The following is a 63,460-nucleotide window of genomic DNA, read 5'->3' on the forward strand; positions in this document are numbered from 1 at the left end:
TACTATCGTTCTATCGTTCCATCAATATTAATTTTAAGAGACATATCGAGATAATATTCTGCATGTTTATTGAAATTGATTAATACTAATTTCGTTATAACAGTGCGTCCGTCCTAAAAAAAGTCACTTATTAAATCTATTTTGATTGCCTACATACGAGTTAACATTTTATCGAGCAAATAAAACGATTTACAAACCACATCGTGAAGTCTTTAGATTAGACGATAACTATATATAATAACAAGAATTTTTACTTATAAAATTTAAAGCTTATTTATTTACAACATAATAACGTGTAAAACATATATTTATACGTTTAATATGTATTAATACGTTGCGTTCACACACAGAATGTAACATTTATATATTACTTTTATTTATAAAAAAATTCAATCAAAAGTTACAACTTTTTACAATTGTTTTAATTTTCTGTATTAGATACTTTGTAATAGTACTTTGTAATAACGTAAATAAAATATTAAAAATACACTTTCTTCTTAAAATTAAATAAAAAATGAAATGTTATTACCCATTATAATTATCAAAATTAATTTTTAATTATCAAAATGATTTTTAATCGCTTATGGAAAATTGCTGATTACCGTTACTGTTCTTATTGTTAGATTGTCCTGCAGTGTTTATGGTTGGCGACAACTTCGAATTATTCAGTATTGATTCACATAATCCCAGCAACTATTCGCACACGCATATAATTGTATATAATTATATATTATTTTATACACATGTCATAATTAAATAATATAATAATAAATTGACATTGTGTGTGTGCGTGTGTCTGTAAACCGTCTCATACAGTCGGCAAAATGCAACTTGAGTTACACCATGTGTTGATTTTGCGCTGATTGAAACCGCGAAGCATTCCTGATCTATGAATAGTTTCTCAAGACATCACTTTCTATCTCATATACTAAATGTGGTAATCTCAATCGCTGATGCACGTATTTTAAACAAATAGATAAAATATAACAGAATAATAATTTACTGCAAACATCGACAGCAACGTCTTGTTAACCAATAAAAAAAAATATAGATATAATGCTTTTGTAAAGAAATTGCCACAATAAAATGACGCTAATTTCTCTTGTCCTCCACAAATCACATCACCTGTTAATTAAATCAAATACTTGAAATAGTAATGTTAAATAAATCACACAATCATAAAGAAAACTTTCATTGTATTATATTTTTTACTTTTGTCTTTCTATAGAATAAAAATATTAAATTTAACTTAAAATTACCATTGTACTTAAAAGCGCCTATATTTTTAATTAAAACATTTCAATATGTACATATATATATTTATTTTATTGAACAGAATATTCTGTTATTTTTTTATATTATATCTACATATTTTTTATATAGATTTGCAGAGGACTATCAAACGTAAGCATTACTGTAATACGACTTTTATGGTTACCACACCGAGCATATAACTCGATTCTGCGCAAAAATCGATTTCGATGCCAAGATGATCGCAAATGTATTCATGCGATCTATCAAAGCGACCCATCTGCGAACAATCAGTTAAAATATGTAATAACAGCGCGCTCGTGGTGAGGTACGTTACAAAACTAGTACAAAAAACTAGCAGCTAGGTACAAAAATGTAATTAATCATTAATAATGGAGGCCGCCCGGGAAACTGCCAGGGACCAATTCTGTTCGCTCATTATTTTCTTTCGCATTTCTCTCATGTCTTTCTCATAACTTATTCATTTTTCTATTTGTCACTGACAAATTTATTTCTATCGGTCGTAACAATCAAATCCATTTAGACGACCGATTCTTGTTTTCTTTTAATTCTACAATCTTACTTTCTCACGCGCAACCATTCTTCACTTTTCTTTTGAGCGACTTTCACATGTTTAGAATGTCGTAATTGCTGAGAAATTTAATACTGCTCGATTTTGGCGAATCCGCGCGTGCATAGTGGTGCGAGATGTATTACACAATTTAATTGTATGGTATAATTTGATAGAATTACGAAACAGTTAAGCATGAAGAAAAAGAAGCTGTAATGAATTTTATTTAACCATTGATTTAATTAAATATTTAACTCTAAGATTATAATATGGAATTATATTAATTGACTTTATTTTAAATAAAAATTGTTACTTAAAAATCACTTTTTATATTATTAATAAATACAATCTACGAATTACTAACTTGAAATAATTATCTTACTTATTAAATTATTTACAAAAAAATCTTATGTGGATTTGTCGAGTTAAAAATTTGATGTCAATGTCTTCTAAAATGAATCATTGATTGCAAACAGTATCTTAATGACATTTTTACACATAACATTGAACAAAAATTTAATAAATATTTAATTAATATTAAAAGAGCTATATTTTGAAGTTTAAAAAAATGTTTTAAATGGTTGTGAGAGAATATTTTGGAATCTAAATGGTAAAAGTGTTCACTACGATATCAGAGTTAAATAGTTAACCATAGGTATTAGAATAAGAGTAAAGAGAGAGTGAAATATATACTTTATCCGTCAAGAGAAAAAGATCTTTTAAGGCTACGTTAGTATCTCGAACCACTGCGCAGCGGCGATGTTAAAGTACAGGAGTAAAGCTTAGATATTCGGGTCTGGACGAAAGAACCGAACGAGCAATTCTATACAAAGAGATATGCGCAATAAAATCTGTTAGCGCATCATAGCCGAGTCCGGCCAAAAATTGTCGCAGTTCGAAAACATGGAATCTTTCTGGGGAAATAATTTTGGGACCGGAAACGTATGCGTTAATAACACAAATTATATTTGCTTTTATCATTTTTATTTGTATTATTAGCAGCGCAATAAGTAACACGATTGTGTAATATTAAGTCTTCATGGGATTGAGCTGAAGAAGAAATTCCATTATGTGATTATTACATCGCTATTACTCATTGTACTGGCAATAACTCATATAACAATTTTCAGTAATATACGAAAACATACGACATCTTGACATATCTTATATTCTTTTTTACATATTGAAATTTTTAAACATTCCCCGAAATTTTCCTTAAATTATTCGAACTTGCGTTACTTTTTAGCCAGTTTTTAGCCGATTTACATTGCTAACATTTGAACTAGAAAATAGTTAATAGTTTTGTTTGATTCCGTTGTATAATTAAGACATCATATAATACCATAAAACATCCTTTATATCTTCTCGTTATGTTAAATAAATTAGTAATTAATTATTTTTCATTTTGGTAAAATTAGCCAGAAGATTAAAAACATCTACATCAATTATTAAATATATTCTATTATATTTAAAAAGAACTGTATATGAAGATTAAATAAAAAATTTAAGGAAAATATTAAAATAAATAATCTGTTAATATATTTTTATTAAAATAAAATTTGAATATTTTTATCTACATTTGTTTGAGGATTAAATTGTCTTTATTTTTTATTTAAAACTGTGTGTGTATATATATATATATATGTATATAAACGCGAATTACATATAAGTATAGGAAGAAATCATTTTATACGTAACAAAAATAATTGGTTCATATTTAAATTGTTTTCAACTTGAATAGTTTTAGTCCTTATTTAAAATAACGAGCAGATATTTCGGACTATTTTTCATCATTCATAGAAAAACACTTTTGTGCTCTTTCAACGTTTTAAATTCAACGTTTCACGAATTAAACAGCAATTAAACACTTCTATTGGATTAATTTCTTAGAGAAAAGTTATACTTGAATGAAATGTATTAGAGTCTACAATAAAAAATAGAAGCTGAGACTTTCCTAGACACTGATTTGCATATAGATTCTCATTTACAGAATTAATATTTGTCGAAAACATTAGGGCGCGCCCATACATCCACGCGAATACATTCTATTCAGGAGCACAGCGAAGAAACTTTGGCAAATTTCATTGTTCGCTTTTCATTTTAGCGACGTTACGTGGCAGTTCAGCTACGCCTAATTCTAGCGTACTGTGCTATTCGTAGTAGACGCCAAATCTGTTCACGTTCGCTAATTCTTCTTGTGTTGAAACCCATAATTTCTTGCAAAACACAGACAAGTTTTTTACTTAATATCAGAAAAGTTTCTGATGTTTTTATTTTCTAATTATTATGTCTAATTTTAAATCGTTTAGTTAATGAGTAATATATAAAGTAATAAATAATAAAATAATAAAATAATTAATTTTTCAAATAAACATTTAATAATCTTTTTCTGATTTTGTCAGTATTACATTTACATTCTTTATTCTAAGAATGATTGAATACTGCGTTTCTTTTTTATTATTTTTTGTCAGAGACGTACATGTATAAACAGAATCAATAATTTTAAATAAATATTTGCATATATTTTTATACGTCTTAATTTAACAAATTACAATTTTTTGTTTATAAACTAGTGGTAAGCAAAACCAATAATCTGTATCTTGCATTTGCACTCGCTGATTACGCTATATTTAAATTTAAGCAATCGAAAGTTTTCCTTTTTCCATAAAATTTTGTGAAACCACGTTTTTCTATACCATCAACGTATCTATATTTTTTCTTATCTGCCTTTCTCAATATCGATCCCATTTTCAACTTTGGTTTGGATTGTATATAAGCTGTCGAAAACACATTTGAAATTGCGCCTCGAGTTGTCATGGTTCACGTAGACGTGCGAAAATTGGACGCAATAGTTTACGTTCTCATGCAAAAAAGTTGCTATTAGCTGATTTCGTATATACCGTTTAGTACAAGATTAATAATAAAGCTTACAGCGGGCGCCGAGTTAGAATGCCCGTAAAACTAGCGCGTGATCTAAATTAAGAATTAGATTAAACGACGATATTTTGATTTTCATGGGGAGGGTATTTTGTTAATGCAATTCGTCAAGAAAGCCAACGAGAGCCTAGCTAGATTTTGAAGAGAAGCATCCTTTCTTTCTTGTCGAAAAGCCCGTCGTTCGAATAATTAAGCAATCGAGTTTCGCTAACACATTACGAAAGCGAATCTCGATAAGTATAAAAAAAATTATTTATAAGATTCATGTTCGTCATAGAAGTTATTGAGCTATACTAGAATCTTGCATGCAATTCGTCAACTCTTTGTTCGTATAAGTTGACAAACTTCCTATTGCCGACTTATCCCTTTTATTACGAATGTGCTGTTTAATATTTTTAAATATTTATAAGTCAAGTAGTCACATATAAATTTTAATAGTTTTACTATAATTTATGATTATATTTTGTTAATATTAAAATATACTAATAATACAAAAAGGATAAGCGAATTAATCGGCATTGAAGATTCACGTAGAATCGGCACGCTCAGATTTCTTGATTTCATTATTTATTTTGGAGCTTTTCGAGAAAGAGAAAGAGCGTAGAAAGCCGGCGGCTAGGAAGCGCATTAAAAAAGCGTAACGTTTGCACGCTCGGCACTCGATTATCTTTTATCGAGGGCGTTCTCTACGGGCACGACGACACTTCGACGACGCAAAACTCGTCGCCGACGACGCGTCACATTCATAGAGGCATCTCCGTTAATTGACTAAATTTCTCTCCCCGTATATGATCCGGCGTCATTTAGTTCAATAGATCAATTTATGATTGGATCTGTAACCTGCTTGCGCGACAGTCATTAGTAACTCACGATTTTCGCATAATTTACTACGACATTTATTGAGCGTGATCTTACGACGTAAACTAGGCGACGATTAGTTTCAAATACCGTAGAACGATTCTCCGTTTCATCTTCGTATACGGCACAGAAAGACATCCCCATTAACAGGACTCTAATTAACGGACTTTAGCGTGTTTGAGCGAAGCGAGATTATTTTAGAGAAATGGACGCGCGTCGGCGGAGTCGCCGAATTCCGCCGGCAAAATATTTCGCATAACTCGTTGCACCACTCGCATATTTTCACTAATTTGCGTTATTTTTTCTCATATAAATGAATCATTGTAATATTAACTTTTATTTCCAAAATTGGGCAAGCTAATTATTGATTGTAATTTTGATTATTTATAAAGTTTAATCTAAATAATATTTAAGCTACCTATGTTATCTGAGATACGAGACTTAATTTAATGTAATAGTTTTAGTAGAGAACGTTTAACTATTTTTATGATACTGTTTTCATTTATATTGCAATGAGCAAAATAGTGCAGAACTTTTCAATTTTCTTTCTATTTTTCTTCAAAATTTGGGAAACTTGTTTTTTGTACCATAAACCTTTCTTAGCGTTTTGTAAATTTTTCATAAGCAGATAAAATTTTACGTTCTTTTATACAAAGGTCATTCTCTTTTGAGAAAATATATATAATATATTACATAAATTCATACTACAATACTATACAATTATGTGAATATAATCAAAATGCAGATAATATTATAATACAGAGATTTGTTTCTTTGAAAAAATATTAAAATCTTTATGTAATTAAATAAAAATTTAAAACTTCGTTTTGTTTTTCACTTGAAAGTTCAAAAAATTTAATATTCTTGCTTATAAACTTGCTTTCTTATTCCAAAGTCTCTCTCAATATCTCGCATAATTGTTAATTTTGTTAATTTATCACTAAATATACTCTTTATTTTTATTTAAATCTTTTATTTTATGTAAATTAAGAATCAATACCAATATATTTATGAACTTCATCTTTATTTATTCTTGTGTCAGAGCGTGAAATTTTAAGGATCTGTCTTACGAGTGGTGCCAATATGCGAGGACGATCCTTGAATAAATGTGAAAGCGACTTCTTAAGAACGCGTCGCGGATAGAATAGAACGCAAAATAAGCGTTCCTGCTTGCAGACGTAGTCGATGTGACGTTAGTCATCGTCGTCGAGGCCGAGAAGTTCCGGCGGAAGTCGCCTGTGTCGACAGCATATGGTGAGACAGAGCACTCGCACAGCCAATCGGAACTGGGGGCTTAGTGTGCTCAGCACAACCGCTTTCCAAAAGCTGTTTGTGACTCCCAGCCACACCACGGCAAAGTGTAAAAACGGCACCTACAGTTGAATAAGATCAAAGAGATTAGAGATACTATACATATAAACAAATATTTTTTTAATGAATCTCCTCTCGTAATTTATGCTCAGGAGTCACCCTTTATTCGTTTTTCTTGTTACTTTTTCTTGCGATTTGAAGGTGAAATCCTGATTGTTATTTTTTTAAGTTTTGTTAAGTGTTCTTTTCAGACTAAATAATAAATAATTCCAATTTGTAATAATTATATGCTTATGAGCAAAAAACCACAAGTAGAAATTTTTTTTAATTCAAATAACTAATTTCAGTTAATAAAAACTTAAACAAAAAAGAAATAAAATTTATTTTAAATATATTATAAAAAATGTCGTGTATAGATGAATAAGAGAGAAGTATTTCAATTCTATATCTTCTCTCTTCTATAGAAGTGTCACACGAAGTATGCCCTTACATGCGAACTTCTTACGCTTACTAGCAAGCATTCTCTATTAACCTACTTTGCTTTACAACGTACCGACCTACATTTTTAATCGTCTCATTTTCAATGCCTCTTTTCACAAAGTTCAAAGTTATTTTTAAATCATATCAATGTCAAGCGAGTGTCATTACAGTCGTCCTAATACCGAAGTTTTCAGAAAAGTAATTTTAACAATCACAGAAGTGTACTACCTCATCAGCAAAATAAAAGCATTTAAAAATTGTATTATTTTTTACACTAAAATTGAAAGTAACTATTATATTAATCAGTTAATTTTGTAACTATTTAATTTTCAGAAGAAATCAATCAAACATATAGGTCTAGATATTATTTTCTATTTAAATTATGCTTAATACTATACATTATAGATTACTTTGGTTTTCTAATTGATTCTAAATTTATTATTTTTTGCAACACATATTAATTATAAATAATACATGTATGATTTTAAGACACATTAAGTAAATTTATTTATAATATTAGTATATTGTAAATTCATATTTATAAGATTAAATTATTTTTCCAAATATTAATTCAGTAGATTGTGAGAAATATTACCTGAGGAGGTCCGTTAACGACTGCGTATATCCTTAATCCGGCATATGGAGCCCATGATATCCAGAAAGCCATCACTAGGACGAAAGACATGATGTGACTCGGATTGCTCAGATTTTCCGATAACGCAGTAGCATACTCCTTGTCGTGGATTAGAACGCCGGACTTCAATCGCCTCATCATGGAGAATATATAGAAGTATGTATAGACGATGGTGATAACTGACGGCCCCAACACGAGAATAGACAACGTGATGGTATATGCGGCCATGTTGCCCCAATCGAGCATACAGATGAAGGCCTCGCGGTCGAAAATCGGTTTGTTGAAACCGAGTAAGGGCGGGCAGCACATCATCGCCACGCTGATCCATGTGAAGACCATCCAGCATTGACATCGGGTTTTTGTCTGTACTGTCTCGTATCTGAGTGGTTTTCTGTAAAAGCCACAAATTAGAAACCCATATTATTATAAAGTCGCCTATAGAAAGAGCTTGCAAAAGCCAAATCTCAGCTATGATATTTTACCAGATAATAGGACTGTTACAATTAAAAGTAATAATGTACGATTAGAAATATCTAATATAATATTAAACGCATATATGTAGCAAAAAAAGAAAATAAATAATATAATAAGATCTGTATAAACATATTATGTTAATATGACATCTATGTATTGCTATTGTCAAGATATGTGGTATAATTATAATACATTTGTCATATATAATTAATAATATATCTCGGTATAATATACGTAAATGAAATATACCTGATGGCCAGATAACGATCCACAGAGATCCACATGAAGGTATATACTGATACCGCCCAAAGCGTGACTTCCAAGTAACCGACAAGTCGGCACACGATATCTCCGTAGACCCATCTTCGCACCAATGCTGGATACACCGAGAGCGGTACCACTAACACACCACACAGAAGATCTGCCGAGGCGAGTGATAGCAAATAGTAATTTATCACCTCGGAGGGACCTATAAAAACAAAATATTCTTAATATAATATAAGTGATTATTATCATCTATTCATTTATTGTTCCTCTTTTTTTTTATTGGTATAAATTATATTAGAGATTAGCAACTAATTAATTCTAAGATTTTTAGAATTTTCAAAGATTGAAACATTAAATTCCATATAATTCTGAAAGTCTAAAATATTTGGTTCAAATATTTTTTTTTAATTTAAATATTGATTCAAACATTTAAAGTATAGTAATATATATCATTTTAAATTAAATCTGTAATTTATGTAAATCCTTATATTAAATACAAAATAATATATATATTTTTAAATTAAAAGAATTTATACATTAAAAATAAGTATATTTTAAGAATTTGATATTTTTAAGGATTTATCGTTAACAAAATGTTGAAATTCACATTGTATATAAACCAAAATTGTATAAGATAAGAATGTATAGAGGAAACATAAGAATGGGGAAATAGCAAAATTGTTAAATTTACGAATATGTACACTATTAATTATTGATGTACTAAGTCAATAGTTCAGTCTATTAATAATGAAGTTATACTGCTTACGACTTTCAAAGAAAAGTATATATGCAGACAAAAAAGGAAGTATATGCTGGAATGTTGAATGCGTGCTCATTTAATTAAATATGACAACTAAAATCGACATAAATATAATTTTAAAATGTGCAATATTTGCGAAGGCAAAGAATTTTGACTTACCGCGGAAGTTGAGGTAAGTGACGATAATAAGAAGATTCGAAATGATGATGGCGACGGCGACCACGAAAATAAGGCCCGCCTGCATGAGAGCCTCCAACGAGTGCTCCTCCATACCGCCACTTTTTCGAGCTGCATCCCCCCCACCCACCCTTAAATGCTTGTACCCTTCACCCTTTTCGCGATCTTTCCGCTGCCAGGTACTGGACCTTCCTAGGTAGCTTGCACTTTCAGCTACTGCACGCTTGTTTTCTTCGTTACGTTCCTAAGGCTACTCGGCACTCTTAGAAAGGAATGTTTAAAGTCCTTAGGCAAATGAGTCCTCGATACTGAAGTTAGGTCTTCGAGGATCTTGATATATAATCGACGTAACTGTATCACTGTAAAATCGAAAGAATTTTAATTTGCATGCGCAATTTGTTGCGATTATCTTGTGCATATTTTTTATTTATTTTATATAAGTGATTAAAATGCATTTTTGCAGAAATAGTTTTTTAAATAAAACAACTAATTTATTATACGTAATATATTGTAATCTAGTAATATATTGTTGCGTTACACAAGTAAAAAAATTGGCATTTTGGAAATAATGAAAAGAAATTGATCTCTCTCTGTCTCTTTCTCCTAAAGACTAATACATTTTTGTGGAAAAACAATACGCTTATAGTTTATTTACTTATATGCAATAATGTTATAATTCTATGATAACGGATAAAATTTACACTATATAGAGTTATAGAGTAATTTCGGTATTTACACTGCGCGGAAAATTAAGCCTATTCTAAGTGCAACAGAACGCGATAGTTTTGCAACCGTTTTATGGTTGTCTGCTAAACGGTTCTAAACGTACTCAACGTCTCAATGTTTACTTAGCGGTGGTTATGATTTCCAACAAACTATATAAAAGTATACTGAGTCTCAAGCAAAACGTGTTGACCCAAATGGCTGCTTTCAATGTATCGTTCTTTGAAACATAAATGTATAAGGTGTACGAAAAATTCCGAACCCTTAAATATCTTGATAAATAAACACACACACACACATTTCTAAAAAAAAATGTTTTTTCAAAAATTATAGGATTTAAAAATGCATTAGATGATAATATTTATTTGAAATTTGAATGACTTTAAAAAACCCGGTCTATGTTAATGTATCTTAATTGGAATCTTTTAATTGGAAATGTCTATTTTTTTATATATTTTTGTAGATGAAATCGAGACGTTTTCAAAACTATAATAAAATATGTTTCTTACTAGTATTTTTCGAGTTATGAGGCTTGAAAGTTACTGCTGGCATTAGCATTACTTAAGGAGTATCGAACTTTTCTTTACATCCTGTACATATGACGATGTAAGGGGCTGTATATAATCAAGGAATAAGAACAGAGAATAAGAACAGGACAGAGAATAAAAATTTCAATCTATCAGAAACTGTGTATTCCATATAGTGCATGGTTTCTGATTGGTTGAAATTCTTATTCTTTGTGTTCCCTGTTCTTTCACTATTCCTTTGATTATGCGTAAGTCCCTAATTTACAATGTAGTATGCACTTTTGATACACACAAAGTTGTTGCTGTCGGTTCAATCACTGTCAATGGAAGATTAAAAACATTTTTTATATATCGTAAAGATTAGATTTTTCTATACTCGCATGCAATAGTTAATACTATAAGAACGTTCAGCAAAATACACTCAACATGTTAATTGCAATTCATCAGTAAATTGTTACGCAACAATTGCGTTTTGCTGAACGTATCCAATGTATTTTTTGCATCTTGTTTCATGTCTTCTGCCTTTTGTGTTATTGCTTCTTGTATTTTTGTCACATGGTGTTGAGCAACATCAATTTGTCTCTCTCTTTTCTGAATTAAGAAAAAAAAACATTATTTTTCACATAGATCGCAATTACAGGTCGCCAGTCAAAGTCTATTCTTATACTAATACATTCTTGTTATTGTTATTATTGTAAAGATTATGTTATTAGTGTTTCTGCACCAAATTTACTGCTAAATAGAATGAACTAATCTCTTCAATCTAATTTAATCTAAATTGCCACGTCGTATTTAGCGATGTTTTCTGTCGCCCAAGATGAAAGTTGAAATTCTGAAGAGACAAGAAACACATGATAAGAAATATAAACGTCGATAAAACAGTGCGCAAAGAAACAAAAAGGCAAGAGACAAAAAGCAAGAAACAGGAAATCAAGAGTACATTGTAAAATAGAATTTACTGCAAAAATCAGAAAAACAGGAGTGAGGATAATTTGCATGCAATTACTCTGTTATATGCCTTTATGTTACTATTGTGTTATAATTTCAGTTTTTTACTGTTAATATTAATAAAACCACTGTCAGTTGAATTGATTTGTCAATGTAGTAAATATTGCAATCATATATTATAATCTACATACATTGATTACTGTAGGGAATGCAAAGGCTTAATGGTTATTTGGTGATAACATGAGGGATAGTGAAGAATGAAGTATAGCAAAATACAAGTGTTGTTCTTTATTCAACTTGATATTTTGTATATCTGATCTGTTTGGTTTGATACGGCATTTTTAGTAAACGAGATTTATGCTCACAAATTGCTGCAAATTCTGTGCTGTGCAATCATGACATAGTTTGAAAGAATACAATATATAATTAAGACATTATAGTTTTAATTATATAATATATTCTTTCTAATAATATGGAAAGAAAATAAATTATTCTAACATATTCACTAACTTAATTAAAACGTCATTCCAAATAAAAATTTAAAAAATGCTCTATTAAAAAATTATTAATTTTGAGATGTCATTTTTTCATCAACGCTTCGATATATTAATTAATTGTAAGAAATCAATAAACGAAGTAAACCTTTAAAAACGTAGAAATAATAAAAATTATATTATAAATTTATAAAAATGTACTTGAGTGAATAGTTTATTTTAAAAAAAGTGTCTAGAATATAAAATTACTGGATATTATTTATTATTCTCTATAATATATTAATTATCAAATATAACCATTAAGATCTTTTTGACAGTTTTTTAGATTAACATAATCCAATTTCAAATATAAAAAAATGTTACGTAATATTATTAATGGATCTTGAGTTTTGTTATACTTGAATAAAAGTTATTAATAAATATTTAATTATCTTGTCATTTAAAAAAAATTTGAGGAAAGAAATAATTTATTAATTATGCAAAAAAGAAATTAACTTATACTTAGGCAAGCGCTGTTTGTATAAAGAATAATGAAAAGTTCTAAATTAAGACTGTCACGCGTGCCGTGCATTTTCAAGTTTGAGGTCAGTGTGTCAGTCTAGTTTGGTTTTAGAGGTGAAGAACGGGCGTAGAGGAGGGAAGTTACATAGGAAAATTGCATTCCGAAGGATAGATCAGTTGGATAACGTACAGAACGAGCGTATTGGACAAGTTTCTGGATCGTTCGTGTCGATAATACACGCCGCCGTTGAAGACTTTTCTTCCTTTTTATTTTCCCGCGAAAGCCACGTAATTCTTCTCTTGTGGAAACACCCGCACGATAGTTTCCTTCCCTTAGTATCGACCGCCATTCATAATTTAGCTGAGTCGATCTTGAATGGAGGGGTGTATTATGTAGCATCGTACTGTCTGTTATGTTTCCTAAATTAAAGTGGAACTTTGACATTGTATGACAGAATGACACATTGTCACGTGACACCATTGACGACATAAAGCAGAAACAATATGTAATTGCATGTATATAATAAAATATAGACAATTGAGACAATTGATACTGCACTTTCCTCTGAAAGAACATCGCGCTTTATGCAATTATTTTATAAATAAAGGTATTTTTTCATATGCGTTAAATATATATATGTAATAATTAATTTTATAACTTTGTTTATAGGATTTTAATATTTATAATGTAATTTGGAAAATAAACTTTTTAGCTTATATAAAGTTAAAGATTAAATATAATTTTTTTAAATAAAATATAAGATATTTTTTCTTTTGTTTTATATAAAAATGTTTTAAACTATAACAATAATATTCAATATTTCAATAATGTTTACATATAATTTATTCGTAACATTTATTTATGTATCTCGCACATAAATATTTAAAAATTGTATAATTATTTGAATTATCTGTCAAACAGATCAAGAATTTGTTTAAATAAGAATTTCTTTGGCAAAATTAAATTGCAAAAGTTTTTTCCTTAATTTTTTTAAATATTTATGATGTTTTTTTTCTTTACAAATGTATAAAATTATATCGTTAATAAGAAAATATTTCACAATATAAGAATTCAATCAATTATTTTTTAATTAATCAATTGTTTCTATAAAGTGAAGAGAGAGAGTATCGAAAATATGATTCATTAATCTCAGAGATAAACTTAACATCGAATTCGAATCTTCGACTGAACGTTTCTCTGGCATTACATCGTGCTTTCCATTGGATTAGCCTTTCAACAAACTCGCAGTCAGCAACAATTTGAAACCAGCTGCAACCAGCTGCATTTCTAACCGAGGCGTGGGCGTTTGTCCACGTGAAAGCGACGTAATCAACTCGAAGATCAATATATGTTGCAATTATCGTTTATAATGGTTGCTTAATTATAAGCAAAACGTCATAAATGTCGACACGCAACGATCGAGATCTTTGTTACGTAAAAAGCAGCTTAATGAAGCCTCAAATATGTTACGATTTGAGTAAATCAAGACGCTCGCTAGCTGTCTCTTTTGTCTCTTGTCGCTACTAATGTCGATATTTTCGATAGTGACAGCATGATTCCGCTACTGATTTTTACCATTTTATTTCCTTTTTATCAAATATAAAAAAAGTGCGATACAAATATTGACCTACGAGATTGTCAGAACGCGAAATAGTCATCAGCAGTTTTCATTCACTGGCGGTTGATATTGATCGCACACGTCGGAGAAAGCAATTTTATTTGTTGCACAGTTCAGGTAACAGTTTAAAATAATACAATATGCTAAGAATATGGTTGATATCTATTCAATAAAATAAGCAATAAATTTGGATATCTTTTTCATTTTATACAAATTATTATATAAAATAAAATGCTTTCAGAATTTTGGAATCTTTTGCAAAATCTTTTTAAGTTTTTGTCGAAGCATCTTACTATAATTATAATTTATGCAAGCTTGTAGATATAGATATAGATGTGAGATCATATATATATTATATATAAGCAATAATGTAAAATATTCTGCAAAGGAGCAATAGTTTTATGATACGTTTGTGAAAATGATACGCTTGTTAACTTGATATAGAGAAATTATAAAAAGAGTAATAATCTAGAATCTTTTTTCTTATAAAATTACAATTTTGGTTACATTTAAAAAAAAGGATAGCTTATGCTTTTTGAATTGTTACATCCTCTTTCTATTTTTGACGATATAAAATTCAAGTTTTATTGATTTCTTTTTATTTTAAATATTAATTATCATTTGTGTTAGTAACTGTGAATACTAAGAATAATTTTTAATAGTACTAAAAATAATTATTGTAAATACTAAAAATAATAACAAATTCAATATTTATAACACAAATATAGTTTTTATTATATTTTTATCTTTATATTTTACAGATTTAATGGACAAATTTCCATTAATAAATAGAAATCACTTTAATCATGTTCGAGTCTTTTTTGATCCGAGCGTTTTAAAAAAATTTTTATGGTATTACAGCATTGTCAACAAAAAGATCAAGTTTTGAACATGGTCAATGATATATGATATGAACACGGGTAAAGGATTAATGCTGAAAAGTAAAACTTAACAAGTTGTAAAATCAACCAATTTATTAGTAGCTTCTGAGTATTATATGTAATAAATTAATAAATTAATAAAATAGTAAAGAATACAAAGTGTGAGAGAGAATGCATACGCTGCACTCTCAATCACCCGTTGTATTCTCTACTTCTTGTTTGAATTTGAAGAGTCCGTAAGAAGATTACTTTTTGATATATTTTAATAAAATCGTAATTTTATTTTTGATCTATTACTACAAAATTTTTTATTTAATAGCACAGAATAACGGAAGCTGGAATATCGTCGACCAAAACACATTAATTAATACATCAATCAACACGTTACGGACTTATATTAGATTTTAAATTATTTTATAATATCGCTAATAATTTCGTGAATTTTAATATACAAAATTACTCATTTCATAGTTAATATGTATTTTCTTAACAACGATATCTTAACGACAATGAAAAAAACCAATATTGTTAAATTTAGTTATAATTAAAAGTAAAAGTATTTATACTAAAAAAAAATTTAGGAAAAAATAAAAAGAAGTTACAAAACAATTTATCAGTTAATTTTAGATAAAATTTGTTTAAACATAATTTTGATCTTAAATTTATTTACCAAGAGCTTCTAAATATAATAATAAAAATAAAAAATTTGTAATAAAACGATGGCCTTTCTTAACCTTTTTTCTAGGGAAAAATCGACTTCAGATTGATTAAACGATCAAAGCAGTTAAAAGGGCACTCGGTCATTTCAGGACACAGAATCTATGGCAAAACTGTTATACACATATCTACCTACATTATTTCTTGCGTGGTATAATTGAAGACAAACTCACATATATAATATTTGCTGTTTAAGATAGAAAATTGTAAGAAAAATATCAATCGTTATTTTTTTTCATAAAACAATATTAATATTATCTTTATAAGATGACAAAAAGAACCTTCTTGTTCAACCTGTAGTGCAACTAAACGTGTAATATATATATAAAAAATGAAACTATGTTAAACTGTTAGTAATTATACCTGTATGGTAATTTTTTTGTTGGTAACTTAATTTTTATGTTATATATAAATTAATATTTATTACACTGTTATTAATGTTATTTAAATATAACTATGTTATATTCTGTCTAAAAATTAAATATCTATTTTAACTGCAAAACTTTAAGAAAATTACAGTTACTATGTTGACCATAATAATAGAACATTGTAAAGATTGAAGATATTATTTAATTTATTAATTTTAAAACTGCAAATTATTTCGATTTTTGTTATCACAATTACTTAAATTCTATTCTGTTAATAATCGTACCTCATCTTTGTATCTACACATTATTATTCGATATAATCCACAATATTTTATCATAGACACTAATCGTTGTATATAATTTTATATCCATTAATTTTTTATCGAACATCATAACATCAAATATTTAAATTAGAAAAGATTTTAACAGTTTCACTTTCTTTCAAGATTTAAACTTTATATATAAAATGATGCAATATAATGTAAGATCCAATAAACAGTAAAGGAACATCATTATTTTTTATCATTTTGCTCGCGATCAAAATCCTAGTCTTACAGTTAGAACCAGTCAATTTAAAAATTTTGAAAAATATTCTACAAATTGTCCAGCTATAACTAAAAGTTTAGAGCTATTTCTTGATAAACAAAGATTGGAATATCTGCTACAGTTAACTTAATTCAATCAAACCTTTAACTTAATTTTTAGTTCAATTCTCTAATTTAATTAAATTTCCAATATGTAGCCGAGAGATTACGAAGGATGGAAGGTTTGAGTCAAACACGGCCTCGCGGGTTCGAACCGCCGCTATTTTTATCTATTCTCATATCCGACGGCAATCAACGGCATGGTCTCATTGCGGCTGACAAAAAAGAAAACATGGAGCAACGCTTTTCCCAGCGGGGCTCTTCAATTATCATCGGAGCGAGAGAACGCTCTCATATCAGAATGCACGGTGACGAACAACCGAAGCCATGTCCGAGTAGCTACTCCCTTTTGTTTAGTTAACCGAATATTTGTTCAACCATGCGCATGTGTGGTGATAAGAGGTGATCCACGAGTAGCAGCACGCGCGAGTCAATGCACATCGTAGATTTTTAGAGCAATCAGCCGCGTGCCTGGTTTGCGATATAAAATTTTAATGGTCTTCTGTTTGTATATTTATTAGTAGCTTTTTGTAGCAATTTGCAACAAAGGAAGATAAAAATTTTTGCATAATATTTTAGTTTTTTTGATTTTACAATAGTTAACTCAAAGTGTCATAAATTTGTTTTATTTAATTAGTCTGTTCTAATTAAGAAATATTATTACATTTGGATTAACACAAAATACCACTTTATAATAAATTATTATGATAAATAAAAATAAAATAAGGATTAATGAAGTAACTTCCAATATCTTCTATTTTACTTTTTTTGCACGATTTTTGAATACTAAAAATCCTTAATTGATTTTTTAATACTAAGAATCCTTAATTGATATGAAATTACTATATTCAGTTCCGTAACATTATTGTATTATTATATCAAATTTAATACTAGCTAATATTGATAAATCAGAATTATTAGTGAAAACAGAAATATGATACTTATACGGCAAGAGTTAGGAATCATGGAACGATAGAGAAAAATATATGAGAGTTAGCACAAATGAAAAGTTCAACTAAAAAATATCAAAACTTTAAAAGTTTTATACGTTCTACACATCCCAAGATAATTATCTTCATGAAACATTAACAGAACAAGTAATTTCAATCGACTGCGTATATCATTGCGCAAGGTTTCTCTTGACTGGAAGCACGAAGGATTCGATTGCTGGAAGGTATTAGACATGGAGACTAACTTTAAATTCCCCATTTCCCTGCTTTTCCGATTTGCAGTTTCCAAGTCATTGGAAGCTATCGTATGGCGATTAGATTTATATAAAAAATAATAGACTAAAGCAACACAATACCCACAAATCATAGTATCTCGAAATCCTAATATAATTGAGCAAAACGACATCATGGTTCGGAGCAGTATCCCGGATGTCGGGCATTCTGTATACTGCATCTATGCTACTCATTGCTACCATTGATCACATTCGACCGACGCCACACGTACCTTCTCAGTCGCATCCTGATTGTGTGCACCAGTAGCTCTTGCCGGTGCCTCTCTCACAATTTCCTACACTCCCGTCCACCCTCTCGCCACTTTTCTCTGCAAACCCGGTCAAACCGGAGAGCGACAATCAAGACGCTGATAATGCGTCTCTACCTGTCGTCGTCTTTGTTGTTGTTATTTTTCTATGTGATGGCGTCTTAACGTCTTATATATTTTTTTCGTTCTGAGAGATGCACTCGAGATGCATTCGCGAAAGCACACTGCTATGAACACGCGCTTATATTCGCACTCTCGCTCAACCCCGACCGGGACTTCTACCACTACTGACAGAGAAATCCGTTTCTCTCCCTCGGCCCGGGCGTCGAAGCGTCGATACGACGACAACGACGCTTGCGCGCCGCCCCCAATCCACCCTTTCCCACCCGGGCATTTTCGTGGCGCATTCGAGGCTGCGACCCTGCCGTCGCAATGCCCCGCGCCAACACCGTCGTCACAGGCCACAGCGAATCTGCTCGCACTCTCGCTGCTGTAAGAATGCGACGATTTCAGGGTTGTCAAACGCGCTGAACGGAAAAAGTTGGTGATCATTGGATAGATATTCTCTGTTCTCGACCAAATGTCTCATAATGCTTTTTTTTTTATCGATTCTCGGTTCCGTGACTCGGTTCGCCACCTTGACGTTTTGCTTTATTGTATTTAAAAAATTTATGAAACTTATCAAATTTATAAAAAATTAAATTATAATACAAAATGTCTCAGACTTATATTAGTATATTTTTCTATGTATTGCTTTAAGAATCTTAATTACTATTATTAGAATTGTAATTAAAAGCTTGAACATAAAAATTATCCAAATTGCGCAATATATATATATATGTCATTATCAAATGATTTGTTTTATGATACCAACTGATCAAAGTAGTGTAATATCAATAAAAACTATCAAAGTAATTTCCATGTCTTTTCAAGTAGAATGATATAGAAATGGATAGGAAATCGATAAGTGTGTGTTACAATTGGTTAACTTAGACGATCGGTGAAACTCACTATAACTATAGTTAACTAAATCCTCTATTCGTACTTGTAGTTTAAATAATATTTGTTGGAATTAGTACTTAGAACACTAAAATAATTGAATTTTACTTTATTTTATTCCATGGCAAAAAATATATAATTAACTTTTTTATTAATTTCGGATATTATATTGAATTGTAAGTTTTATATAAGTATTTAATAATAGAAATGTAAAATGCGGTAACTATATCCATCCGCAAAATATATAGGCCACTGTCTCGACACAGTGACCTATATTTTTTGTTAGTACACATATATTATAACTATTACTATATAGTTATAATTAAAAAATTAAATTGAATTGATCAGTCTAAGCAAAGAAAAATGTATTTCTAAATCTATATTAATTTGCAAAATTACTACAATAATAAATAACAAAATATTTTAAATAATTTCTACGATTATTTAATAAGAGATTTAGCTGGCGGCATACGATGCTTGTTTTCTTGTTGGATTGCTAACTAGAATAAATTTTTGCCACACACAGTATTGGCTATGATGCTAACACTGTCAGTACCGCAGCCAATACAATGACAAGAATCTAATCCAGCTAGGAATCCAGCAAGAAAACAAGATCGTGTGTCACAGGCTTTGATGAAATCTTTAAAATTTATTATAATTGAAATTACAATTTTATTTGCAAATAAACAAAATGCTGATAATCTTATTTGAATACTTATTTATTCAGACAAGTTAGTCCCCTCTATCGGCTATCATTAAACATGTTGATGAAGTCTCCTCGTAATTTATTCGTACTCTTTTGATTAAAGTCTGAAAATCGCTGGCCATTCTCATGGGATGACTACGTACACTGTTAATTACATCAAATAGAAATTTAAATTAGGTTTTCGGATATTTCATTAGAATTTTATTTGATGTTATAATAGTTTTTTTAAAAATAAGAAAGCTGGAATTAACTCCATATGTTAATGTCGTCATTTTCGCGGAATTTTAATTAATTTGTTTCTTTTTGGTACGCAATTTAAATTGATAATTTGTTCGAATATAAATTACTTTTGATGAAATAAAAATAGTCTGCTATTCATACGTATTTCTGTTATTGATTAAATCGTTACTGATAATAACAAGATTCTCGAATAACATAACATTCTTTTTTATGTGTATTATCGAGATATTAATAAAGGAATCGTCGGAGCTATCCCTCACCGTTTTTAATTAAATACGCATGAAATATATTTTTCGTGTAATATTAAAGTTAAGATTTTGCAAAATAATCATTCTGCAGAAAAACATTTTGCGCAATACGACGGAATGATTATATTTTTCAAGACGACAAAAAATCTATTCGTAAGCGTGCACTTCAATTGTTGAGATATTATGTTTAACATTGAATGATATATAATATCTTTTCCTTATGTATTTTGATTTACTTGCGTAAGATCCGTCATAAGTCGATAAGGAAATGATATTCTACGCAAGAAAATGATATCAAATACTATCAGAAGTGTTATGCGCACATTAAAAGTAAAATGAATCAGTATTAAATAGTATGTTGAAATGTGTTGATAATCAAAGTTTATCTTACGATAATATTTTTTTATTAATTAAGAACAAAAATATAATCATATTCCATCATGTTGCGCAAAATATGCTGTCAGTAGGGGAAGGTCGAGTGATATCGGCCACCTCAATCATTTTTTTTTGACATTTCATTTTCTTGGATGAGAGAGAGGAAGGGGAATCATTGTTATACATATTTCTGCAGGCGTGTGTAAATACAGTATTATAGTTTAAAAAACGTAATAAGATATAAATTTTGTTATCATTATCTAAAGAATCACAGTATAAAATAATAATGAAATAATATGCAATATAGAATACACTATTATATGTATAGAACATAAAATGTCATAAATCGTTTGTGTAAAACATTTTTTCATATCACATAGTTTCGAAGATATTTCCTGAAAACAATAAAATCCATTTTCATGGGGGTGTTTCAATCCCTAAACCTTAAGATACACTGATAAAAAAATATTGGTCTAATAATTTTTTATGTTCTACAATCTACAATATACTCAAAGCCTCAAAATCGATGAGGAACGGCTTCGATGGTTTCCTTGTAAGATATAATCATTGCAATCACATTTTAATACTGTAATACGGTAATACCACAGTTTAATTCCATAAAACGTAGAGAAAATGATACAATATATTTTTAAGGACAGATAAAAGAAAGAAAAAACAGTGTATCTGAAGAAATTTAAAACAATTGATTTGTGTTACAAATATCCTGTTGAAAGTCTTGAACAACAACATGCAATGAGTACAGCCCCGATGTCAGTAGCCTAGCTACTGAATGATTAAATTTGGCATAGTTACGTACCATTCTGCTCGACGATGCACACGTTCCATACGTTTGCTCATTCTGAAACCGCGGGCATTGTGCCGCTTAAATTGGCACATCTCTGATACGAAAGTTCTGCAGCATTTCATTGTTACTTAGGCTGTGCCAACGAGTGCTTTTCCGCGATACACCGCTCGCGCGACAGCTTAAGGAAAGACGTTTCTAGACGCCCATCATTCCAATTAGACGAAAGCCTTTTTCTTCATAAAAATATTTAGATTTTTAAGTTAAGTGATAGTGTAAACAAAGAGAAGTGTTTTTAAGTGAATGTTAAATTTCGTTTATATCTTTTTGTTAATATCTAAATTATATTATGCTAATAGACACGCAATATTTCTTTTTCTAAACATAAAGATAAAATGAGTAAACAGTGCATGAATATTAGTTCGTTTAAAATTTATAAAATTTTAATTAAAGCTAGAAATTTCAAATTTTTGCTTTTTTGAAATGTTAAAAAGAAATGTTCCTAAGCTGATTAAAATATCTATGAAGAAAGCATCTGGAAAGTTAGGGCACTCTGTATAAACGCACTAGGCGTCCTAAACGCAGCCAGCTTTTATTGATTTGTGCTTGGTCGATAAAGAGATAAACGCAGCTAGAAATCCAAAACGCTAAGTGGCATGATGACCTCTTTTCAAGGTCTTGGACTTTGTTTCTAAATTATGTCAAGGACACAAAAACAGATAAAATAAACTTTTTATGGAGATTTCTTCAAACCAAAAAGATACATCATGCATATTGATTGGAATAAAATTGCAGTTATTTGATTTCGTGCAAAACACACATTTACGCCATATAATTTCTGCGTTACATTATGCAATAACAAAAACAGCAAATAGTCAAATTAAAGGTATTTTGGTATTGTTTGCAAATCCTATGGAATACATGTAAAACGATTCTGCCAAAATTATTCAATTATAAAAAGCACGAAAAATTGTCTTAAATGCCATATAATGTATAATTATAGACTCTCTAGTATTAAACAATATTAAAAAAGAGAACATTTTTTAAAAGGAATTTGTGTCAAGAAAAAGAATAAGTATATACCGTATATATTTGAAAAATTGTTTCTTTCTCAAAGTGAAATTATGTTGACGATACAATGACAATTACAAGATTTATACAGAGACAAAACAGTAACTGAGTGTTTGATAATTTTAGCGCGATATCAATGGCTTTCTTGAATGCTGCCATTTGGGATAGCGGTCTTGTTCGGATATTTTCCGTAGATTCTACCACTCCTGGTGACTCTGTAGTGAATCTGTGGTATCATGGATATATTGCCGGACACATGCGGACCATCGCCGGTGCACAGTCGCTTCGCTCGCCGTATGCCGACAGTTTTATGCTTGTGTAGCTGGGCAAGGCTGTGTCTCTTTTGTTGCTTCAAAATCATCTTCTGATTGATAGCTAGACCGATAGCACGTCTCTTTAACAATCTCAGGGGTGAAATAGCCAAAATCGCTTTGGTAATGCGACGCCGACAACGCCACAATAGAACAGCCGTCGCGAACCAGGCAAACCATGGACCGGCTCTTGGATCCGGGATTGGTTCCCTCGACCAGAGAAATAACATCTAGGGATAAGTAAACGAATGCTTTTATGTTTTTAACACCAGAAAATACGCACACACAAACACACACAATATACTAACAAAATAAATTATTGTAAAATGATATTGTGCCATTAATAACATTCTCATTGCTTTATTCAAGTAATCAGAAACATTATATGATATTCAGAAAATTAATTAAAGGAAGGTCTCAAAGGCATTGAAATTGCATCTGACTAATTAATTTTTTCTTAGGATAAATCTACAAGGTTTGATTATAAAATTACAATATATACATAAATAATAGAACATAATATCTATATTTTAATCATAAAATTAAAAATAGTTTTTAATGAATCTATAATAACTATTTACTTTTATTATTTAAAAAAATGTTATATAAAATAAAATTATTGAACGAATATACAATTAACTCGTTCAATAAAATATTTTGCGCTATGTTTGTTACTTGTGATATTTTGTTTAATTATATAATATAATAACCATGTTAAATAAGAATATTAATTCTGTAAAAACAGTGTATATTCTGTAAAAGCTTTTCTGTAGATATTATAGAAAAATAATAAATAAATCTATTAAATAGTAGCAATTATGAGGTCCGTTCACGTTGCTTAAAACCTCTAAAAATTTTTATACTTAAATTGTGATAAATAATATATATTTAGACGTTGAAGAGAGAGGAAGTGAAGATGCTGAGTGCAAATAGTGCAACGCAAACAGATCTATATTGTAATTAAAATTAGAGCGAAAGTGACAACATGCAATGTCATAGCATTAACTTAAAATGAAAAGTTACTTTTAATAACAAAAAAATTCACGAATGATTGAGTATATTGTTAATTTCTATGATATGGCATAACATATATACTACAGAATTAACACTTATATTTTGATTTAAATTTATATAAGTTTTTTGTTATAATTACTTATTAATAATCTCTTGTATAATATAATGAAAATTGTCTAAAGACAAATCACTAATAAAATAACATCGCGATACTTTGAAGTCGACAGGTGATATGCGCGACTTCTTACTGATACTGGTTTCAAGATCGCACGAGAAACCATCGTGCGGCCGGACGATCGATCTTCCGGCCATCGTAACTTTTCAAGGCTGCACCTTGAGATCCACGTGTGGATCTCAGGTAATTCGCTTAGAGCCACTACGTCTCGAACACGTTCACTCTTAGGCAGCATTTTGACTTTTATGGCTCCACGACATCTCCGTCGTCGTCGTAACCTTCACTCTCCTTTCTTTCCACCGGAGTGACCCATTTGGCAGAGACCTCCGGGGTAAATTTCGCATTGACCGCATGTTTTTGTTGTCAGGACTGACCTTATAGATCCACTCGCTAGCGCTCTGCCTGGAATTGGGGGGTGGGTCGACTATCCGAAACATAGAATTGCCGTAAATGCTTATTCGTAAATGATGGCTGTAGAATCTAGAATCAAAGATAATGAGTTGCAAGGTTAAATTGTTTTTAAATTATCTTTAAAAAATCATTGTTTTATTTCAACATTTGACAGATTTAGTTAAATTATTATAGTACAAGAACACAAGAGAAACAAATTAGGGTTAATGTCACTGGAAAAAGCAAATATAAAATAATATAGGTATTGACATTAATGTAAGTATTGACAGGCACATACTTATTCCAGAGGGACAGAGAAAGAGAAATGGAACGTTATGCTAGTAATATGTAAATCAATATAAATCAATAATTTAATACAGTTACGTTGGCGATTGTAGCGGTTTAAATAGATATAAGAGTAAGGATTCAGTTTTTGACGAATATGAAACACGAGTCTCACACGAACAAAGAATAAGGGGACAATTTCTTGTCGGTGTGTAAAATAAACAATACTGAACAGTTTCATGTTTCAGTTCTGAGGCGGAAGAGCACAGAAGATCGAGAAGCGTATATGTTGACATGTTGATGTGTAATGTTACACATTTAATACAAGCTGCACAGTAGAAAAGTCAACGATGTTTGATGCACCAGAAAAATCAATGTGAAGGAAGTCAAGTGCTGTGAAGAAATATATTTGAGATGTTTCGCTATGATGTCGAGGCAAACTATACATTTCCGCAAGACGGAAAATACAATATTCTGAGTTCAAACACATAACGATGTCCTATAGATATATCATTCGAATATGTGGAGGTGGTTTATATCTGAAGAGACATTTCGAGGAAGCGCTTATTGAACCGGAAGAACATGTGATTCGCGTTAAGTCCCACATATAGTCTAGTAAATGTGCTTATCTATTGCTGAACGTTTCTGTTATAACACGTACAATTTAGTTGAGTATATACAGTGTGTCACAAATTTTTTCGTCTAATTTTGATTATAGATTTTTCTTAAAACAATTTATGATAAAATTTATAAGTTTAGAAACTAATACTTTTAAATATCCCTATAATAAGTTCATAAATTAAGCTAATTAATAAAATGACAAAATAAAATGATATCAAATTGAGATTTTGTTATTTACATATCTATTTTTAATCTTAATTTGCAAAAGTAAATTTAGAATTTTAATTGCATATTTACAATTCAGAAAATAACAAGACTTCAATATTTTTATAAAAAATAAATTTGCTTCAAATAATTTAAAATATCCATGAAAAAAAATTTCTTAGACAAGTGTAATGGTAAATCTCATAATATATTTTATCTCTAATGTATTTTAAATTAGACAGATAGTAATAAATATATATATATATATATAAATACTTTGGAAAATTATATAATCAAGTTAAGAATTATATATCTTATACTAATAATACAGTTAATATACATACTTTGACGTCCTATAATCAGTCTAAGTCTTCCACTTGATGTCTTCGGTTTCCACCCCAAAAATTCGCATTCACTGCTAATGCAGTGACTCTCACATTCGTTCTTCGTGTCGTGATGACAATCCGATGGTACGAACAGAGTTGTTGCCAGTTATCAAAATGAATGAGGATACCTAAACGATAATAAGCCTAACCAGGAAGCTGTCATCGACTCCGACGGGTCTTGACGATGGAGACTTTTTGTCCGACCGCGCGATGATCTATCACATCTTTCGGTTTTGAGCTTTCCGTCGGTTTCCTTGGGGAAGAGATCGCGGCAAACTTGGTGGTTTTGCTTACGCGGAAAAATTCGATCAAAAAATACAAGTAAACAGGCTACAAAAAGTTGTAAAATAACATATGAAGCGAAGTGGGAGAGCGCAAGAATTTAGACAAAGGATGGCGCCGCTCTTGGATGATTGTCTGACGTTGGCTAAAAAGCGTGGCGATTAGTCGAACATGTAATACGAGCGGAATATAGCAAAATTTCATTTGTCCAGAATAGTTTAATTAATCATATTAAGCGGCAAAAAATTACTAGCTATGGATATTTTACAAAAAATTTTTATTATAAAAAATAAACTTAAGAGATTTTCTTGTATTAATACTATCCTTTTTGATACTTACATATTTGTTTGCAAAATATGAGTAAAAATCATAATAACTTATATGAAATTTTTCTACAGATTATAAAAAAGATATAAAAAAGCTATTATTATATAACTAATAACATTTACAAAGCTCTTTTCTCTCTCTCTCTCTCTCTCTCTCTCTCTCTCTCTCTTTCAAACTAATATAAGTTTTATTAAAATTCTACACTGAGAAAAAAATTGTTCATTTTTAATTTAAATCAAATATGTTATATAATACATATATTTTCCAACAAAAAAACATAAAGATATATTAATTTAATCAAATGAACAATTTTTTTAAAGCTGTTTCTGTATCAAATTTGTAAATATACTTTTAAGATGTAAGTTTAAAGATATAAGTTTTAAAAAATGTTAAAAAAATTGAAGATTATTATTTAAAAATGACATTAAAGAATTTAAGGTTTATTTCATAATTGAATTAAAATAGGGAGTTTTTATAATAACGTGAATTCAGATACGGTGAACGCTATCCTTTTTTTAATTAATTGTTAAGAATAACCTGATTTTAGCTTTTACTGTATCTGGATAAACGGTATTGCAAAAACTCCCTACTATTTAAATATTATACTGATGTGAGTAAAAATTTTCTAGCCTTACATAAGCTATTTCGTTATTCATTGCAAGTACTGAAAATCTATAATTCATGTTACATACGCATGTTATAGATTTTCAGTACTAACAATAGTCGCAATGAATATATAACGGGAAGCAGTCACAGTTTATAGTAAACATGTATATTTTTTTGTTTTTTCATTATCCTTATCACTTTAGCGTGTACTGAAGAAATTTCCTTCGTCAAGTTGAAACTCCACCTACCAGCCTTGCTACCCTTTTGCCGTCCTCCTGCTCTCCCGTGACGTCACTGTATCGTGTCAGTAGGTCAAAACCTGGATACGTGACCTGAGTCTGGTGTATGTATCCGTGTTTGCGTCATGTATCTGGTGTTCAGAAATTAAAGAACATTAGAAACACTGTGTGTATCTATATTGCGACATCACATTGTATCATATTATAATATCATATATCAGGAAAATAACCGGTATTACTTTGACAAATAGTCAGCAATATTAAAATGTATTTGTGTTTTTTAGAGCATAATTGCTTTAGAGCATAATTAATTTTAACTCATGTTTTATTTTTCCGTTCTCAATAGAATACAGTAAATATTATAAATATCTTTGAATAATAAGATAAATAAAATGTCAATATGATGTATATATTGAAATTTAATTATGGTTTATTTGTATGTGAAAATAAAGCAATTTATTATATTTTATGTTTAATAAATGGTTGATATCTTTGATTAAGTTCTTTCGATAGTTTGCTTTCACGACGAAAGCTGCACTTTGTTACTAACGATACCATCTATCATTATGCATGCCTCGAGATATAAAAATTATGTGATTCTCAAAATTATCGCTTGTAGAATTTACATACAAAGATGGTATCAATGTAACTGGTGATATAAATTGATTACAGAATAGTTATGGAAAGAGATTTATAGAAAATTAATTCCATAAATTGATCCATTGAATAATAATTACAGAAAATAAACTATAATTTAATTATCGATTTTTCATCGAAGATGAAAGAAATAAGTGAACTTAATCGAATTCTATTTATTAAATCTAAGTTATTATAACTTTATGATTGTAATTTTATGATTGTTTTTTTAGGCATACATTCATATTACTGTTATAATTTATTAGATTGAAATAAGAATATATTTCAAATATTTACAATATTTCATAATTTCTCATTTATTTTTTTATAATACTGACGAATAAAGCCTAAACAACAATCTATTAATAGTCATATAACTATAAAATAGCTTTTATATGATTATTGTACTTATTGTCACATAATTGTTAAATGATTAACTTTCGGATATGATTTTAAATTTTCTTTTGAAATAAGATCAAGATTTATGTTATGATGTTATGATATTTTAGCGATTTATCACAATATTATTTCTCTGTACAGAGTGGAATTTTCTGTACTTTATAAGAAGAAATTGCTAAGATGTGCACGCTTATAAATCATTTCAACCAAGTGCTTTTCTTATAAATATGCTTAAAATAATCCAGTCTCAAAAGCAAAAACAATCAGAATAATAAATTTTAACAATGCAAATCACTTCAAGATCTTTTACACAATCAAAACTCTTAATTAAGTCAGTCTCAGGAATTACAACAATTTATGAAATTGGTATGTGTAAGAAAATTCCAACTAATTTTTGAATAATGATTATATAGGAATTCAGTCGTAACTTGGAGCGCAGCCTAAAGCAAATTATGGAAATAACTAATCGTTTTTATTAACAACGTCGTGATTACTTACGCGCATTTCGATGAGTGTGCAATTGATTGTGAGGACGAACCGGTCGGACTGCCGACAAATTATCGGCATAAAGCGAACGATAATTAATGAGAGAACGTCTATGATATCTCGATAACGAGGCTTATCGTATGCACTGAGAAAAAAACAACTTACGAATGAAAAGAAAGATACTTTTATCGCCGCGAGCTCGATTAACATTCCTATACAGTGTCAGCAGCATTAATCATAAACATTTCATTCGAGTTCATCGACATTGTCTGAATGAAACATATTACTTTGGCTTTATCCTGTCCTTCGCATTTAAATTAGCACATTTATTTGCGTCTTAAATAGAAAGTGTAACGAACAAGAAATTGAAGAATACGTGATTTATCTATCGCGATTTATTTATGTAATTTTCTAAATTGTTTTTCGCTTTCTTGTTTTTCTAAAATTTACATTCTCGTTCTAAAATATATTTCTCTCGCTTTATACTCAATGTAAGAAAATCATAAAACCTTCTCGATATTCGCTTTAATTTTATTGTACGTCGAGTTATTGAAGAAATGAGTGAACAAGAAGGGTAAATCGTGTTCATAAGAACGAACGTTACGGTATATTATTCTGCTACATTGATTTATCTCTCGCCGGTTGCGATATGCTTTTATGTTTTGTGCTTCATGCTCTTCTAATGGGCAATAATGTGACGATGATCCGTGCAATTATTCTACTCCTTTTGGTTCGCCCTCAGTAAGGAACGAGTAAAAAGGTAACAAAGATCTCACTGCGGTTGCAGCCACTGCACTACTGACCTTGGTCTCAAGTAACGTCGCGAAGTGATTCAAGAATGGTACAGAGACTTCTAATATGCGTGTAACTTCCAGCTTCACTGCATTGTGAATTTAATCGTTGACGATCTGGAGTAATTTCTCTGCGACGCTGTTGGTTTGATTCAAAAGAACCGTGTGTTTCAACGTATAATTTTCTCAAATATATTTCTTCAATATACATATAACTAATGATTGTTGCAAGGGAAAGAAGATCGTTTATTGTTCGTTTGAAACTATTTCCATATACACAATCTTAACTATAATATTATAATCATAATAATGTATTTAAAATGTATTTACTTTAATATAATTTTAATTTCATATATATAATTTTAAAATTTTGACTGAAAAACGAAAATTAAGAATTCATTATAATTCTAAGAATTTGGAGAAATATGTTATTTAGTTATTGAGAAGATAAAAGATATCTTTTCCAACAAACGTCTTTTTATATTTATATTATCTAATATTTATTATATTATTTCTAGACATATGTCAGTCAAATATTAGTTTGCTAATTTATTCTTTCATTTTATTTTATGGTCCTGCGGTTTACTTTGTTTTATCTTATTGAGGCTCTAATATAAGTAATATAAAGGTAACATTTAGAGTATGCATAGGCAATTAACCGTAGGCTATGTCATTAAATATTTAATATTAATCCACAGAATAATTTTACTCGTATTATTATCATGAATATTTTATCTTAATAAATATTTAATTTTCAATTCATTGTTAGCCTAATTTTCTGATTTTGCACTTTAACCTTTTATAATATCTTTTTGCCGTTGTGGCCTTCTTTGTAGTTTTATTAAAAAACTTTATTTATTAAAATCATTTACAAAAATTGTTTGTTACTTTATTATAATATTAGTATGTATTTGAAGAATTTATAATATTAAGTCTGTTATATAACTTCTTGATTAATGCTTGTCCGTCTCTCATACGTGTTCCTTTTTATTGTAGAATTTGATAAATATGATTTAAATACAAGATTCCTAAATAATGTGAAACTATAACCAATATCTTTCCTTCTTTTCTAAATCCTTCTTTTCTAAATAATGTATTTTGCAACTGAAAGATCAATATTCTCATGCCGCTCATGCTTCACCTCCATTAATCATCTGAACCTTTGTTCCGACAATGATGAAATTTGCAAGCCGCATGTAAGTCATATATATGTTATCCCATATCCGTTTTTTCAACCACGATACCTTCGTAGTTGGAGCAAGAACTTTGTCCGGAACAGTGTTATACCTCGTAAAGATAGCAATTGCGAGAGGAACGCGGTTCTCCACGTGCACGGTTAAATCGTCGCGGAAGGATACGTAGGTGGTTACCGAAGGACCTGGTGGGGTATCAGGAGAACAGACGGTCGCTACAGCATGAGAATGGAAAGGAGAAAGGAAGAAAAGAGAATCCGGGCAGACCGGGCCACAAGCGAATGCGGTGAGTAAATGCGGCAACGAGGAAAAGAGGGAAACACAGGGAAGGAATGAGACAGAGAAAAAGAGATTCATGGTGGGGTTGGTGCAGCCGAAGCCTGAAGCACGTGGGCCTTGCTCCGTGTGTCTCGTTCGGTAGTGCTCTCAGTAGTGCTTTCAGCTGCCCGTGGAGGATCTCACACCGGATATCCGTCGAGCGATCGAGCCTGTCGCGAACTTAACGCGTCCACCGTGGCCGTTGAGGATGTGACGGCTCGTACAGTTGTTGTCAGGACATCGCACAGTCATCATAAGTTTTCTAAGAGCCGAACGATGACTCTAAAGATACTGCTGAGCCTGCTTATCGCAGCCACGACCTGCTCTGTTTTATCATCGTCGGAGGATCATCCTCGAGTACTCTTGCGCAGTCACAGAATAGTTTTGCCAGTTTGGTATCACGACAGATTACCCCATGCTAGGCACGATCACCTTGATGACGAACGCATCGTCCGAGAGACAACTACTACTACTACTACTACTACTACTACGAAAAATCCGTGGACGCTGCGGCCACAGGTTTCCACGACGAGATCATCACAACAGATAAATTCGGCATCGAGGCATATGGAGCAGTGGATGTTGGAACAAAAGTTCAATGGTGCTGTGGCGATGGCGGAGAACGGTGGTACCAGGACGATAGCGTACACGGGTTATCATCACGGCAATCATCGGCATCAACCAAGGGAGATGGGCACGCAAGGCTTTCAGTCGATTAGCACAACTGTCCCTACGTACACCAGACATCATTCAGGGTAAGTATTAGATAAACTTACCATTTAGAATACATGCAAGATTGGAAATTTATGGAAATGTGATACAAGATAATCAATCTTTTGTAACGAATACATCATCGGGATCTAGAGAGAGAGAAAGAGAGAAAGAGAGAGAGAGAGAGAAAATGTTCAAACTTCAAATAGCTTCATTCAAAATTAGATTATGACTGACCAAATTTAATCCTTAGTATTGTATATACGATTGGATCATTCGTGTCATGTATATTTCTTTTTTTTTTAATATTAGGTACACCAAATAATTAATTATAACTTATAACATTCATATACATATCTTTTTCACGTACAATCTTACAAATACTTTTTAAAGATGTTAAAACATATGTAAGAATCACTTAATAATTTTATACATTTGTAAAAGTGATGAAAATTCATTCAGAACACGATCCATCGTGTGTAGTAACCCAGACAATAAAAAGTCCAAAGTTGAAATACTGCTGTCTTAAGCTGTCTTAAGGGTGTCTTTTAAACGTTTTTAATATCTCTTGTGTCTCATTTTTAAACATGCGTGTTGTCTAAGAAAAGACTGGGAAATTATTGTGCATATTACGGATTAAGATAAAATGCTAGGTATTATATTTAGAATAAACTCATTATAAGGGCTTTAAATTAAGATACATCGTTTAAGTTACATTTTTCAGAACTAAAGTGCATAAAAATGCACTAAATTGATTGTAATTCTGTTGTAAATAAGAAGAAATTTATTTATAAAGCAAATACAGAAATGAAAACTATCTAGATATGTAAAAATATACAGTATGCGCCAAAAAAAATGCGACTCTCTTTTAATCACTATTATGTTTGCTCAGTGTGACATAGTAACGCAGTGATTGCAATTAAAGGAAATCATATCGAATAAATATTTGGTAGAAGGACAAAATATTTGTGTTATAAACAAATTTGCCCCCGTCTCCACTCACTTTATTTAACTAAACTGACAACTGAAGTGTTAGTTGTGAGAGTCGCATTTTTTTTTACGCATACTGTACATATATGTGACATATAAAAGGTATTTTACATACCAAGATTAAACCAATACAGATTTAGCAAATAAAAAACCTTCTTTAAATAAAAGAATCATATGTGTTATATTTATGGTAAAGACACTTTAGTATTTACTTTTCACAATGTAATTAAAGAGTATAATTTAACAATATAAAATATCTTTATGTACCTCTATGATAAACGTATGTTCAAGAATACAAAATTTAACTTTGATCAAAGCGATATAGACTGCTTTACACACAATCAAGAACACTATTTTGCTAGTTCAAAGATTAACGAAAGTACTGACATACGGAAGCAAGGTTCATCGAGAAAAATAAATGATTCGATATTTGCATATCCGTGAGGGTCGAATAATTCAAGCTCGCGGAGTACATTCAGGCGCGATTACTCGTCGCATCACGGAAGGCACGTAAATGGAAGCGAATGAACCGCGACGCGTAAATATACGGGTGCCGCTAATGTGTGTCGCTGAATTACTATATTTATGAGCAATGAGCGACGCACCACGTCCGTGCGATGATGTACGATCGAGCGCGACGGTCGACGGAATAAGGCCGGTGCGGACGCACCGTCGTTCAAAGACAAGCCGCGAGCCGTTTAATTAATCGACCGATTAATTATCTCGCATGTACCGCGTTCCTCTGTCGCGTACAATTATTGGGATTGTCCGTGCACGATGGCGAATCTTTGCGCACATGCAACGGCTCTCAACACACGTGTGCGTGCATACGTGGATTAAAAGTATCTGGATAAATGGTACTTTCTATTTCTCCGAACTTTTGAAACCTCAAGATGCCAATTAATTTGATTAACGGACGCAGTCATAAAACTTAGTTTTCACAAAATTTTCTGCACAAGAATATCTAACTTTAAAAATAAGGACTATTCTCGTGATTACTTATTAAAATTTCATGTTAAATTAATTGCAGTAACAAGTTCAATGAATTAATTCAATCATAATTATATTAAAATTTAGCAAAAAATAGAGAATTATATTGAAGTTTAGCAAAAAATTCAGAATTTTTATTTAACATTTCAAAATGTATTGCTCAAATGTATAGAATGTTAAAAAAATTCAGCATTTATATAGTAGATGTTATATGGTAGATAGTACACACTATACTGATTGTGAGTAAAAAAGCCTTAGTGAATATTGGTCGAAAGCTCAATTGTTTCTTAGATATCAACAATTTTGTTTATTAGTATCATAATTGACTTATTGTTTCTTCTACGTGTTGCACATGACGTGAAAAGAAAGAAATTGAGATAAGTAGCACTGATAGCCTATTTGGGAGAATTACAGCTCCAATGAATTGATCTCCCATAATGCCTATTTAATTGTAATGGCTGGTTGATGTCAATTTATTGATTCCCGGTGAAATTTTTCATTATAAAATGTGCGTGGAAATTAAATTAGAACATTCCGAACGTGATTTGTAAACACTGAGATAAATCTTCACGTCATATACATGTAGAAGCCAATAAGTTATTTATGATACGTATTAACATACAATATTATTTATATCTTAGATTGAGTTTTCGATTTGTTTACTAAGGCTTTTTTACAGTATGGTGTGTATTATCTACGATATAAATGAATGATTTTTTTTCAATTACTTTATAAAAAGATGGTTCAAACCATATGTCGCTAATTAGAATTTTTTTATTATCATAATTGCGCATTGTGTTCTGCGCTGACTCCTATAACCTTTTTTTGTTTGCTTACACATAAATATAATAATTCATATATAATTATTATACGTATTTAATAATAATTATATATAACTTAAATCCATTTCTATAAAAAATTAATTTATAACAAATTATTTATTGTCATATAAGGGCAACAATTTTACTATCCATAATTTACAAATATTAATAAATTGTTTTTTATTATCATTATTTATAATAATTTTAATAAACGTCGCTTATGTTAAAATGAAAAAATATACAATTGTATTAACAAAATTTTTGTCAATCAGTTTGTAAATCTGTGTGCTTTTTTATAATATAGCAGTTACTATGATTGTTACTATGACTAAGTTACTATCAAGTAAAATTTCTCAATGAAAAATAGCATTTTCTTAGAACAAGCAGTATCGGATATTCTCATTCTCACCTTACAGTCCCAATCTACACTCGATTTCTTGAAGCGACCATTAAGAGGAAATCACCATACTGCGTAACTTTTATCACCTCCTGACAGCTCCACGAGATCATTCCGCTTCCCAGCATGAATCAATGATTGCCCGTCAGAAGCCTTGCGGGCGTTCACGCCAGGCGTAGCAAAAAGAGCTCGTGGCAATATAAACATCGGGGAAAGAACAAACTGGCGTCTGTATCAGTCAATATTATTGCACAGTGATTTCATCACCAGTATTTTGCCTCTCTTCGTCTTTTGTCACGAACTGTTTATTGTCGTAATTACACACACATACATTAGAATAAAATATTATGCGATCTAGCTTCAAGCGCTATCTTTACAACACAATATATACAATAATTAACTCTGTAGTTAATAAAATATAATATAACAACATTTAATATAATTACCAGTTTTATATTATTAATATGAAACCTATATTTACATTGAAAAAATACATTAATAATTATCAATTCTAATATTTATTATTTTACGTCATCTTTCTGCTTAGTTTGCAAACGGGATCCTTTTATGTATAATATTTCACAATATATAGCACATAATAGTCCTACATTGTGAAATAAAATGCTGTCCATATACTAAATATGTTAATATTCTCAAGGCACGTATATGCAGATAGATGTGTATAAAATATTTAGTTACTATTTAGTCTGAGTGCAATGATTCGATGTTTGTCTAACCTTGCGAGTCGTGCGATCGGGTTGCCCAGATGCGTGCCTCAGGCTAAAAATCTTGTAAACCTGTCCAAGGATACCAGTGTGCGTGCACCTTTTCTCTCTCTTTCTTTCTCTCTTTCTCTTTCTCTCTCTCTTTCTTTCTCTCTCCTTATCATCATGCACCTCGCGCGGAAGATTTCTCAACGATGCAGCCGAGTCGATGCGCCGAATCGTGTCATTGATTTAAATCCATTAACGCGACAATCATAATACTTAAAATACAATCTATCGGTTTGAAACCGTTGGAAAATTTGATGTGATATTAACACACAATGAGTTCGCGCAATTTTGATATTTCAGGATGTTATTGAGGATATATGTAAATGGTATAAACAATAATAAGCGATTTATATATGTACAAAAGCCTTAACAATAAAATTAAAAATTTGAAGAATGCGCCATGTTATTAAAGCATTTCAAATGTGTTAGTAATGCAAATCAATTTTTCTTTGAATTAAAATGTTAATTCAGAGTTTAAAATGATTTAACGGGTACAATACGATATATTATTAAACTGCACTATGTTTCTCTTCGTAATTAATGGCTATTGTTGCACATACGTATTGTTCGAGATATGCAAGGAGATATGGACCATGGCATTCCTTATTGTCGGCCACCTTCTGTCTCGATCATTTATGTTACTTCGTTTGCGACACCGAGTGATCGATGAACATCGAACGAAAGAAATGCGAATAATGAATATTCAAGTCGTTCCAAGTACTCCAGATAATCATCCTGCAATGTCACTCTTATAGGCACGTTTCACTGCCCAGCATTGCTATTGCTTATCGCTGTAGAACTCAACATCGATGGCTGATCGATGAGCGACGAGGTCATAAAGAGACAGGTGTCATTCGTCGATGTAATGTATTCTCGAGAACTATAAACGTGCGTTCCATCATCCCCATCGGAAACGTTAGTAGCCATTTCTCGATGCCATATGTGAAGTTATCGCATCGCGGCTTAACTAAATGAAATAAGTATAGATACAAATACAGATACGATATTAGTATCTTTATTTATGGATCTGTTTACAAAATAGAAATTATTATAATATATCTACATACATTTAACTTTGTAGATAATTTCTTTGCAATTATACAATGAATGTAAAACGCTTTTATTGTGCTTGATATTTTAATACCTTAAATTGTTCGTTTTTGTTTATTTAATTTTTTAATAGATTTATCACTAATAGCGTAAAAACTTTTTTCCTTTCTTTGTCGTTCCAAGGTGAAGCTCATTAGAATACGCGAATTTTGCAATTCATTCAGAGACGCTTCATTTTTTATCGCGCACGCGTAGCGTGTTTCATTAATCACTCAAAATAAGAATGATTAATTAGCGAATGTTCACATCCAAAGGAAAGTAGCTGGTTATTTGCTTTTCTTCATTAATTTATTTTTTCTTTCTTCGAAATGCGAACTTTCGCTATTTCACACACGAGATGTGAAGGAAAGCAAAATGCGCGAGTTGGAATGTATATTCACAAAAATGATTCATTTTAACGCAAACACGGCAATATCAGCACACGCGCCAACATTACTCAAACAATAAACATATTCTGATAAAATGATATTGAATTTCGACAGAATTCATGTTTTTTTATTTAAATAGTTTTTCCAAATCCTGCCTATAAATTACAATCAAGATAACACATTATAATAATGCGTTTTGAACGTTATTGTACGTAATATATACATTTGTACCAATATTGCTATAAATGCATTTATACATTCGTGTTATGTCGTTATGTATTAATTTTTTTCAAGTATTTAATATTTTAAACACGATCTTTTATATGACATATATCAAAAATATTGGTTTTATATTAAAATATTAGATACAACCACACACACACACACACACACACAAATATTAGACATCGTAACTTGGAGTTCTAAGTGAAGCCGTTAGGCAATTAGTAACGCATCTCCAGAACCCTATCAATCTAACCTAAATATAGATGAAATTACGGTGGCCCCGAATTTATTAGGTTTTAAACCTCTTTGTTAGATCTGGTCGTATTGAAAAGTTGCTTTTGATGCGCAGATAACCCTGAATGAATTTTCAAATTATCCACCTAATATTGGAGTTAATATATTGACTTACCTATCAATATCTATATCATTCATCTTGTCGCAGACGAAGAAAAATTTAAAAATACTAACATTACTAACGTATCATTTAATACAGCCAGTAATAAATTTGTATTATCCTTATCTTTTAGTATAATTTATTTGCGATAGTTTCGATAGTTTTATATGTAGGTAATTATAGATGACGCGTATGGCATTTGTATGTATATTATATAGGGGTTTATAGAAACTCCTATATAGAATATTAATTTTATTTTCATTCGGCGTATATGTGATAAATCATTATTTTAAATGAAAATGTAATGCTTTGTTGTTTTATAATGCTTCGTCAAAATTTCATAGAACGCCAGAAATACTAAATGCATCTTCATAATGCACTGATAGTAAACTGTCGAGTGCAAATTATATAGTAATATATGCACCGTAAAATATTATAATTCTGATATCAGCTTGTTTGTTGAGTGGTAAATATGTTCTTTTTACTAATTAATTTGTTATCAATTAGCAATTAACTATCAAGCAATTTTTGATTTATATTCACATCTTCAAATCTTTCTTACTAATACATTCATTTAAAAAAAACTTATTTATTTATTCTCCGTTTTTGCAAAAACTTTATCTTCGTAACGTCGACAAAATTCCAGCGAATAAAAGAAGAAGCAGAATACACTAAAATTCCACGGCCGCAAATAGAGCACTTCTTTCGCACACTTTTGCATCTTATTCTCTCCTTCTCTCTTTTTACTAACCGGTATAACCCGCAGGATAAACATATCAGCGCCGACCGTTCAACCCTGAAGACATTCACAAGCGATGCGCACCTTCTGAATTCGTCACATGTCAATTCAGTCAATTTAGTCAATTGCTCGAGGCATATTTTCAATAATTAAAAGATAAACGGAATATTTTGCTTAATAATGGAGAAAACCAAATTCGATTTTTTAAATATCAAAGTATTAATTAAAAAATTCTTTTAAATTTATACTTTATTTTAAATAATTTTTATTTTATTTAGATATATAATTTGAGAAATAATTAAAGATCTTTAATAATGAGAATTAAAAATTTATAATATATGCCTTATGATGATCTTTCTCAATATTTTTACTAAAGAAAAATCCAAAAATTGTAAAGCAAGTAGAGGAAAACACGTAGAAGAAAACAGTTTGATAGATTTGGAGTCTACATTTTAGGACTTTTTTTTAGATAATTATCTTTGTGAAGGATTCAACTAGTTCTAAATTTAAAAGCAATTATTAAATTCATTGTTAGAACAACTATGTACGTAGAACATCAAGAATCTATTAATTACCGAAAAGTTAATGAAAATCAATATTCCTGACATCGTTGAGTGCTTTCCAAAAGTTTCAGAACTTCAAACAGAATCTTCACACATGCTCCATGTGTACTTACGTGTGTATTTTCCGACCCATGACCTTATAATTCCTACATCTCGTGCGAAGGCCGCGAGCATCGATCGCACACTGGATCAAGGGAAGACGTACAATTTCGGTGTACGTGCAGGCACTCGACATTGAATCATATTACTAGCAAAATGACCCATCAGTCTCCTGACAATCGCGGATGAGTTTCAATACTGATCGTGATCAATTAACAAGAGAGCAATATCAAACGATGTAGGATATCGAAGAACAAAGAAGATATTGATAAGTTAACTGTTGCAAGCATTTATGAAAAAGAGTTATAAAAAATATTAAAGTATTATAAAAACTTTTATTAATTGTAATTTTCTCATTTATGTATTTTATTCACAATTACATCGCTCATTTGCTATGTTTATTTTATTTACTATTGTTAAGAAAACGTTATTAAATAATTGCTTACTTTATAATTGAAATTAGAAATACAATGTTTGATTGATGTTATTTAATATACAGATATAATAAATAGATTTAATTTAGTAAATAAATTTAAGAAGTAATAATTACGAACATTATGTAATTTTACTTACATTTATTAAATAAAACTTACAATAGAGTATATTGCGTCAAACTTTTTTAAGTCGTAGTAGAAAAAAAATTGAAGGCTCTGAACGATCGAAGTAAATGCTTGCAGCTTGATTCTGCCACGTTCGATGATAGCGGCTTCATGTAAATCCATTAACATGAACTTTTATCTGTGGGCAGCGGACGCGAGGGGTGAAAAGGTCAAAAGCGAGAGAAGAGAATGGGTGGATAAGGCGTGAGGCACAGGTATAAGTACACGTGCGCTGACGCACGCGCTATGAATTTGCATGGATAAATGCAGGAATATTTTGCGGTTAGTGGTCTGTTTTTGTTCTGTTTGGATATTCAATCTATATGTATTGTTTGAAAGTACCGTAGTAAAAATAAAAAAGAAAAAAGAAAATAATCGATGCAGAAAGAGATTTTGTAACTGGACTCTTACTTCTTATAAAAAGATGTTTTTGTATCACGACTAATTTTAAACTTATGCCAGTAATCAATAAATTTAACGTTAGACGTAAAAGAGGAACGGTAATTAACGTTAACTTGAAAAGACGTGCAAAGATATTGAAGTTTTATCATGGTAATCGTTCACATGCATTCATTTTACTTGATTAGATGGAAATAGCGGTATGAAATTTTTAAGCATCAGAATCAAGATAAGATTGAAGATCTCGTAGTTCACAAGCGACGTCAATCAAACGATATCTTGCATTATAATTGTGTAATATTGTTCGCGATTGACTTATTGCTTTGAAAGTTCACGCTTTGCAATTCGTTGCTCAACCTAGTCCAACGAGTGAAATCGAGCTATAACAGAATTAATAGACAACTACGAAGTTTATGGACGAGCGTACGGCAGGAGGCAAATGATGTCCGGGAACGTAAACTGCATCCACCGAAGAAAATGAGCGAGTTGGGCGATTCCACATATGGAGATGCAAGGAAGTCGAGGTTGCTTTTTTCTGCTGACAAATTACCAACGTTTGTTCTTGGAATGGTCGAAATGAACTGCCGTTGAACGGGAACTGGTTCTCGATTCATCGGAAACAATGATTGGGATGCAGTGAGATTCCAGGTCAAGATACTGATAAAATCAGGCATTCGATAAAATTAAATGCTTCTGGTTCATGCGAGCAGTGAATGATTCGGATAACTATGTCATTATTTAATCAAATTTGATAATTGTGTTATTTTCTTTTTGCCCCCTCTAATTATATTTGTTAAATGACAATTTAAATACTCTATTTTCTTTTTTACTATTAATAAATAAATAAATAAATATACAAAGCTATACATAATTTAAAATGTTTAGAAAAATTTGCCAATTGTTTCGTAAGAATAGTTATTATTTCTAATAAAGTTAGATGGTATTCACCGTTTAGAAATTTTCGATTATGAAACATATCGACAGAACTTTCACTGTGAAGATTACATGACTAGGAAGATAGAATAATGGCAAATAACTGCATCTATACACAATCTAATTAAGATGACATTTTAAAAGTTAATGAGAAATATCTTATATTCCATGTTCGTTCAAAATGTAAATGGCAAGACGCGTCGTGCGCCACATCACTGAGAAAGAAGAAGAAAACGAAGCGAAGAGGCAGTAATGAGAGACGCTGTGCGTCTTATTGGCACCGCGTAGGAGCATAATTACTTCACCTGAGCGGCAACCTGGATAACCCGTCATCAAGCAATTTTGTAATTTGGAAGTTTTGCACTGCCTGCCCGCGGCTCCCGTTGCATCGTTGCGCATTCCGTCGAGGGAACGGCTTTCGACGCAAGATGCAATCTCTAAATGAACGAGCGGCGATTCGCCTCTTTCGCAAATATGGACTGTGCATTCTTGGATGGCGCAGACCGGCAATTTCTTTGTTTATGGAAATACTGAGGGCACTGAGGCGACGTCAAATGAGTCCATAAGCACAATCAGAATTTTTCAAACAGTTAAATTTATTGAGGCCATTACATCCAAAGCTTCAATAAATTTGATTAAATGTACGTTATAATGCCTGTTTTGAATTTCGATAGCGAAATATTCCCTATGATAAATAACAGTAAATAATTTAAAAAATTTATTTTACTATTTTATTATTTTGTTGATATCACTTTATTCTTTACTAACATCTTACTATGTTTTATAATTTTTACATTTTTTCTCTTTTTATGTATTTATTTTATGATAAATAAATAACCCCCTTTCTCTTTTTTCTTTCTCTTTTTCTATATAATATTTTTTATTATAAAATGTATAAATTACAGGATCCCAATGTAATAATAAATATTTGTATACATATAAAGCTCAAGTAAATTACGTAAATATTATCGGGCTATTGACGAACCGATTATATTGCAATGAACGACGCAGAAAGGGACGGTCCTAAAAAAAGATTCATGTAAGCAATTCTTTAAAACGTAGGTCTGAAATTAGCAGGCATGAATCACTGCAAGCCGCCTTGGCAAGATCCGAGGATCGACGACCGACTCTCGTTAGCGTATACATACATCGATTTGCAGTGTCGGATTGTTTATACATCGTTCGTTCACATCCCTCTTTCTTGGATACAGTACAGCGTGGCCATACGTAGTTAGTAACGATAAAAGTGTCAATGTTCTGAAAGTTTTAATATTGAGAAAATAGCTCTTTTTAGTGACGAATATATATAAACTCTTTTTAGACTATTATTTAAAAAAAATCTTTTGGGATAGAATTATGTTTGAACAATTTCCTTTTTCTATAAAATCTTGCTTGTACAAGAAAATATTAAAAAAAGATTTTTTCAAAGATTCCTCTATAAGAGAAAAATTTTTGCTTCGTACAAGATACAAAGTACATAATGATAGTACATATATACATATATATTGTTGTTAAATTTGTTATTTATTTATTCATTACTATTCTTTGAATGAAGTTTAGAAAAAATATTCTAAATTGTTATTTTTATTCGCTTTTGCATGTTATATATAAAATATAGTAAGTATAAAGGAAAGATAATCCAAGATGTATTCTAAAAAAGAATATATATCTTTAAGATGAAATAAAGCTCTTGCTTTTCATATTGAATGGTGTTGTGATAATACCGTATAAAGAATAATAGCTCGGAAAATATTTATGGAAGGAGGTCTTTTATCTGATGCAGAAGGCTCGCATTTTTATATGTATTATGTAGCGATGTCGTGATATATTTCAGAAAGAAAATATTTTAGGAGTACATGGAACCCATTCAATCGCCTTAAAAATAACAGCGGCACTTTTGTGATAAGTTATATGGATGCAGCTGTGCGAAGATGAAGTTACCGCCAAGAGGTGTTATCGAGTCTCGTAATTGAAACGCGCAATACATAGGTGCGTTATGGCGTTCAAGCCTCGAATCCTGAAATAAGATACATCGTAATTTTCAAGTAGCTCGTATAATCTCACTGGTGTGCATCGAGAAGTCGTTACATGCGTTGCTTTCGCGCGTTCATTAAATTTCGTCAGAACGATACTAATAAGTAATTACATTTTTACAAAAAACAAAAGTAATAATAACTCTTAAAGATAATGTTTAATATGTAATTAGTAGAAATATATTTTTAAAAAGAATTTTTAATGATAATAAAATAGAATAATTATTATATATAGTAATTAATTTGTTACTATTGTTAGAAAGTTGATAAAACTTGCTTTTAAAAATAATTGATATATATAATAAAACATATTACATCAGACATTGAAGTCTACAAAATTTTTTTACAACATTAATATAAATATAATTTGTGAGATAATTATCATTGTGATTAAATTATTTTTTAGATATAATAATTATTTATTCTTTTATATTTTCTTTTTTATTTCTTTCAGATTTTTTAAAAATATTTTATTTCCTGTGTGTGTGAGTTATTATGCATAAAGTTCTTCATTAACTGGCGCGAGTCGCATTTTGAATCTACTTGAAAAAATAAGATGTCACGAGTGTCCTAGGACTGCGCATGATCAATTAAGTTCCACTTGTAACAGCAGTCGATGGCCGAGGTAGTCATTGGAAAACCTTAAAAACAAATTGCTGTCCGGACACACGAGTGGCACTTCAACTCTCCAGTTTCTTTGTTCCGCCTCGCAAAAGCCAGTTGAGATTCCACGTGTTTTGCATGCAAACTGCTCGTAAAACAAATGGTTATTATACTGCCGGCAATTACAATCGATAGCTTTGTCTACCCTTTCATTGGCTCGATTGAATCGATGTTCTGATCCGCCTCGAAATCTCAAATTATTTGTAATTTATAATTTATGACTTGATCATTCGTGTGATGAATTTGACTATTAATTGAGGCAAAATTGCCTTCGACGTAATCATTGAATTTGAAGTTTAATTTAAGAATTGCTCACGAAATGAACAATGTGAAATTTGATCATGAAGTTTGTTAATACAAAAGAATAACATATAAATAAAACAATATAATAAATAATATTTAAACAAGTAATAAAATGATATCTGATCTATATTTATTAAAATATAATATATTAATGTACATTAATTCTTTCATAATATGGATATTGAAATTGCAAATTTTATATTCCTTAGTTATTATAAGAATGAGTTATTAATACAGTAGGTTTGAACATATGATAAATAAATACAACAATTTATAGTTTGTCACATGCATTTAATGGATACAATGTGATGCAATAATGGAATAATATTATATATCACGTGACAGAATATAGTCGTGATTTTAATCTGATTTTTATGTTTAATTTGGGAAAGAGAGACCATCTTTGATCTTGTTAAACTGATCTCGTTAAATTGCGTGATTTACGACAGATCGCACAAAGGTGGAAACTGCCAAGCGCGTTTCTGGATGATATTGCGATGGGTGGTGTACGAGAAAAAAAGGAAACGGTAGGACTAACATTTATGAGATCAGGCAATAAAAAACTGGTGTTTATTGCCACTAACCAAACGTATACGGCGTGTCATGTATTTCTACGAAAATCTGTACGTTATTCTATTAGGAATTATTATTAATTTATTGACTAACTTCCGGAAAGAATGTATATCGACATCGTGAACTTTCACTTACAATTAAAAAGTACTACACTTTATTAGATTATGGCAATTGATGCTCTCTCCATGTGAAAATGTAATTATTTAAATATTTAAAATGAATTTAATTAATAGTACAGAAAAGCTATGAAAAAATAGGATATGAATAATAAAAATTAATGGATGCCATAAATATATAAATTATAATTTGTGTTTAATTTACTATTAATTTTACGCAATCTTAATTTATTAAGTTAATGACTTTATAAGAATGCACAACAAAACTATTAATTACGAGTTAATGTTTTAAAAATTTAATTAGGTTAAATAATTCTGCTTATATTTTCATTTTACAAAATTGAATCAAATTATTTCTTATTAATTAAACTTTATTTACTTATTAGAGAAGTAATTTGTATGAAATTCATAATTATTTATAAAAATTTATAACTTTATTATAAGATGTTATACTGATAGCAGAGAAAGAAAGAGAGAGAGAGAGAGAGAGGGGGGGGAGAGAGACAGAGAATATTAAAATATTTATATAACCAAATTCACAAGTATCGAACTCAAGTATCATATTACTTTATTGGCTTGATAAATCTGACATGAATTAGGTAAAAGATGTATAAAGGAGAGTGTGCATTTCAGACAATTTGGGGAATACGCAGAAATCGTTTGGTTCGGCTTTTTGCACTCAGTTTCAGGTTCTAAGGAGGCGTTCACACCTTGACGAAAAAACAGAAAGCGAAAGTCTTGATAAGAATAGATGACAACTTAATCGAACATGGAAATATAGAAAAGTACATAAAATTACACAATTATAGCTAGGTATGGCTTCAAAGTCATCCGAAATCTTTGGTAAAAAGGTATAAAGAACATTAATTTTTAGGCTCCATAAATTCAATACTATTTTATAAATACCCTACAATAATAGTTCTTCTTCTCTACAATGTTTTCTTATTTCATAGTACAAGTAAGAGTAATTTTAATAAAAATAGATTAAAATAAATTTGCAGATACTCAACAAAATCATAAAATCAATTATTGATAAAATTTTTTTCCGGATGCTAAAACAATTTTGACTGTAATTTTTGTATTTAGCAAATGAAATTGAGTGAAAAAAAGCTGAACCAAACAATCTCTACGTGTTCGTTAAATCGCCTGAAATGTATACATTTTTCTTTATAGAGTCGATAGTGATCAGTTAGACGAAGAAACGTTTGTGCAACTTGCCCTCGGTGATACATAGACTCAAAACGTAGTCGCAACAATGTTGTGGAGAAGGCATGCAGCTCGTTAGGCTTGCAAAGACGGTAAAGGAAACCGTCGTCGTCATCGTCGGTGAAAATCTACGTGTGCAGCAGATGAACGTAGGAACGTAACAAACGACCGCGATAACACGACGTCACGTTAAGGGCTACGTAGCGCTGTTAGGAATGGGAACCGTGAATTCGAGATCGTCGCTAAGATTTCGGAAGCGCTTAAGAGAGCCGTACACTAGACATGCAACCATCCAATGCACGTAATTCATTCGGGATTTATTACTCTTCGGCCGGAACATTGTGAATCGAATCACGCGATAGCGCCTGGATGTTATACATACGACGTGAGATTACGCGCTTTTTTCGATACATTCAATTCTTTTTAATCTAATCTATTATCGTCAAGTACGCCACGCTAAAATATTTGGCGTGACTACAACTTCAATCAAATATAACTGATTTTTCAATAATATTTATGTAAGATGTCGTACAAAGATATAATTTTGTGTAAATATAGGATATAAAAATTTATATGAATTTAAATGAACAGTTAATTCTCCATAAACAGTTAATTCTGTTGAGAAGCGATGCTGATTTCTCTTCCTGATTATTTTCTCATTTTTGTTATCTTATATCAGCGTAGGAAGAAATGATTAGGAATTACATTCAAGCAACAGTAGAGTCCTAAAACTTTCTATGCATAACGAGCTTATCAATTTGTAGCAAATATGTTCTTCATTAAGATAACATTTAAAATCAATGCAATTACTTTGGCCGTTGTAGTCACCAATCATTCTGACGTACTTAACTGACCCTTAACCCATGTTGCACTAAACTGATTCGATAACTGGTTGACATATAAATACCTCTCGGTCGATGAGATGAGAATTGTTATGTGTGAAAAACTAGGATTTCTTGTTATAAATCATTAGGCGAGTCATAAATCTCCGACAATTCTTATCGCCGCGAGATACGCTCTCGTGACGATTTCGTTTTTATGTTTGTCAAAACGTCCGTCCAGTGTCACGGAAAGAAAGAAAAAAAAAAAGAAATCTTATCGGAGTCTACCGATGCACGAAACGAACTTGTCAGAGCAACAGCCGAACCTGTATTCCCACACGAATGTCCCCCGAACCATATCTGAACTGAACCCCCATTGCGAGACGCATTTCCCGAGATTTTTTGTGAGTAAAAAGCATACAGTATACAAGTAATTTATGCACTTTTACTAAAAAAAGACTTGAAAAATCATTAATATATCCAGTTTTAGTATTCCTTATAAAAATAGCATAATTTTGACAATAATAAAAAGTTGAGAGATAATCTTTGTTTCCATGAAGCGTGCCATATAATTTCATTAGAATCTCTTAATATGACATTGTGTGTGAATGCGTTCGGAGAAATGCTATTTGTATTATTTGTGTTATTCTACCTTTATTTTGCACGTAACAAAGGATAAAGGATAAAGATAGAATGACATAAATAGCGCTAATAGCATTTCCTTGAACGCATTTTGTACACATAAAAAAAGTTTCTGTAAATAGAGAGAGAGAGAGAGTTCCATTAAATTGTTTTCTATATATTGTGTTGTGATCTTATTAATAAATAGAATTAATGATAAACAAAATGTTTTACTAATTTAATACAGATCCTTTAAAAAATTTTGAAGTTGAAATATTTTCTTTATAAAAACAGTGCTTTGATGTAATTTATTTTTAACATTTCAATGTTTGATTTTTGTTACTTTTTATTAATACCTTAATTTATATCTAATGAGATTAAACTTTAAGTTAAAAGTTTAAATTAAGATTTCCTCTTCAAATATTTTAATGTTAAATAGAAATTAGTACAATGCAAGTAATGTAAACTGAAATTACTGCGAATGAGCTATTTTTTTATTATTTCAGTTAGTTTGGAAATACAGTAATAACTTATGTGTGTCATTATGTCAATAATGTATCAGTCAAAAGGAAAATTAAACGCAAGCTTATGACGGTGAAAGTAATTATCGCATGCAAGCCATTTAAACAGCCAGAACATTTTTGATAGATGATCACCTGCTGTACTAATCCTTCTAATCCTTTCTCTTTTATATTGTCATGAACATTCGTTCTTACTGGCATACTTGCAGATTCTCGGCATCTAGCCTTGGCTTTTCCCAGAGAACCTACTATTAATGGAGAATGTTGAAGAACCCGAGGTCCTTATTTAGTATCCGGAAATCACAAGGCTTAATGATACTTCCGCATTTGTCTTTAATTTATGTTATTAAATTAAGCGTTACATCTATTAAAATCTTATAAGTAAAAAAGTTTTAATTTTCTGTTTTTTGTTTAATTTTTTTTTCAATTGACTTTACAATTTTATTCTTTCAGAATTGGCCTTCCTATATGTATATTACATATTTATCGCACAGATAAAATATTTGACATCTTTTTAAATATTTTAAATTTAATATATTATTTTACATTTGACGCAAATGATTATTATAATAGATTATAAATATTAGACATGTGTACAAAGTAATATACATTTCTTCGTTTTGCGCACCTACTTTTGCATTTATTTACATATCCTTTTTAACTTGTTGGATTTTGTTATTGTTTAATATCAAGAAATCTATTTTCGCTTATTTATAACATATTATATATATAACATGATATGAGCAAAGACTTTAAATCGATGGAGCGTATTAATGCTGCTCGCTGTGAAAACGGGTCGAGAACTATGCGGGCAACTAGTTAATATTTAACGACAACGAATTTGAGCGTATAAGTCCTTTGTGCAATCACTCCAAGCAGACTTACTCGGCGATAGATCGCGTTCCTCGTACCTATTGCCTCTTGAGCAAGAAACGAACATGGATAGAAATCACCATGTCCTCGGTATCCGTTGTTGCGACAGTAAATGTTCTGTCGCGTTTCAGTAAACACGACATCGACATGGCGAAATGCAGTTTTCTATGGCTTGATGATGACGAAGTGATTTTGTCGAACGAGCATTCGTTTCGACGCCCAATTATATATACGATTGCCATGTTTCTCTCATGAATCGTTGTAAGAATTGTTATTATTATGAGAATTGTTCATCTCATGAATTGTTATTGATCTTCCGCTATCTGTGCCTAACGTCGTCGCAATACTTTTGCTAAATGATTTGGCGATATATTATCTTGTTTCCAGGTCGTAGAATGATATTATTCGTTTTGCTTCCGAAATACTGGTCCTTAATCAGAAATGCAATCTTTCATATTGAGTTCTGTCGCGTAAGCTTAATTCCGGAGCCAGCTCAAGCAACGACAAGCTGTAATATCTCGCCAACGCACATACTTATTTCGACTGTATATTCGATCGGCCTTCGTATTTTACGATTTAACCGGTCTTCTGCGTACTTTACGATTCAAATGACTGCGCTTTAGCGATCAGTTTGACTGGAAGGGACACGACATGTGGGATATCGTTTACGATGACTATCGAAATAATCGACTTGCCGATTTAATTTCTCCATCACATAAGTCGCTGTAACTAAATGCAAAGCTGAAATCGAGATGCAGGATTCAAAGAAAGGATTATTTGGGAATTCATAAACAATTTTTACCGATAATGTATCTCCATGATAATGTCTTTTATATACGTCGGGTTTATTTTCAAATACAGCAATATTATTATTATTATTATTGACCGGAATGTATAATATGTTATTTACTTCTTATTTATTCTAAAATATTTTATATATACGTATAAAATTATTATAATATATTTACACATATATTTAATAAAAATGGTTTTATTAACCAAACAGTGATAAAAAATTTTTGGTTTGGTAAAAAATAGATACTTTTAGAAACTTTTTCTTAGAAAATTATTTACAACATATATGTGTATAGTATAATATGTAAGTAAATCTTAATTTATTTTCTCCTAACAATAATCATAAGATCCAAGTTGTTGAAAATTTAAACAATTTTTACGTAATTCACAATTATTATTCAAATTTATATGAGCTAATTATATCACAGCATAAATCAATTTTAATTCACAAAATCATCAAAAGATTAATTTAAAAGTTATTTTCTTAAATTAAAAGTTAATAATTTGCATTTCAGGAGACGAGTATGTACCAGGCAAGCTCCCGCAGTTTCTCATCATCATCGAGGAAGGCAAATTAGGCATGTTATACGTCTTGCAAATTTAAGAGCTTTTTAAATCAGGCAAATTAACTTATTTTATCTTACAATAAATCTCACAAAACATGGGAGGATCCCGTTTGCTTACAAAACGATTGCTTGCAGCTTCGTTTGCACACAGCAATATTGCACACAGCACATTGCACACAGGACAATATTGCACACAGCACATTGCACACAGCGTATTGCACACAGGACAATATTGCAATACGTTGTGTGCAATATTGCTGTGTGCAAACAAAGCTGTAGGCAATCGTTTTGTAGGCAAACGGAGTCCTCCCCAAAACATAAACTAATAGTAACATTACATACATCAATATTATAATTTCCCACTCAACAATATAAATGTAAATTAATACAAATAATTGTATATAACAGTTACATTTGTTAAATAGAAAAACATTGATATAACGTTATTGCTAGTTTGTATTCTGCAGTGTACCATTTAAAAATAAATATTTATAATCTAAATGTGCATAATATAAGCATATGTGTATTTTGTGTATTTTATATGTTATATTAAAGAAATTTATGATATATCTTAGGTTAGTATACACTGAGATGACTTCCAATTTCTTTTGCTGCCCGGGATGGTCACAAGTTACTCATTTGAGTTTTGGTTGTAATAAACGTAAGTAAATTTGATAAAATTAATTTTCAATTTTCTTATAATAGATCTAAATATATAATTACAGAATAATTACATTTGAAATAAATGTCACAGAAATTAAATTACAAGATTTTATTAATGCTACACTAAATATTATAATATTTTAAAGTAATTTTAAATTAGTAAATAATTGAAAAAAAAATTTTATTGAATTATTAATAAAATATACTATACTAAATTTTATAGTATATTCCTCTTTTTGTTGACTCAACTGTGTATTTTTTTTCTTAACTATATGAATTCGTTAATTTCAATCCCATTGTTTACCAGCCACATGTCCAGCGCCATGTTTGAATGGTGGAACTTGCACATCCTCTGGCAAATGCATGTGTCCCAAAGGATACACTGGTAACCAATGCCAAACAGGTAATTTTAATTTTATTTACAAATTAGAATTATAAATATCCAAATCGCATAACGTCTATTATTACTATGAATTCTGATATGAAAATTATATAACTTATAAATTATATAGTATTATTTAGATGATGTTATATATGTATATTATCATATACTATATGTATAATTAATATCTTAAATACTAAACAGTACTAGATGTATGATATATTTATAACCCATAATTGAACAATAATAAAATAAATGGCATTGTATTCTATACTCCGACAGAAATAATTAGTAAAATTGACGTTCATCGATAGCACTAATCAATCGATGTTAATTTAATTAATCATTTCTGATTGGGTAATCAAATATAAAAAATTTCATAATAAAAATTCATAATTTAAAAAATTTATAACATATTCACATTTAATTTAAATATTTAGTTTATGAATTATCTCAAATTAAATATGATAATGTATTTATATGACGAAATCAAATACTATCAAAATAAGTGTAAACGAGAAAAGTTTGATAATTACAATGTCATTTACAAAACACATTTTAAATAAGTTGCATTTTTGTAATTAAGGGGATGGGTGGAATAAAGGCCTAATTGTAAAATCTTGATATTAATAAAAATTAAAATAACTTGCTACTTTTTTATTATACACAAATGAGTACAGTATCGGATGAATTTATGTAATGTCTTTAAGAAGTTACATGTTACAATACTTTTCTATTACGATCAATATTACATGAAAAAGCTAATTGCTAGAAAAAGGGCCGAAGTAGAATTGTGCCTTTATTCCGTCCATCCCCTCAATTATGATCTCAATCTGAATAGTAAATAGCTGGCATAATATATACAATAGTGATTAGAACATTCATGTAGCGCAAGGGTAATTAGAACATTTATGTAACGCAAGGGAATCGATTGTAAATCTATTCTAATCGAGAGTGTGCAACGTGATTGCAACCTGCCGATGCAGCAGGACATGCAGAACACCGCAATACGTATTGTGCTGCAGTTAGCTTGGCGCTCGTTATAGTATCGAGAAATATATCGTTCCACGTCGATTTAATTACGTCTGACGATACCAGGCACGAGAAGGCACTCGTAACCAACCAATCGATTGAATGTTCTTTATATGCTTTAACGAGACTCATAAAATAACTACGCTCATATGTCATTATTTAAGATCAATTGTGTCTAGTTATATACTATTATCTAGTAATTTTGTAAAACTACTAATTCAATGAAACGTTAAGGAAAGATGTATAAAAATGTCAATGTTGTATAAAAAGGATATATTAATATTAATATAAAAAGGATGTAATTTTTTATATTAAAAATAGCTGATTGTTTAAATCCAAAATAAACAGCATTCACATTAACTTAAAAATCACGTATGCATTTAATAAATAATAAACTAAATTTGAATTAAATTAATACATTTTTTGAGTTAAATTTTGGGTTTAACTCTATTGTTTTACTAAATAAGAGAAATTTTATATTTGGTTAAAGGGTCTAAGTGCTTAAAAATTTTTGTCTGAATTTATATGCATATCTGATTCTGCAAACCGCGCGCAGATCTTTTTCTTGAAACGTAATCATGAGCAGAACCAGAGTAATAACTTTTCACTTTCTATTTAATAATAAATAATTTAAAACAGTTTCTTCATTTTCTGGTAAGGCAATGTATCACTTTTGATATTTTATAAAAATAAATTATAAATATTATTTTATAAATATTATTTTTTTGTGTAGACTTGGATGAATGTGTGATAGAAAAACCATGCGGACAACTTTGCACAAACCTACCTGGTAGATATCGATGTCACTGTAGAGTCGGATTTCAACTTCAAGAGGATGGCCAATCTTGTCGAAGAAATGGTAGGTTTGCAAAATTTGAATTTTAAGACTGAATTTTTCGAAAAATAGCTTTATGGATCTCAAAGCATTACCAAAAATATAAAAATTTCATAGAATGTTCTATTATTACATAATCTATGTAAAATATGAGCACGATTATTTTATTGATTACTTAATTTTTTTATTTGCCTTCATTCTTGAATAAAATCGCGTTTTGTAGTACTTATTTATAAATTTGATAAGATTGTAGCATTACGAATTAAATTAATTTTTTTATATAATATATATACTAATAAAATTCTAATAAATATTCGTGTAAAAATTCATTTGGATCCAATTACTCGTTTAAAAGTTAGTTTATATAAACTGCAGCAAAATTAGTCATTTCGTTGTATTAAAAGTCTTTATATTATAAAGTCCTTTATATTATAAGTCAAATAATTTGTTTTGTTTTTTTGCAGTTGGTTTCAGAACAAAATTTTTTTGTTGATATTAGTTGATATCACTTTTATAAGTAGACTGCTGATAAAATATAATGAAAGTGATTTCGAGCTATTCTTCCTTATTCCCATTTAATTTATGCACATGTATGCCTATTGTTCATAGATAATATACCACATATTATCGTGTAATTTATACATATGTATGAATAGATGGATAATATCTTCAAATATAGCAGCGAAGTCGACAGTCTATAGAAATCTGTAATTGATAATGATTATTTTTAACTGATTTTTTTGGCTGATACTTTTAGTTGATAGTACAGACAAAACATCTTAAAAGTAGATTAATTTTTTTACAGACACCGACGAAAATGCATTTGAAGCACGCGATTTGGAGACCGATGATGTGTCCGCAACAAAGGATCCGACAACTTTTTACGGTATTATTTTCAAAAAGACTTAAGTCTACAAAAGTAATACCTCAAATTTTTAAATGTGCACGAAAGATCAAATTATTTTATTTTAGCCCTCCATCGGCACCGAACAAATCTTTATGCAAATAAAATATTTAGGTTCTTTTTCGTGTTTTAATCACAAAAATTTTCATTTTTAGGTGCTCAAATAATTTATTTTTTTGAAGTCAAACACCATTATACAATTTTTTTTCTGAAATGTATGTTCTAAAATATTGTAGTCTAAAAGGATTTTTTTCATTCATTCACATAAAAGTGAATATTTAACTGATATTTTTTCAAAACTCTTACACATAAATTTGTAAAGAATAAGTAAAATACTATTGGCTTTTATTGTACTAAAAACTTATTTAAAAATTTCACAATACACAAATTTTTTCATATTTTTATATAGTTCAGAACAACAAAAAATCTATTGTGGCTCTCAACGGTCAATTATGGACTCAGGTAGACTATGATCGAAAATTTTACGTTGCCAGTGAAAGGTTAAAGTTGTTTAAAATTAGAATTTTTATTTTATAAAATTATTAAAAAGTTGAAATTTAAATTTATTGCATTATTTTGCGAGATTGATTAAACGCTAAAAATAAACCTATTGTTTACAATATTTGTGAACGTAATATACAATTCATATTAGTAAAATGAAAAGTTTATAAAAAATTAGTTAATAATATATAAAATAATATATAATAGAGTTAATAATATATAAAATAATAGACTCAGTGTTGTTGAATTGCAGATACAGAAAATGAAGTGAGCGATGATGATCAAGACTACGAGGTCATTTTAAAGAGATTGATCAAGTTGGAAAAGGTACTATAAAAATGATTATTAATACAGTATATATTATGTCGTTGATGAGGAAATATTATATATTCATTTTTCAGCAAGTAGCCAGAAACAGAAAGAGAGATACAGAGGCTTCTGAGATGAACACCAAAGTTACATTGGCTATTGAAAGTGTTAATGAAATGAAGAGAACCGTCGAAAATGTGGTATTTAAGAAATATTATATAATTGAATTTCAATATAGTGCACGATAAAGTTCTCGCAAATAATTTCCGTCAATTAAAAATTCAATATGGATAAGTGTGTATAAGGATGCATATATTTATTATTTATTTCTTTTCAGATCTATTTTGCCATTGATCTGAGAAATAGTAATATTGTTGAATATTATTTCATCTTTATTATATATTTGTTATTAGTAGTATGTACTAGTATATTTTACGCCTAAAATAATAAAAAAAGAGATTTTCATCATTGAACGAAAAATGCATACGATCTTGATATTCTAATATTACAATTTTTGTGTGCTATTTCTTAAAAAATCTATCAGTTGATCTAATAATAATGAAAGATTTAATGAAAGATTATTTCAAATTTTTTATCTTGAAGGAAAGAAATACGTTAACAAATGTTACAATCAAGTAGTACGATTTGAGTTTATTTTCTTTAATTTTTATTTTAAATTACACTATATCGAGATCACAATGTATTGATAAAACGAAAATATTTATATTAATTATGGATTTTGAAATTATTTGTTTTAGCAACTGATGCAACAAGAAGTATACGATATGAGAAGTAAGATGAGACAATATGAGGCAGAAATGAGAAAGATACATCATCTGATGAATCGTGTCGCAGAATTAGAAAGTCGTTTGAGAATACGTTGCAGATATCAATAAATCGTGGATAGTTAACTTTTAGTGCTACTAAAGCACTGTTAAAATGATCAATACAATTTGTTAATAATAATAATAATACTATTTTAATAATACGAGATAGTAACCTACTATTATATTAATAGTAAATAGTGTTACTACTATTTTATTTAACAATAGATAACGGTAATATCTTTTTTCACGAACTTTTTACTTTTTTGGAATAAATAGAAACGACTAATAATATTTTTGGATCAGAAATATGTTTATATACACGAAAATATTGTACATTTAAAAACTGAATATTTATTTTTTATTTTTTAACTACAAAGCAATGTTGTTTCTTTTAGTGTTCAAGTAGCTAACATAGTAGTAGCTGTAAGATTTACGCGGAATTATTTCTGTCGTGAAATATCACTGCCAGCATTTAGTATATATAATATTTTTTCAAACTACATAATAGTAATAATAATAGTACAATAAAATTTAAATATTAATTATTTGTACTCGATTTTATAATAAAAAGATAAATGAAATAGATTCTACATTTTTGTATTCGTCTCTTATATTAATCTATTATATTAATTATATATTATATTCGTTTATTAATCTAAATTATAATAAAGATGAAAGTGCACAATATAATTTTGAAATAATATATACATATAGTTGAATATTATTATATGATCATTGTTATTTAATTATTTAAAAGATTTTTTCAATAAACATTATATAAAGATTCACAAATTTTATTCAATTAATATTTGGTAGAGAAAGAAAATTTAAATATTGATCAAAATTAATATTATAGATATATACCGCGGATATTATAGAAACATTTCACTTTTCAGTCATATTGGCCTGAATATACTTGTTAAAAAGTTTTTAGAAATAAAATACTTTCTTCTTTTTTTTATTAATTTTTATTTTTATAAAAAGCAATGTGCATAATACTTAAATTAATTTGAAATATACTTATGAAAAATTTTATTTAGCTTTCTGAATCACTTTCTTCTGTCGTCTAGTAAGCCTCTTGCCTATTTTGCCTGTTTTCTTTGTTCTTGCTCTGCCTTTCTTGTGCTTGACTATCTTTCTGTGGTTCATCCACACAGGATAATTGCCATATTGATCCCGCAATGTTTTCTTATTATATATTCTAGCACCTTCTACTTCCATCTGTTTTTCACATGTCATGATCCGAGACTCTGCATCCTTAGCTTGTTTAGCCTTTACATCTTCTTTTACTTTCTTAGCGTCGACAACTTCAATTTCAGAAATAATAGATTATGAAATATTATCGTATTACATTATAATATATACAATAATAAAAAAAAAGCTATAAGAATTTAGATAAACAACTATTAATGCATTAACCTGAATCATACCTGTAGCAATTTCAGTAATCTCTGTCATTTCGACATCCTTGGATACATTATCATCAATACCAAGAGTCTTCTTTAATCTATCTAATTCTTTTACTGCGTAACGTTCTCTCTTGATCGCTCTGCATTTTCTTTTCCATTTACTGCGTAGAGATTTAGCCATTTCTCACACGTGCGTCGAACAGTTAAACGAGAAAGGTTATGTTACAAACAAGAAACTGTTCTTATTTTATGGATGCGATCTATTTAGGCTGCGTTCGGAAACATCATCTGGGAGGGTACCCCATGTATCATCTTATCCTTGTTTCATAATGGGTGAACAACAAGGATAAAACGATACGTGGGGCACTCGAATGATGTTTCCGAACGCAGCTTTAACGGTACAAATGCTTCTGACCAATCAGAAGAAAGAATTTTACGAACTGACTAATCAAAGAACTTGCAGTGTAAAATGGAACGCACTCTTTGTCGCTGCAATGAATATAGGCACAAGAAACCCGAGTTCAGCCGAGTTGTAAGACCAGAATCAGATTATGTATTGAAGATTGAGATCGAAGATTGAAGATTGAAATTTGACCAATGAGGGCAAAGGAATTTTTGCTCCTATAGTTTTGATTGGTCAAATTTCAATCTTTCAATCTTCAATCTCAATGGGTGCATTCAGTACCACGATCGCTCACTGAGCGCTCAGTGAGCAGTTGTAGTACTGAATGCACCCAATCTTTAATGCCTAGTCTGATTCTGGCCTAAGACGAGCCATCCCGCCATCCCGGCCTTTTTCGTGAGACGCATGAGACTGTCGAAATTCTCCGTATCGCCAGTAGGTATATTCATTTTCGAACTGGATACTATGTACAGATAGAAACCTGAGAAAGTAAAATCACTAGCGTAAAATCACTTTCTAAAGTAGCGTAATGAGGTCTGTTCGCGTTGCATGAAATCCCCAAATATTTTTGCACTTAAAATGAAATAGATATATATTTGGCCTTGAAAAGAGAGAAAGCGAAGATGCCGAGTGCCAAAAGTGCAAGCAACGCGAACAGACCTATTGATTTCAAAAATGTTACGTCAAAATGGCCGAAGTGCACATGGTACATGATTCCAAGCATGGTGGTTGGTAGTTTATCTTTTAAACTGTACTTACATATCCCTTCGTACACTTTTATGCACTAAACTTCTACAGCAAATAAATCCGTATTAAACTAAAGAACACATAAATTAAGCATTCGTACATATTCTTTTAGTCATAAATAAACTAATTACAATTCAAAAACATTGATTTACATACTTGACAGCTTCATTTTCCTAAATAAAGTACGTATATATAAATGCATAAATTCGAAATGGCCGCGTTTTGCGTCAAAATGGATGCGAGTTTGCGGTACTTTGTAGATCTAGTAACTTTATGAGAGAGAGGACATGAGGGCCTTTTTCCTGTAACCGCAAAATGCCCTCGCACATTATACTGTCCTCTGAAAAAGTGGATGCAAACTACACAACAATATCCATTTTTTTTTCGATGCTTCTATGAAAATTAGGGATGCACCGGATATTCTTAAAGTATCCGGCATCCAGTATTATCCGGTACTTTTTTTACTATCCGACCGAATAGTCGGATATCATTAGTATCCGGGAATATATCCGGTTGAAATTTTATATCATTAAATTGTTGATTTGTTATTATACAAATGTTTTAGAAATAAGTATGCATATTCATAATGTTATATTAATATCTTATACATTGTTGCAAAATTATAATTTTTTCTCTACAGCTCTAAATTGCCTTCTCGGATATCCGACTGGATACCAGGTATCCGATGTTACATTCTGTCCGGATATCCGATATCCGGTATCTGATAATTTTACGATCCGGTGCATCCCTAACGAAAATAAATGGCTGAAATCGTTGAAATCTCTATTAATTTGACAGATTTATTTCAGCGATTTATTTTCATCAGGAGCACCGCAAAAAAGTGAATATTGTTGTAAATCATATATTTAAATTTACAATGCAATATGCGAAATTTGTTGAATTCTAAGTACTACGTTAAATTAGAATATGATACTAATTGAAATAAAACAATGATTTGTAATTCCTGTATTCTATGGCCCGTATTTAGAACGCGCTTACAACGATGTTAGCGCGCTAACATGCTATACTTTACGTTACGTATATTATAGAAATTTACGTATATTATTGAAATGAGACGATTTTAAATATAATATCTGACTATGAATACAGGCGGAGAGAAACCTGAATCTCTATTATAATAATTTGATAGATTTTATTTCCATCTGGAGCACCGCAAAAAAATGGATATTGTTGTGTAGTTTACATCCACTTCTTCAGAGGGCAGTAGTACGCTGCAGCATTTTGCGGTTACAAAAAACAGATCTTCACGTCCTCTTTCAGGTTTCTTTCTGCTACGTAGCTTATACATCCATATTCCGACACTGTCGATAAAATCATAGCAGAGAGAACGTTGAAAATGGATATGGTGCGAGTCCTCCCACAAATTATGAATAAAGCAAGCTATATTTTACTAATAAAATTACATTATGCTGCGTATCTGTATATATATATATATATATTACATCCACAAATTATAGATCAAGAATATTGAATATGCATATACATAATATATAAAAACAATGAAAATTTGATATTTTTGCGCGAAAAATTATTATCGAACTAATTTTTTTCAAAAAACATTTTGAAGTGTTAAGGCCGGTTTATAATAGGCCGTAACTGTTAACTTAGGGCCGGGTATCATAAAAGTTGGAAAATAGAAAACCCGTATACCTTTGTAATAGCCGGCAAAAATCTTTTGATTCTGATCGTAACCGAAAAGTTGACTCAACTTTATCTTTACCGGCCTACGGCTATGGAAAAATACGGAAAAAGTACAAAACCAACTTTTACAGTACCGGCCTAAGTTAACGGTTATGGCCTATTATAAACCGGCTCTTAGAAAGTCTTGCTTATTTGTTAAATTTGTTAAATCAAAATAATAAAATATGTTTTTTTTAACTGTATCTTTAACATTTCGTTTTGTGTTATTTGGAAAATGAATATAATAAATGTTGCAATTTTATAACTATATAATTACGACATATTTTAGTTCTTGCCCAAATTAGTTACACCCAAAGTTGGATTAATTTTTTAATTAAAAACGACTAATTATTTCTATTTTCCTTATTATCTGAAGATGTTTAGTTTTTGCATTACTATTATAAATACATTATTTATTAAAAATTAATTAACAAATAAATTAGAAGTAATAATGAATGTTTTGTGATTCTTGAATCTTAAACTTACAATTAAGCTGACTTATAAGTTTTAATACAATTATAAGAAATTTTATGTGCACGTACTACTAATTATAAAAGTTACTATTGTATATCAGATACGTTAGAAAGTCTTATCAGTTTGTGTCAGTACTATATGTATAAACGTTTGAACAGTATTCCGTTCATGTTAATGTAGTGGCAGTGTGACAGTATGGTGCTTTAATGGGTGAGTCAACTTGTCTTTTACTCATTGTCAGCGAAATCGTTTGTGCTAACGAACGTCGGTGGTGTTGTTCTTTTAAGATAACAGAAGTAAGTAAATATTACGTTGTAATTTGTTAAAAATCACAATTGATTTCTGGGTTGTGAAATAGTAACTTTAATAAAATAAGTAATTTGCAGAATACTACATTTTATTAAATTATAATGATAAGTATGATAGATTTATTAAGCAAATTTGTCGTAATATGTAATTGAATTTATAATATTTTGTAACAATTTGTTATTAAATTAGTATCGTACAGAGGCGAGTAAATTAAAATGAGAATACGTCGATAAAATTAAAAAATGTAAATTTATTCATTAAATTAATATAATAAATTATATAACGTTTAAATGTTAAATTCTCAAATATCAAATATAAAAACTTTATTAAAAATTTAAATATAATTAGATTAATGAATATTAATAACATCTAAGAAGAGAATTAAATTAGGTAGTTAATGTGCGCTATAATATTAAAAATAATTTGAACATTTATATAGATTATATTTTAGATTGAATTAATAACAGATTCATTAATTTTGATTTACATTCAAAATATTAATTTGTTTCTTAAGAATTCATTTATTCTTTTAAAAACATTTTTAATATATTTTAATATTAGAAATAGATATTATAGCATTTAATAAATTTTTAATTTTTAAATAGGAATAGATTAGTTATTAAAAATTTGTTTGTTGTGTTTTACTTATGTATTTTGTTCACTGTCTTAAATCAATCAATTAAAAAAGACCATCAATATAGTGCTGTGATTATCATGGTCAGATAATCACAGATCATCACATAATATTGTTACATACCGTGTGTATTATTATAACGAACTCATGAAAGCTATAGCAAACTATATATAGGGCACTTTACTTAATTGCAGAAGATGGGAGTGGCTCGTATCTGTTCTAGAAAACTCAGAGTTGTGTTATATCACGAATACAGTCATTAATACTATTAATAGTAGCGTTGTCTTAATGATTTATAAGGGGCAGTCATGATTTTTCTTGTATGTGACCTATAATGCGTATTCATCAACGATACACATTGTGCAGTTCATATGAATTATTACTCTTTATAAATATCTTCATATACCACAATTTGTCAAAAATTTATAGTATATCATTTATTTGTTAAAAATAATGCAAAATATAGAAAGAAGAAAAATAATATTGTTAGAGTATTAAATTAAGCAATAATTTTTATGAGAATTTCGTTAATTAATTAAATATGAAATCTTTTTTAAATTTAATTCTTTTGTGTAGACTCATTAAAATTTATTAAGGTTATACTTTTCTTTAAGTTTAATTTTAAAAATACCAAAAATACATGTGATTCACTTTATAGACAAAAAGTAAACTTGAGATTTATTAAATGTATGGTGTATTTTATTTAAGTTCCTTTTTGAATATTAGGATATGTGATTCACTTTTTATTAAGCAAAAAGTGAGCTGCGTTTTTCTGAACCGTTTTTCTTATTATTAATTTTATTACATTTAACTTTAATCTATACATTATAAGTACTGCTATATTACTATGACTGTCTGAAAATTTGTACATTTCTATGTTGCTGATGTTTAAACATTAACTTATAATATTTTCTATATTAAATTTAGTTTATATATAAATTTTGCATTTAGTGTAACTTATTTTGTATCTGTTGAGGAAGATTGTAATAATTTTTATAACTATTTCTCATGAACAAAGGATATTGCTCAATTAAAAGGGAGGATCCCGTTTGCCTACAAAATGATTGCCTACAGCTTCGTTTACACACAGCAATATTGCACACAGCGTATTACACACAAGACAATATTGCACACAGCACATTGCATACATAACATCATTGCACACAGCGTATTGCACACAAGACAATATTGCATACAACATATTGCACACACGGCAATATTGTACACAGCGTATTGCACACACGACATTATTACACACAGCGTATTGCACACACGACATTATTACACACAGCGTATTGCACACACGACATTATTGCACACAGCACATTGCACACACGACATTATTTCACACAGTGTATTGCACACACGGCAATATTGCACACAGCACATTG

General features: G+C 30.0%; 4 protein-coding genes across 7 annotated transcripts; 1 reads left to right on the forward strand and 3 right to left on the reverse strand.

Moving 5' to 3' along the window:
• Positions 1 to 6,639: 6,639 nt before the first annotated feature.
• Positions 6,640 to 9,814, reverse strand: DopEcR (G-protein coupled receptor DopEcR). The gene is made up of 4 exons (XM_018453879.1): positions 9,703 to 9,814; positions 8,766 to 8,985; positions 8,004 to 8,433; positions 6,640 to 6,990 (listed from the first exon to the last, which is right to left on the reverse strand). Exons 1-4 carry the CDS (start codon positions 9,812 to 9,814, stop codon positions 6,811 to 6,813), a joined length of 942 nt encoding a protein of 313 aa, XP_018309381.1. The 3' UTR covers positions 6,640 to 6,810.
• Positions 9,815 to 23,158: 13,344 nt separating this feature from the next.
• On the reverse strand, positions 23,159 to 28,036 carry LOC108726375 (uncharacterized). 4 transcript variants are annotated; one of them, XM_018453885.1, is made up of 3 exons: positions 27,924 to 28,036; positions 24,949 to 25,054; positions 23,159 to 23,615 (listed from the first exon to the last, which is right to left on the reverse strand). In XM_018453885.1, exons 2-3 carry the CDS (start codon positions 25,009 to 25,011, stop codon positions 23,208 to 23,210), a joined length of 471 nt encoding a protein of 156 aa, XP_018309387.1. In that variant the 5' UTR covers positions 25,012 to 25,054; positions 27,924 to 28,036; the 3' UTR covers positions 23,159 to 23,207. The 4 variants fall into 4 exon arrangements, with proteins under 4 accessions (XP_018309387.1, XP_018309384.1, XP_018309385.1 ...); XM_018453882.1 differs by lacking the exon at positions 27,924 to 28,036 and adding an exon at positions 26,589 to 26,863; XM_018453883.1 differs by lacking the exon at positions 27,924 to 28,036 and adding an exon at positions 26,419 to 26,863.
• Positions 28,037 to 31,854: 3,818 nt separating this feature from the next.
• On the forward strand, positions 31,855 to 56,504 carry slow (epidermal growth factor-like protein slowdown). The gene is made up of 9 exons (XM_018453880.1): positions 31,855 to 32,492; positions 50,889 to 50,951; positions 51,515 to 51,600; positions 51,910 to 52,005; positions 53,750 to 53,875; positions 54,657 to 54,737; positions 55,510 to 55,583; positions 55,658 to 55,765; positions 56,324 to 56,504. Exons 1-9 carry the CDS (start codon positions 32,014 to 32,016, stop codon positions 56,459 to 56,461), a joined length of 1,251 nt encoding a protein of 416 aa, XP_018309382.1. The 5' UTR covers positions 31,855 to 32,013; the 3' UTR covers positions 56,462 to 56,504.
• An 886-nt stretch (positions 56,505 to 57,390) lies between these two features.
• Positions 57,391 to 58,016, reverse strand: LOC108726384 (protein LLP homolog). Its single transcript, XM_018453895.1, has 2 exons — positions 57,823 to 58,016; positions 57,391 to 57,699 (listed from the first exon to the last, which is right to left on the reverse strand). The coding sequence occupies exons 1-2, from the start codon at positions 57,980 to 57,982 to the stop codon at positions 57,425 to 57,427; spliced, it is 435 nt and encodes a 144-aa protein (XP_018309397.1). The 5' UTR covers positions 57,983 to 58,016; the 3' UTR covers positions 57,391 to 57,424.
• Positions 58,017 to 63,460: the final 5,444 nt, after the last annotated feature.

The sequence above is a fragment of the Mycetomoellerius zeteki genome, unplaced genomic scaffold, assembly GCF_001594055.1.
Source record: "Mycetomoellerius zeteki isolate Tzet28-1 unplaced genomic scaffold, Tzet1.0 scaffold415, whole genome shotgun sequence".
NCBI lineage: Eukaryota > Metazoa > Arthropoda > Insecta > Hymenoptera > Formicidae > Mycetomoellerius > Mycetomoellerius zeteki.

What these genes read in the sequence shown, in the direction of transcription:
- DopEcR (XM_018453879.1), bottom strand. Translation starts at nt 9,814, where the DNA reads ATGGAGGAGCACTCGTTGGAGGCTCTCATGCAGGCGGGCCTTATTTTC. An exon ending in CACTTACCTCAACTTCCGCG is followed by an intron (nt 8,986 to 9,702) that starts GTAAGTCAAAAT and finishes TTGTTTTTATAG; the next exon opens with GTCCCTCCGAGGTGATAAAT. An exon ending in TCGTTAACGGACCTCCTCAG is followed by an intron (nt 6,991 to 8,003) that starts GTAATATTTCTC and finishes ATTCAACTGTAG; the next exon opens with GTGCCGTTTTTACACTTTGC.
- LOC108726375 (XM_018453882.1), bottom strand. Translation starts at nt 26,623, where the DNA reads ATGACAGCTTCCTGGTTAGGCTTATTATCGTTTAG. An exon ending in TTAGGCTTATTATCGTTTAG is followed by an intron (nt 25,055 to 26,588) that starts GTATCCTCATTC and finishes CTTTGATTCTAG; the next exon opens with ATTCTACAGCCATCATTTAC. An exon ending in CTAGCGAGTGGATCTATAAG is followed by an intron (nt 23,616 to 24,948) that starts GTCAGTCCTGAC and finishes ACTTATCCCTAG; the next exon opens with ATGTTATTTCTCTGGTCGAG.
- slow (XM_018453880.1), top strand. Translation starts at nt 32,014, where the DNA reads ATGACTCTAAAGATACTGCTGAGCCTGCTTATCGCAGCCACGACCTGC. An exon ending in TGGTAACCAATGCCAAACAG is followed by an intron (nt 52,006 to 53,749) that starts GTAATTTTAATT and finishes TTTTTTGTGTAG; the next exon opens with ACTTGGATGAATGTGTGATA. An exon ending in GATTGATCAAGTTGGAAAAG is followed by an intron (nt 55,584 to 55,657) that starts GTACTATAAAAA and finishes TTCATTTTTCAG; the next exon opens with CAAGTAGCCAGAAACAGAAA.
- LOC108726384 (XM_018453895.1), bottom strand. Translation starts at nt 57,982, where the DNA reads ATGGCTAAATCTCTACGCAGTAAATGGAAAAGAAAATGCAGAGCGATC. An exon ending in GATTACTGAAATTGCTACAG is followed by an intron (nt 57,700 to 57,822) that starts GTATGATTCAGG and finishes CTGAAATTGAAG; the next exon opens with TTGTCGACGCTAAGAAAGTA.